Source organism: Triticum aestivum, chromosome 1D, assembly GCF_018294505.1.
Source record: "Triticum aestivum cultivar Chinese Spring chromosome 1D, IWGSC CS RefSeq v2.1, whole genome shotgun sequence".
In the NCBI taxonomy this organism is placed as follows: domain Eukaryota; kingdom Viridiplantae; phylum Streptophyta; class Magnoliopsida; order Poales; family Poaceae; genus Triticum; species Triticum aestivum.
The window spans coordinates 209,501,610-209,573,698 of NC_057796.1; the positions used below are offsets into that span (position 1 = coordinate 209,501,610).

General features: G+C 47.0%; 2 long non-coding RNA genes across 2 annotated transcripts; one reads left to right on the forward strand and one right to left on the reverse strand.

Annotated features, from left to right (window-relative positions):
- Positions 1 to 25,966: 25,966 nt before the first annotated feature.
- Positions 25,967 to 27,592, forward strand: LOC123181029 (uncharacterized). The gene is made up of 2 exons (XR_006491451.1): positions 25,967 to 26,623; positions 27,264 to 27,592. It is a non-coding gene; the product is annotated as an uncharacterized lncRNA (long non-coding RNA).
- A 1,882-nt stretch (positions 27,593 to 29,474) lies between these two features.
- LOC123181030 (uncharacterized) lies at positions 29,475 to 38,133 on the reverse strand. The gene is made up of 6 exons (XR_006491452.1): positions 37,872 to 38,133; positions 37,615 to 37,741; positions 37,441 to 37,549; positions 30,327 to 30,402; positions 29,869 to 30,097; positions 29,475 to 29,788 (listed from the first exon to the last, which is right to left on the reverse strand). It is a non-coding gene; the product is annotated as an uncharacterized lncRNA (long non-coding RNA).
- Positions 38,134 to 72,089: the final 33,956 nt, after the last annotated feature.

The window sequence follows — 72,089 nt, forward strand, 5'->3', positions numbered from 1 at the left end:
CTCGTGAAGGACGCGCGGGACTCTTCCCAGGGCGGCGCCCAGGGTCACCAGCGGGGTGGCGCTGCTCATCGCGCACAACTTCAGAAGAACGCGCCGTGGGCGCCGGTGTTGGTGTCTTGGAGGCCGCCGCGCCGCTGTCGGGCGGCACGGCGATGCCTCTGGATGGCCCCGCGCCGCCTGCGGGGGGCCCAACTCCTTCTCTGGAGTTTGCGGCGTGCGGCTCGTCGCCTGGCGCATGAACGACCCTGCTCGCCAGGCCCAGATCGCCAGGGTGATGTGGGTGTTCACGGGCCACGCCATGAGTTCTTTTCGCGACTGGCCCGCTACTGGTCCGCACTGGTACAGGCAGTCTGGCCCGGATGAACCGATCGCCGTGGTCGTCTTCCTCTTGGGAGCCATGGCGACGAAGAGCTGCTACTAGCTGCTAAACCAGATTCTCACAACTGGGACCCCTGCCTGGCGCGCCAAAGATGTCGGTGGAAACGACACCTATGGGATCCGAAGAATCCCTACTACGGTTGCGGGCGCGGGGTCTTGAGAAGAGCGGGATCAGCAGTCAGCACAGGCACACGGGTCGTTTACCCAGGTTCGGGCAGTGCGGACGCGTAATACCCTAGTCCTGCTTTGGTGTGTATATCTGTGTTCTTGGAGTTCTTGAACTAGCTACAATGAGCGTAACTTGTCCAAGGGTCCGAATCTTTCTCCTGGATGCCTCGGGCCTCCTTTTATAGGCAAGGGGATCGCCACAGTGGCACACAGGAGGTGGCATCGGGGTACTGTGGCTAAGCTTATCGCTTAGCCATTACGGGACAAGACGCATTTAATGCACCTCTTAGGTGTCCCTCTCGCTTTACCGCCGCTTCGCCCTGCCTTGACACGCGCCTGGGTTAGCGAGGTGGTCAGCGCCATGTAGGCTGGCAGGCTGCTGAGTGATGACCCACAAGTGTAGGGGATCTATCGTAGTCCTTTCGATAAGTAAGAGTGTCGAACCCAACGAGGAGCAGAAGGAAATGATAAGCGGTTTTCAGTAAGGTTTTCTCTGCAAGCACTGAAATTGTAGGTAACAGATAGTTTTGTGATAAGATAAATTGTAACGAGTAACAAGTAAATAAAGTAAATAAAGTGCAGCAAGGTGGCCCAATCCTTTTTGTAGCAAAGGATAAGCCTGGACAATTTCTTATAATGAGAAAGGAGCTCCCGAGGACACATGGGAATTATCGTCAAGCTAGTTTTCATCACGCTCATATGATTCGCGTTCGGTACTTTGATAATTTGATATGTGGGTGGACCGGTGCTTGGGTACTGCCCTTACTGAAGCCCCTAATGAAGCAACGCATAAACTAGGGTTTAAGCTTCTATCACTCTAGCAACCCATCATCTACTTATTACTTCCCAATGCCTTCCTCTAGGCCCAAATAATGGTGAAGTGTCATGTAGTCGACGTTCACATAACACCACTAGAGGAAAGACAACATACATCTCATCAAAATATCGAACGAATACCAAATTCACATGACTACTAATAGCAAGACTTCACCCATGTCCTCAGGAACAAACGTAACTACTCACAAAGCATATTCATGTTCATAATCAGAGGAGTAATAATATGCATTAAGGATCTAAACATATGATCTTCCACCAAGTAAACCAATTAGCATCAACTACAAGGAGTAATCAACACTACTAGCAACCCACAGGTACCAATTTGTGGTTTTGATACAAGATTGGATACAAGAGATGAACTAGGGTTTTGAGAGGAGATGGTGCTGGTGAAGATGTTGATGGAGATTGACCCCCTCCCGATGAGAGGATCGTTGGTGATGACGATGGTGATGATTTCCCCCTCCCGGAGGGAAGTGTCTCCGGCAGAACAGCTCCGCTGGAGCCCTAGATTGGTTCCGCCAAGGTTCCGCCTCGTGGCGGCGGAGTTTCGTCCCGTAAGCTTTCCCATGATTTTTCCCAGGGTAAAAGCCTTCATATAGCAAAAGATGGACACCGGAGGGCCACCAGGGGACCCAGGAGACAGGGGGCGCGCCCCCCACCCTCCTGTCCAGGGTGTGGGCCCCCTGAGGTGTTTCTTTTGCTCAATAATTCTTATTAATTCCAAAAATAAGTTTCGTGGATTTTCAAGATTTTTGGAGCAGTGCAGAATAGGTTTCCAATGTTTGCTCCTTTTCCAGCCAGAATTCCAGCTGCCGGCATTCCCCCTCTTCATGGTAAACCTTGTAAAATAAGAGAGAATAGCCATAAGTATTGAGATATAATGTGTAATAACAGCCCATAATGCAATAAATATTGATATAAAAGCATGATGCAAAATGGACGTATCACTGAGGTGGCGCGGTGGTAGGGCCTTCACGAAGATTTGCATGCCACCACGTAGGCATGTGCTGAGTTGGCTTGGAAACCTCACGTCGACACGCAGGCGCCTGCCTAGCTGGTGGGCTGGCAGCTGCATGGGAGCGGTGGTGGAAACTTGGCGGGCGTGGGCCTGGCTGTGGCCCCGCGGATGTCCTCGGCAAGGGCCTTGCCGGGGCCCCGGCAAGGTTCTTGCCGTGGTGTTGTGGTCGTCCCCGGCAAGGATCTTGCCGGGGGTCTTGTGGGTTTCCTTGGCAAGGATCTCGCCGAGGTTCGTCGTCTTCTAATCCTCATCTGACTTGGAGTGTTTCTGATCTTCACAAAGATCTGCATGCCATCACGGAGGTGCCTCCCGAGCCTTGGTCCCAACGTGGTTGGTGGCGTTGGAAAACCTGGGGCTCAAGGGTGGCGCGCTCTGCCGGTGTTAGGTAAGTCACCCCGGCAAGGTTCTTGCCGTGGCTGCGAAGGCTGTCCCGGCAAGGGTCTTGCCGGGGGAGTCCACCTCGCCCTCCTGCTCTTTGCGTCTTGGCGTTGCTTTGACGGTCTTGCGGTCTTGACTCCCTGTCCTTGCCCTGCTCAAGTGTGGCCGCAGGCGTGGCTCTGACTGCCCATGCACAGGTAAAGGAGTACGAAGTAGTGCCCTTACTTCTGTACACCGACAAAACGCTTCCGCTTTCGGTCTACGAGGGTACGTGGACACACTCTCCCCGCTCATTGCTATGCTTCTCCTAGATAGATCTTGCGTGATCGTAGGAATTTTTTTGAATTACTACATTCCCGAACAGTATCAATGGTTGACATGCAACTGGGCAGCCTACAAAAAATAGACACTGCCCCTAGTTCCGAGTCCATGGTTAACTTGCAACTGGACCCCCTACAAACACGCCCACTCCCCTTAGCAGCGATTCGATGGTAGACTTGCAGCTGAGACAAAAATAGGTTGGGCCCAGTTATGCGTCAAGGGCAAGTTAGAGCCTGACACTCGACATCAAACTTAAAAGAAAAAAGAAATAGGCAGCGACAAGCGACATAGCATGTCTCTTCCACTTCAACAACGCGGACCAGATAAAATGAGCCATAAGAGCACAATAGCAAAATTTGACAAAAAAACACATACGTGCGACGCAAACAGCCAACAAGTGGGCAAAATAAAAAAGACAAGGCATCACGAGAATACATCAACGCGAAATTACGAGTTTATGCAAAAATTACAACAACAAGATCCAAAATGACAACGATTTAGATAAAACATTGCAATATCTCACCCTAAATGTACAATGTGTTATTTTTGGTGTATTCAAAAACAAGTTTCAAAACTACATAGTGTATGTGGTAAACAAGCTCAAAACAATAAGGTTTGTCCGGCTCCGGTGAGGGAGGGTCAATGATGACAGCGTGACTTCGGCTCGCTCCAGTGCTTATAGTCATCACTAGGTGGTACATGAATCTGGTTGTAATTTTTATTATCTATAGTGTTTTCTATACTGCCATTATTGTCAAATAGATTGAAAATTTATCTAAGAAAAAACCCTCAAAAAAACAATGTTTTTCTTTGCGGTGAACAAACAAACAATGTCAAGAAACAAGTTTCAAAGAAAAAACAAATTTGACAGCGTACACTTGAAAAGAGATCTGAAGACAGTGTGCAGATGATAAAAAAGGCAAAAACGCACTAGCACAACCCTCAGACTAAGGAACAGTGGCCCACAAATGTACAAGCACGAGGAGGCCTTTTTTTACCGGAAGGCCATCATGGCTAGCTTTATTAAAACTCAAATGACACTTACATCACCAGCTAAAAATTTAAAGAGGAAATCCGGCGGAGCCTCCACCCAAAAAGGTAGGAGTATTGGCACCGCCCCACTGAGCTAGCTCATGCGCAACCATATTAGACTCTCTAATACAATGTTCTACCACAGCCTTCCCGAATTCTCTCAACATCACTCGACAATCTTGCAATAGGAGCCGCCACCATCGAGTGTCCTACATTATTATGTAGCGCCTGCACCACTATCAGGTTGTCCATACGTACTAAAAGATTGTTGCATCCAGTGCTCTGTGCTAGTTTTAGTCCCTCCAACAGCGCTGCTGCTTCTGCTAAAACCACATCTAGGATGTGGTCAAGTCTCGCCGTAGCTGCCCTGATGAAGCCTCCTCTGTTATCGCGAAGAAGCTCCACAAGCTCCTGTGAAATCGTCTTCTGAGTAGGATGTGTCGACATTCAGTATTTGTTGTCCCGTAATGCCAGGAGACCATCTGTTTTTACATTGAACTTGGGTCAAAATCCCTCTTGCTCTAACAAAATTCAAGGTTAAAGCGTATATTGCTAGAGCAGTACGAACTGGACACTGAACTTGTTCACCCCGGACCAATTGCATGCGTTGCCACCATATGTACCAACATGCTGTTGCAAACAACTCTGGTAGTTCTGTGACGCCCCCGATTCAATCATACACTAACCATGCACGCAAATGTGTACGATCAAGATCAGGGACTCACGGGAAGATATCACAACACAACTCTAAAAGTAAAATAAGTCATACAAGCATCATATTACAAGCCAGGGGCCTCGAGGGCTCGAATACAAGTGCTCGAACATAAACGAGTCAGCGGAAGCAACAATATCTGAGTACAGACATAAGTTAAATAAGTTTGCCTTAAGAAGGCTAGCACAAACTGGGATACAGATCGAAAGAAACGCAGGCCTCCTGCCTGGGATCCTCCTAAACTACTCATGTTCGTCGTCAGCGGCCTGCACGTAGTAGTAGGCACCTCCAGTGTAGTAGGAGTCATCGTCGACGGTGGCGTCTGGCTCCTGGGCTCCAACGTCTGGTTGCGGCATCCGGGAAGAAGAGGGAAAGGGGGGAAAAGAGGGAGCAAAGCAACCGTGAGTACTCATCCAAAGTACTCGCAAGCAAGGATCTACACTACATATGCATGGGTATATGTGTAAAGAGGCAATATCGGTGGACTGAACTGCAGAACGCCAGAATAAGAGGGGGATAGCTAGTCCGATTGAAGACTACGCTTCTGGCAGCCTCCGTCTTGCAGCATGTACAAGAGAGTAGATTGAAGTCCTCCAAGTAGCATCGCATAGCATAATCCTACCCGGCGATCCTCCCCTCGTCGCCCTGTGAGAAAGCGATCACCGGGTTGTCTCTGGAATTTGTCTGGGTGTGTTTTATTAAGTATCTGGTTCTAGTTGTCATAAGGTCAAGGTACAACTCTGGGTCGTCCTTTTACCGAGGGACACGACTATTCGAATAGATAAACTTCCCTGCAGAGGTGCACCACATAACCCAACATGCTCGACCCCCTTTGGCCGGACACACTTTCCTGGGTCATGCCCGGCCTTGGAAGATCAACACGTCGCAGCCCCACCTAGGCACAACAGAGAGGTCAGCACGCCGGTCTAAATCCTATGCGCGCAGGGGTCTGGGCCCATCGCCCATTGCACACCTGCACGTTGCATACGCGGCCGGTGAGCAGACCTAGCAACCTCCATTACAAAGGAAGTTGCGTTACGCGGTCCAACCCGGCGCGCGCCGCTCAGTCGCTGACGTCAAGAAGGCTTCGGCTGATACCACGACGTCGAGTGCCCATAACTGTCCCCGCGTAGTTGGTTAGTGCGAATAGGCCATTGGCCAGACTCAGATCAAATACCAAGATCTCGTTAAGCGTGTTATTATGAAGTAATCGTGAACGCCGACTAGGGCCAGGCCCACCCCTTGCCTAGGTGGTCTCAGCCTGCCCTGTCGCTCCGCCACAAAGTAACAGTCGGGGGTCGTCGGGAACCCAGGCCCACCTCTACCGGGATGGAGCCACCTGCCCCTTCAGCCCCCATCTCCGAACAATATCATAAGTAATGTAACAGTATAAAGTGCCCGTGCTCACCTCCCGAAGTGATCACGGCCCAGTAGTATAGCATGGCAGACGGACAAGAGTGTAGGGCCACTAATGGAATACTAGCATCCTATACTAAGCATTTAGGATTGCAGGTAAGGGTAACAACTGTAGCAACAATGACAGGCTATGCAGCAGAATAGGATTAACCAAAAGCAGTAACATGCTACGCTATTCTAATGCAAGCAGTATAGAGAAGGAATAGGCGATATCTGGTGATCAAGGGGGGCTTGCCTGGTTGCTCTAGCAAGAAGGAGGGGTCGTCAATATCGTAGTCGATCGGGGCAGCAGCAGTGGCAGTCTCGTTGTCTACCGGAGAGAAGAGGGGGAAGAAAAAATGAATATAAGGCAAACTGATGCATAACGATGCATGACATGACAAGCGGTGCTAGGTGTGCCCTAACGCGATGGTAGGTGATATCGGTGAAGGGGGGAAACATCCGGGAAAGTATTCCCGGTGTTTGACGTTTTCAGACAGATGAACTGGAGGGGGAAAGTTGCGTATTTGCTATGCTAGGGATGTGTGGCGGACGAACGGGCTGCGCATCTAGATTCGTCTCGTCGTTCTGAGCAACTTTCATGTACAAAGTTTTTCCATCCGAGCTACGGTTTATTTTATATGATTCTTTTAAAGATTTAATGATTTTCTAGACTTACTTTAATTCAAAAATAAACTGAAAATACTATTTATACATAGCAATAGCCAGCCCTTGTGTATGACAGGTGGGGTCAGGGTCAAGGTCAACAGTCAAGTCAGCAGTTGACTGGGTCAACGTTGACTGGTCAAACTGGCTGGTGGGACCCAGCTATCATAGAGACACTGTAAATTAATAGTTTAATTAATTTTAACAGATTAGGTGGGGGCCACATGTCACTGACTTATGTATTTTTAAACAGGCTTTTAAATGAAATGGGTCCACATGTCATTGCCTTAGACTAACTTAACAGGTTTAATTAGTTTAGTTAATTGATTAGGTTAACTAAACACAATTATTTAAGTTATTTAATTATTTAATTAATTATTAATATTTTTATATATATATATTTTAAATTCTTTTTTTTTGTTCTAAGAGGCGTGGGCCCCGTTGTCCAGTGGCACAAAGGCCATAGCGGGGCGGTGCGTTAGCGGGTGAAGCCCAAACGGGCACTGGCCATGGGGGCGCACCCGGTTGGGCGCTCTGAGCGCCGGTGGCCACGGCGGGGCGGTAGGCTGGAGCGAGCTGGGACGGCGACTGCGGGGCCGGCGGTGAGCGGGCGCGGCAGAAGGAGAAGGAGGGCGGGGGTGCGCGGTCTCGGACGGGGTCGGCGCGGTCCGACGCGTGGACGCGGTCCTGGGCGTCGCGGCGGAGCGCGAGCGGGCGCGACCAGTAGGGGCGCGTCACAAGCATGGGTGAGACCGGAGCGCAGAGAGGGGGAGATCAGGTCAGGCATCGTGGCCGCGGCTAACGGCGCGCGAGGGCGCGGTGTGCACATGGGGACAGGGGAAAGAGGAGAGGCCGGGGTTTGGCCTCACCATATGGTGTAGGGGATTGGCAGCGGCTCGAGGAGGTTGACGGGGACGACGTCCACGACAAAGAGGACGGTGGGGCGACGGGGTCGAGAGTGCGGCGCAGGAACGGCGGCCTTGGCACGGGGCGAGGAGGACGCCGAGGCACACGAGGCGATGGCGACGTCGGCGGAGACCTCAGGCTGCGGCGATTGGCGACGGGGACTTCGGGCGGCGGCGGGATCGGGCGGTGAGCGCTGGGGTGCTCCCGGCGGCGGCGACGAGTCCATTCCCCCCGATCCAATCGGGGGGCAGAGGAGGGGAGAGGTGGATCGAGGGAGTGGGGGGAAGTGGGGCGACCGGTTAGGTTTTCGGGGGCAGTGGGGGATATGGGCGCGACTGGTGGGCCGGCCTGGTGGCCTGCTGGGCCGGTTGGCCCAGTGGGGGGGGCTTCTCTTCTTTTTTTTTAGCTTTGTTTTTTTGTTTTTGTTTTTCTTTTTAATTTTATTTCCTTTCCTGTTTTCATTCATTTTAAATATATAGGCCTTTTTATAAAAGCACGATTCCTTCACCATAATTACCCAGGCATTTACTGGCACACTCCGAACATTTTAGTTTACCATTTTGAAAACTTTTATTGTTTGTCAATATTTTAAATTTGAATTTTAATCGTTTTGTACTAACGCGAGTTTATCAACCGTAACCGAGGTGATGTGGCATTATTAGCAGAGGTTCACTGTAGCTTAAGTATCCGGGTGTCACAATTCTCCTCCACTACAAGAAATCTCGTCCCGAGATTTAAGCGGTGGAGTAGGGGGGAAGGTGCTGGTAGCGAAAAACCTAACGAGTCTTCTCGGTCTTGGATGCCCTTTCGAAGAGGTTGATCCCTTCCGTTCATGTCTTCATTTATCTGCTTCAAGTCACCATGATCAAGTCGTCATCCTTTCTTCGGGATCTCCATCGTCCTACGAATGCGACCAAGGGGAAAAATTCCGGAAGAACGCATCTCCACAAAGCTGGGCATCTGACGGTGAACTCAATGGGAAATACACAAGGTACCCCACGAGTTGTATTTCAGTGAATTCGTTGAGTGCAATATACGATGGTACCAAAGTTTCAAACGGGTAGGCAATCATTTGATGACTAGACAGAAGCTGGAATGGGGGTTTGAACAACGATACTAACATGGTGTTTGATTCTAGGATGAATAATGGTATAGCATTTAGATCGTGAATCACTTACGAAGCCAGGTGCAAAGGATACATTAGAATCGGGGTTGTAAAGAAGAGTCAGGTTTCGATCTAGTGGACATGTGGGTTGTAGGCCCACCATGTGGGTTGAAAGTAGGAAGGGTTGTGATATCTTGCACAGCTGCGACAGGGAGGCATGCCAGAGGATAGCATGTTAGTTATGTCGGCAACAACATCGGTACCAAGGGCGAGGGACGAAGAGAACCATTCTCCTGCTCGTTCAATGAGGCGGACCAATAGGCAAAGTTCTCGTCCATCGGTGGTTAGCGAAATGTCATCAACAATAGTAACAGGGTCTTACCGACACGATTGTACACCTAGGTGTTTATATAAGCAGAAGAATATTACTGCTTAGATCATATAGATCACCAGAAAGGTTAAACAAAACAATGTAAAGGAAAAGGTGATCATCAGATTGAATAGAACAATGGAAAGGAAAATGTGTTTAAACACATTATTCAGGGGTATATCCTTCCCAAGGACAAACAGAGCATGATATCCACAATAGGATATAATGTAGAAAACCCTTTAGGAAAGGGGGGAGAAATTACCTGACATTACCCAAACAACAGTGTTTGAATAATTGATAAGGAAATTAGCATTGTGCTTCAAATGTTCTTATTGATGACAGGAGTACCACATACATGCTTCAAGATAGCATTGACATGGTCTTCAAGCAAGGATTGGACTTTGGATACACAAAGGATCCACCAGGAACAACTTATAAAATAAGTCTTATGATTTCCTCATGGAAGAATCAGTAAACTAGTTTAAAAAGGAAACTACAACAATAGGTCCTCCGGCCAGGTGTGCTAGGCATGATATCACCTTACCGATATATAAGGACCAATGTTATAACTCTTGGAAATATGTCCCAACCATCATATCTGACCGAGATTCAGATCTGATTGGTGTCAGGATACCTCCGACTCAGGATGCCTGAGAAGGAAAGGTGCAACACAAATTGTCGAGATGAACTATAGAAGCTTGTTCCGAAACAAGAGTTCATCATTAAACCAAGGAGAGGAAGAGGAGGTAGCTGATGGACTCAGCGATAATTCATCCAGATTTCCAAACAGACGGATTTCCACAATTATGTGAACATGGAGATAACATTTGTTGGATCAAATGGTATAATGTTGCATGCTCGAGCAAAACATACACAATTTAAACATTGGTTGAAAGGTGTGCCCGAAATATGACCTTAGGCAGCAAGATCAATGTTAGAGTGACGATTCAATAACCAACAGTCTAAGAACGAACTGTCGATCGTTAACTTCAAAGCAATAGGGTTGCTAGAAGTACAGAACTCAAACAACATCGTTAGCATATTGGTATCCTGGTTAAAAAAACACGGGGACCAAGGAAGAATGGTGATGGTGAGAAGTATCATCATACCGAGAATTTCTAAGAGGTGGAGCAATCCCCACAACATTCTCGACACAAAAGACAGTAATACTTCAAGGCAGAACACAACACTAGCTGGAGAGCAAGTTGTATTCATAATGTGGACAAGTTCGTGATGAAAGGAAGTCAAGGTTGTTGTCGATGATAATAAAAATCATCGAGGGCAAGGAGGTTATTTCTCATCATGAACACAGTTGACATCTCAGAAGAAGTCAAAGTGTTGAAGGTGACCCGACACATTTTCTGGGAGGTTTCGAGAGGATGCAATCAAACAACAACGGCAACAAGCAAGGGAATGACAAAGTGGCAAGTTATAGCATCAATATATAAGATGCAAGGTCGGAACCAAAGTTGCCTTTCAAGACAAGCAACATGATGTTGAAAGATCGACGTAAGTCGTGCTCACACACTGAAGAATTCATGCACCAGAGAAGGATGAGGTAGCATAGTCAAAGATAGCAAGACCAGGATGCAGCCGATAGTCTAGGAATGACCAGATTGAGCTCAGAATTTCCTAGTAAAAATACTAGGGGTATTCAATTTGTAGTGCGGAATAATTCCAATAGTCGGTGTCCACGGTTGACAACAACCCAAAACCCGTAGAGTGATTATGACAAGGAAAGACATTCCTTCAACAAAGTTGGTAAGATATGGTGCAATGGCGAGACATCTTCGAGATACCAGGGGGTAATACTCGAAGGTAGAACATGATAGAAGTAGAACCGGGTCATTGACCTATGACAGTAGATACTTCAACCTTGCCAAAAATAGACGAGGCACTGGAATGAATTCCCATCAGATATATTAGATCAGGACAACATGGTTGGAACCATAACTGTAAGGAATCAATTCAAGAATACCGAAAGAATCATACAGCTAGATAATCATTTTGCGAGAAGCTTCCGAGACGGTCTACATCATTTTCATGGGCATGAGCACAAAGTTCAAGGTCGACTCCCACTTCTTTAATGCATATCATTTCATTCACCTCTCGCTTTGATAAAACTGTAGTGTTGGAATTTTATCTGGTAGAACACCGGAAGAGTATGACTTGTGAAAACTTTTGGGTTCTCACGGATTAGGGGAAGGCATAGGTTCAACCCATCGGGCATCTTAGTAATCATATACCACAAGTTTCAAAAGTAAATACACAAGCTCGAAAGCAGAGCATGGTTGGCCAAGCAGATGATACAATTTACCAAAGGCACTATGTACCAGGGGAAGAACTCATAAGGTGATTGAATATGAAGGACACTATCGGATAACAATCCAACAATGGATCGGGCGATCCACAATGGAGCTGATGTGAGTGTCGGTACTCATTGAGAGGAAGAAAGAATGCAGAGGCATTAGATTCAAGAATCACCTGATTAGTCTGATGCTTAAATAGAAAGAAATTATGGTTTCCGAAATGAAGGATCAGAAGTAGACGCTCTGATCAAGGATGGATAAGTTGAAAACACTTAGTTGGACAATCAATAAAGGTTTGAATTGCCGAGAACCAACTCATGTCCGGAATGACGTCTGAGTCGGAAAGATAATTTAAAAAGGATAACCTGATGACTGCATGCATACGCACATATTGAATCAATAGGCTCAAAATGACTATGACAAGGGATGTTAACGAGGACTACTAGTCATATGGAATTAACCATAATGCAAGCAGGCAAGAATTTCAAGAATAACAGGCTGCAGAGGATTTTCGAAAGATCAAAAAGTATTCCAAAGAATTTTGTGAGACACATGAACAATTGAGAAGAACGGATCCTCGATAAATGTGAGCAAAAACCGTAAGGGTTTTCATGCGAAATAAAACTGCAAGACAGTAAACTCAAAGGATTCTCGGGACAACGGCGAATATTTTGAGGCATCTTGTAACAACAAGAGCGACGAGTGTCGGTGTCAAAATCGGCAGATCTCGGGTAGGGGGCCCCGATCTGTGCGTCTAAGGCTAATGGTAACAGGAGGCAGGGGACATGATGTTTTACCCAGGTTCGGGCCCTCTCGATGGAGGTAAAACCCTACTTCCTACTTGATTGATCTTGATGATATGAGTATTACAAGAGTTGATCTACCACGAGATCGTAGAGGCTAAACCCTAGAAGCTAGCCCATGATGATTATGATTCTTCTTCTACGGACTAAACCCTCCAGTTTATATAGACACCGAAGGAGGCTAGGGTTACACAGAGTCGGTTACAAAGAAGGAGATCTAACATCCGGATTGCCAAGCTTGTCTTCCACGCAAAGTAGAGTCCCATCCGGACATGGGACGAAGTCTTGAGTCTTGTATCTTCACGATCCAACAGTCCGGCCAATGTATATAGTCCGGCCGTCCGGATACCCCCTAATCCAGGACTCCCTCAGTAGCCCCTGAACCTGGCTTCAATGACGATGAGTCTGGCGCGCAGTTTGTCTTCGGCATTGCAAGGCGGGTTCCATCTCCGAATACTCCAAAATAAACCTCGAACACTTAAATTGTGTCCGGCTCTGCAAGACGATCTTCACATACCACCGTAGAGAAAATGATATTCCACAAATATAATCTGCTGACGACTTTACATAACGTGTCATCACACCATGGTCGAGTCATTATTTGAACCGTTTTCCCACGGCCAGCCACCGCACATATTGCGAGGCGGTTTCCCGGGCACGTCTTGTCGAAGCAGAGATCGTGTTCCCCTTATCACGGGGCTTTCATCAATACGGGCGCGGGTAGCCCAATCGTACCGCCAATCGCAGCGAGTGGGGAACGACCAGGCTCCACCAGGCAAGTAGGGAGGTGCACAAAGTTTTTATCGCCTCTATAAAGAGATAAGGACTCTTCTTCTTTAGCCACGCCTTTCCCTTCCGCTCGTCCATTCCCCTTCGCTCGAGCCCTAGCGCCCAAGCACTCGTCTCCTCCACCGAAAAGAGGTTCTCCGAAGATATCCGGATCTGGAGCAGGAGGCAAATGGATGGCCTCTACCGTCCGGGAGAAGGATATCAAAAAGCTTCGAGAGGCCGGGTACCTGGCCAAGAAAATCGGCCACCGTCTTTCGACGGCGGGATAGATCGTCCCCAATCCGGAGCTCCACGAGAGGGTCGTGTTCCTCCCTCATTTTGTCCGCGGGCTCAGGTTTCCCCTTCACCCATTTGTTCGCGACATCATGTATTATTACAGGATTGATTTTCATGATCTGTCCCCTAATTCTTTCCTTAACATTTCGACATTTATCGTCGTGTGTGAGGCCTTTCTCCGTATTTCGCCCCACTTCGGCTTATGGCTGAAGATCTTCAATGTGAAGCCCAAGGTGGTGAACGGCGAGCATGCTGAGTGCGGTGGCGCGATGGTGAGCAAGATGCCCAAGGTCACATGGCCGACATGCACCTTCAATGATTCCGTCAAGGAGTGGCAGCAGCAGTGGTTCTATATCACCGAGTCGCGCGGTAAAAAGTGGGCCGCTGGTCCTGAATTCAGATCCGGAGCCCCCCTGCGGCTCACGTCCTGGCCCAAGAAGGGCCTGAACTGGTCCTCGTCCAATGAGCTGTCGGTGCTCCAAACACGCGTCAAGGGCGTGGTAAACAAGGATGTCAAACTCGTCAATGTAGTCCAGGTGATGTTAGTTCGCCTGGTTCTCCCTTGCCAGCACCGAGCCTGTAATTTGTGGGAATACGACCCGGCTGAGCACCAGACCCTACGGGAGCTCTACGGCTCCTCACACAAGGACATCTGGAAGGTTCTCTTCAAGTCCGGCAAACCGTGGCCGGGCTCCACCGAGGACCGTGGGTATCAACTGTCCCGCCCCGCAAGCCCGGTAAGTTATCGCTATATTTTGTCTATCCATGTTTAGCTGGCATATCCCGAGGGAGACGCTTTATCATGCTTTCCGCAATTATCCCAGGAATGGACGAAGAAGGTGGGGCAGATACATTGTCCGGCCCTGCTGCCGGAAGAACCGGCAGGACCTCTTCTGACAAAGATGCTGGTCCCGGCGCCTTACAAGGCGCCGAAGAAAGAGGCCTCCAAGAAGGCCAAGGAGACCCGGAGCGGCCTCCGTCGCCGCGGTGCTTCGAACGCAAAATCCGAAGACTCCAGCGCCCACCCTTCCTCCGAAGACGAAGAGGAGGAAGAAGAAGACAAGTCCCCCACGGGGGGAGGGAAGAAAAGGATGGCCTCCTCATCCTTAGAGGCCGAATCGCCGAAGAGGGGGAAAAATCCCCTTCCAAAGGCATCCACCACGGCTACCAGTAGTAGCCCGGAGTGGGATCCCAGGGCCCAGCCCCTGGTAAAATCGTGAGTACACGAAATCCGAATACGCCTAAGCGCCCAGGATTACTAAGGTGCAATATTTTAACTTGCGCCCTACTTTGTGCAGCCCGGCGAGGCCTCGTGCCGAACAGTCCTCCTCGGAGGATTCGCTGAGCTCAGATGCCCTGGAGAGCGAGACGCCTCCGAAGGCCCCTTCTCTGAAGCCTGGGCGTGACACCGAGGTGTCGTCTCAGCAGGGCCCAGACCAGGGAGGGCACGCCTCTAGGGCCGGATGCACGGGAGTGGCGGTTCCCATGAACGTCGACGGCGGGGGCGATTTTAGAGTCGGCCCGCAGCCGGACACGGTCCTGGAGGCTTTTGAAACTCCAGGATTAGGCAAGCAGCCCCCCTTGATGGAAGGAGGCAAGCCCGCCCCGCCGGCAACCTCTGTCCAAGCAGAGCTGCAGGGTGGCCTATCGACAGTGCTAAAAAATGCGTCCATCGTCGATGAACATCGTGCCCTTATGGGTGTGGTGATTGAAAAGATTCAGTCCGCTGAGAGCGGGCTGAATGAGTCCTGCATTAGCCTTATAAAAGGCTTTGAGGTATGTTTCAGGAACTTTTAAAGATTGTCATAGTATGAGCAGTAGCCCCTGATGCACTGTCCGGTGAGAGAGAGAAAGCCGGACAGGGGATCAAATTTCCGCTTCGCAGGAGACTTAGTTAATGACATATATCCTTTTGTTTGAAAAACAAGCGTCTGTAGCGACGACCGCCTCTCATACTGCAGAATTGTCCGGACTAAAGCAGAGTCTGGAACGGGCTGAAGAAGAACTTGGCCGAGTGAAGAAGCAACTGGAGGACAAGCAAGGTATGTCGAAACCTTTTGATAAGTTAAGCACAAATGAGTAGTTGTGCCTGATGAAAATATTTGTATTTGTGTGCTCTAGGAGCAAATGCCAAAATTGAGGCACTGAAGAAGGCTGTGGCCGAAGCCAACAAGAAGGCCGCCGCGGAGCAGGCTCTTCGTGAGAAGCACGAGGCCAGGGTCATTGAAGCTGAACGAGAGCTCCAGGAGGCCGTGACGAAAAGCGAGATCTTGGAGCAGAGTCTAGCAGGGAAAGAATCCGAACTCGCCCAAGCTATCCAAGCCGCAAATGATGCTCGGGAGGAAGCCCGAGGTGCTCTGAAGGACATTCAGGAGGCAAGGAGGATTGCGGCTGGTAAGGCTTCTTACTCAAAGCGATTTTTATATAGTAATAGGAGAAACTCTAAGCGACAAACTGAATTCTTGTTTCTCCAGGAGCGTTTGCGGACGTGTCGCGCAGCATATCTGATGCTGCCCAATTCTACCGGGCTGAAGAGAAGAAGTCTGCGGAGAAGCATTTTTGGTCGCAGTATTTGGCGCCGAATTATCCGGTGCCCTTTGTCGATCAGCTGGAGCAGCTGATCGAACTGCACCAGGCGGCCGAACTAGCCATGAAGGATTTAGTTGTCTGGCTGTGGCCCGCTGAGCCAATTCCAAGCAGTTACTTCGGACTCGTGAAGCGGATTGTTGGTGCTTGCCCTCGGCTCGAAGTCATTAAGCGGTCGGTCTGTATAGAAGGTGCACGCATGGCATTTGCCCGTGCGAAGGTGCACTGGGGGAAGCTTGATGCTGAAAAGCTGATGACTGAGGGACCACCGGAGGGTAAGGAGCATCGCAAGCCCGAATTGTATTATGATGGTGTCCTGAAAGGAGCCCGCCTTGTGGCGGAACAGTGTACCAAAGACACTATATTTCCCTGAAGGCAGTCATGTTGTCCTTTGTAATGCGGGATACTGGCACTGTTATTATTTATTTCCTGTTATATGAAAGTTTTTTCTTCCTGTGCGGCCGTTTAGTATATATAAATTCTGAGAGTTGGCCAGTCGTCGGCTTCTGCCCCCACGTAGAAAGTACGGGGGTGTTCGGGATATACCTGAACACTCTTTATCCCATTTTTGGGTCCTTGAAGGAGGTGTTCATCACAGCGAACCAGGCAATCAGACTATAGGGCTTTGTCACTCTCACTTAGCCATAGGAATTCGATTATGGTAGGCGCAGCCCCTGGTGTTCGGAAGACCGTACGAGGGGCTCTAACAGCGCCTGATCGGAAGACCGATCCGTCGCACTCTGCATTTGTTATGGCATTATGCGGAATAAATCCTTAAAGATTTTACAACCTCTCGAACAGCTGACCAGCTCTCGCCATATCATGACAGTCAGTTTTCGGCTTTCTCTACTGAGGTGCTCGTCCGGAAGAACCGGGACACAATCGCAGTAGTTCTCCCAGCGCTACCTTAGCCGATGGAGCGGAACGTAAGGTACCAAAACATGGGAGCCGGGCAAACCCAACTAATGACCCAAGACATGATTCGGAGCTGATGCATATAGTGCTATAAGTTCGGGGTGCCGAGCGACCGAGAAGGTGGCCGGACTTTTTTGCCATATTATGAGTACAATGAAGCCCCTGGCATAATGGGGCATGACACTATTGTGCGGGTGCCGTTATGACGAAAAAAAAGCGCCAATGAGGAACGACGGCCGGTAAGTGCCATTTAGTTCTATGTGTTGTAGTGGAGTGACACGTCTATGCGTATGAGTACGGTTTATGTTATGAAAAGAGGTATGCTGGCGGAACCTGTTGTGGCCGGACGGGAGGAAGCTGTGTGCGGATCCATAGTGTATCCGGACTGTCTCCTTGGGGGATACTTGTGTTTTCCCGCCTTGTGCGCCCGAGCTGATTCCATGTCGCCAGTCCTGTTCTGCGCAGAAGTGACCTGTGAAGAAAAATGCTTAGAGGCAGTTGCGTGTCATAGGGTGGTTGAGCCGCTGGGCTCTTCCCCAGCTTATGCCAGAGTGCTTGGTCGGAGCCTGGTCGAGCCGGGCTGCCGTGCCGTAAAGTAGCTCGGACTCCTCTGTTGGCGTCCGGGGGGTTGGCCGTTGAACCGAAGTTCGATAGAAGGGCACAACTCGCTACCTTAGCGGCGGTATATTTTCCAATCTCGGGGTGGAGTTCGGCCTTGCCCATAATTGTGACCATGTCACGTGGGTTTGGCATGATATGGTACCACGTTTAGTCGAGCCAACGCGGTTCGTCCCGGTAGTATATAGCAGTTACTGTATAAGGGGACAATGCCGAAGACTTACTCTTCGGTATGGTGTTTGTTTGGTGATCCGAAGACAACCTCCAGGGTGGTGGGCCTGTAAGACTTGGCCTTTACACCCGGAACGACATCTTTGAGAAGATGTTTTTAGTGGGTTTGATCCTCGAGCGATCAATACCTATCTGATGAACTGTGTTTTGGCGCAGGAAGTTTGAGCTGCTGTTTATGCCCATAGGGGCTCTTGTGAGGTGGAACCCGCCAACTGTTGGGTCGATGGTAAGTTCAATTGAATTGCCATGGTTGAGATTGGCTGGACGGTCTATGTGATCGGAGATGATCGGCCGTATTTTGTACCGTGGGGTGACTTGTTGAGTCGGCATCCCGAGGAGTACACATTCGTTCCTTTGCCGGTTTGCGGAGGATTTTCCTTTTACCTCACAGTGTTTGGTATTCTGGGCTCCTCGCTGTTTGAGACCTCTTTTCATTGTTTCCAGCGCACGACCGGTCGTTTTGTTTTGAAGATCCGGCATTCTCTGTTGGTATGATTGGCTGCCCTTCTAGGGGTACCATGAATTTGACATGGTTGGTCAAATATGTTGCCCGGGCCGGATGGGCCTGAGTTGTTCTCTTTCCGCTGACCGGACTGGAAGCCGCGGAATCCGGCGCCAATTGCCTTGTCTTGGGCATCATCATTATTTTTGTGACGCTTATGTCTGTTGCTTCGAGGTTTATGGATGCTGCCTCGCATTTCCTGCGTGTTGCCCCGGACCATGATGTATTGGCGTCGGGGTGTGCGATTTCAGACCTCCTTCTCAGGTTGACGTAGCAAATTGTGCTTTAGGTACCCTTTGGTGGGGCGGTCGAGTCTGTGTTCCTCGGCTGCCAGGGCCTTAGTCCATCTGTCTGCGAGCAGATCTTGGTCAGCTTGGAGCTACTGCTGCTTCTTTTTCAGGCTTCTTGCAGTGGCCATAAGCCGTCGCTGGAAGCGAACTTGCTCTACGGGATCCTCAGGCACGCCGAATTCATCGTCGCCGAGGCTCACCTCGTCTTCGGAGGGAGGCATGTGGTTGTCCTCATTCGAGTATCCGTTCGTCGCCTGTTCATCTGGGCTAATCTGCCCATCTTCCTGTCCGGCCTGCTCGAAGGCAGGCTGATCGGGATTGTATTCGTCTTCGGCACCATCTGGATTGTTTTCGTCTCTTGTGCCGGTATTGCTGTGGAGGGGCTTGGAGCGGCGCCGATGACGCCCATGCTTTGATTTCTTCCCTGAGGGGTTATCCTCCATTGCCTCATCGCCATTGGTTTCTTTGGGAGTGTCCACCATACATATATATATATATATACCATACGAGTAGGTGGTTGTCCAGCGCCCCGTGGGCGGTGGTTCTTGTTCTTCTCCTGCATCGCCGTCCACACCGTCGATGTCCTCGGAGTCGAAGTCAAGCACGTCGGTCAAATCATCGACAGTGGCAATGAAGTGGGTGGTGGGTGGGCAACGAATTTCCTCGCCGTCTGCTTCCCACTCGAGCCGGACATAGTTCGGCCAAGAGTCTCCTGACAAAGAGAGAGACTTTAATGAATCTAGCATGTCGCCAAAGGGCGAGTGCTGGAAGATATCCGCAGCGGTGAACTCCATCACCGGAGCCCAACCGGATTCGGCGTGCTCGGGGGTGCGCGGTCCGGAGCCTATAGCCGGACACAAGTCCGGGGGTCCGGTGACACAGACTTCCTTGGGGGTGGAGTCTGTGTTCGGCTCTACCGCCGATGAGTGTGTGGCTTCCGGCGAGGTCCATCCACCCGTCCTCGGACGACGCGAGCTGCCCCGGATTTAGGTCCGGAGCTATTGCACATGCGATATCCCGAGTATTGTTTGACAGCAGGTCTAAGTCGTGCTCGTCATGACTCTTCGGCGCTCCTGGTGTAGGCCCAAATCCATCGAAGATCAAGTCTCCGCGGATATCGTCCGTGTAGTTCAAGTTTCCGAACCTGACCTGATGGCCAGGGGCGTAGCTGTCGATCTGCTCCAGATGGCCAAGCGAATTGGCCCGCAGTGCGAAGCCGCCGAACACGAAGATCTGTCCGAGGAGAAAAGTCTCACCCTGGACTGCGTTGTTGATTGAAGGAGCCATCGAGCCTGGCAGCGACGACACAGAGGAACTCTCAATGAAAGCACCAATGTCGGTGTCAGAACCGGTGGATCTCGGGTAGGGGGTCCCGATCTGTGCGTCTAAGGCTAATGGTAACAGGAGGCAGGGGACACGATGTTTTACCCAGGTTCGGGCCCTCTCGATGGAGGTAAAACCCTACTTCCTGCTTGATTGATCTTGATGATATGAGTATTACAAGAGTTGATCTACCACGAGATCGTAGAGGCTAAACCCTAGAAGCTAGCCTATGATGATTATGATTCTTCTTCTACGGACTAAACCCTCCGGTTTATATAGACACCGAAGGAGGCTAGGGTTACACAGTCAGTTACAAAGAAGGAGATCTAACATCCAGATCGCCAAGCTTGTCTTCCACGCAAAGTAGAGTCCCATCAGGACACGGGACGAAGTCTTGAGTCTTGTATCTTCACGATCCAACAGTCCGGCCAATGTATATAGTCCGGCCATCCGGATACCCCCTAATCCAGGACTCCCTCAACGAGGAATGATCAAGAGAATGACAAGTTCATACAGATATCCATAGGGATATATCGGTGACAGTGGATTGCAAAGGCGATGAGCACAAGGGTCTCGGGAAAATATCGAGGGATATCCTCAGAATCTTCTGACGAAGCAGGTGATCTTCCGGAATGAGGGCTCTCCGGGAGAAATAGTTACGAGAACCTAGAGTTAGAGTTAGCAAAACCATTTAACCCGAATAGAGGAGAGAACAGAGTCCCAGAGTAAAGGTCGAGGAGTAAAAGATCCTAATACCACCCAATGGCGACGTGGGCCCGTAAGCCACACAACCAAGTTAGTAAAAAGCTTTGCAATGTCTAGACTCAACTTCGGCCAAGGAGTGTGGAAGGGGGATTCCTACAGGCAGTCGGCTCTGATACCAACTTGTGACGCCCCCGATTCAATCATACACTAACCATGCACGCAAATGTGTACGATCAAGATCAGGGACTCACGGGAAGATATCACAACACAACTCTAAAAGTAAAATAAGTCATACAAGCATCATATTACAAGCCAGGGACCTCGAGGGCTCGAATACAAGTGCTCGAACATAAACGAGTCAGCGGAAGCAGCAATATCTGAGTACAGACATAAGTTAAATAAGTTTGCCTTAAGAAGGCTAGCACAACCTGGGATACAGATCGAAAGAGACGCAGGCCTCCTGCCTGGGATCCTCCTAAACTACTCCTGTTCATCGTCAGTGGCCTGCACGTAGTAGTAGGCACCTCTAGTGTAGTAGGAGTCGTCGTCGACGGTGGCGTCTGGCTCCTGGGCTCCAACGTCTAGTTGCGGCATCCGGGAAGAAGAGGGAAAAGGGGGAAAAGAGGGAGCAAAGCAATCATGAGTAGTCATCCAAAGTACTCGCAAGCAAGGATCTACACTACATATGCATGGGTATATGTGTAAAGAGGCAATATCGGTGGACTGAACTGCAGAATGCCAGAATAAGAGGGGTATAGCTAGTCCTATCGAAGACTACGCTTCTGGCAGCCTCCGTCTTGCAGCATGTAGAAGAGAGTAGATTGAAGTCCTCCAAATAGCATCGCATAGCATAATCCTACCCGGCGATCCTCCCCTCGTCGCCATGTGGGAAAGCGATCACCGGGTTGTCTCTGGAACTTGTCTGGGTGTGTTTTATTAAGTATCCGGTTCTAGTTGTCATAAGGTCAAGGTACAACTCCGGGTCGTCCTTTTACCGAGGGACACGGCTATTCGAATAGATAAACTTCCCTATAGGGGTGCACCACATAACCCAACACGCTCGATCCCCTTTGGCCGAACACACCTTCCTGGGTCATGCCCGGCCTCGGAAGATCAACACGTCGCAGCCCCACCTAGGCACAACAGAGAGGTCAGCACGCCGGTCTAAATCCTATGCGCGCAGGGGTCTGGGCCCATCGCCCATTGCACACCTGCATGTTGCGTACGCGGCCGGTGAGCAGACCTAGCAACCTCCATTACAAAGGAAGTTGTGTTACGCGGTCCAACCCGGCGCGCGCCGCTCAGTCGCTGACGTCAAGAAGGCTTTGGCTGATACCACGACGTTGAGTGCCCATAACTGTCCCCGCGTAGTTGGCTAGTGCGTATATGCCATTGGCAAGACTCAGATCAAATACCAAAATCTCGTTAAGTGTGTTATTATGAAGTAATCCCGAACGCCGACCAGGGCCAGGCCCACCTCTCGCCTAGGTGGTCTCAACCTGCCCTGTCGCTCCACCACAAAGTAACAGTCGGGGGCCGTCGGGAACCCAGGCCCACCTCTACCAGGATGGATCCACCTGCCCCTTCAGCCCCCATCTCCGAACAGTATCATAAGTAATGTAATAGTATAAAGTATATAACATATGCCCGTGATCACCTCTCGAAGAGATCACGGCCCAGTAGTATAGCATGGCAGACGGACAAGAGTGTAGGGCCACTGATGGAATACTAGCATCCTGTACTAAGAATTTAGGATTGCAGGTAAGGGTAACAACTGTAGCAACAATGACATGCTATGTAGCAGAATAGGATTAACCGAAAGCAGTAACATGCTACGCTACTCTAATGCAAGCAGTATAGAGAAGGAATAGGCGATATCTGGTGATCAAGGGGGGGCTTGCCTGGTTGCTCTGGCAAGAAGGAGGGGTCGTCAACACCGTAGTCGATCGGGGCAGCAGCGACGGCGGTCTCGTTGTCTACCGGAGAGAAGAGGGGGAAGAAACAATGAATATAAGGCAAACAGATGCATAACGATGCATGACATGACAAGCGGTGCTAGGTGTGCCCTAACGCGGTGGTAGGTGATATCGGTGAAGGGTGGGAAACATCCGGAAAAGTATTCCCGGTGTTTGACGTTTTTAGACAGATGAACCGGAGGGGGAAAGTTGCATGTTTGCTATGCTAGGGATGTGTGGCAGACGAACGGGCTGCGCATCCGGATTCGTCTCGTTGTTGTGAGCAACTTTCATGTACAAAGTTTTTCCATCCGAGCTACGGTTTATTTTATATGATTCTTTTAAAGATTTAAAGATTTTCTAGAATTACTTTAATTCAAAAATAAACTGAAAATACTATTTATACATAGCAGTAGCCAGCCCCTGTGTATGGCAGGTGGGGTCAGGGTCAAGGTCAACAGTCCAGTCAGCAGTTGACTGGGTCAACATTGACTGGTCAAACTGGCTGGTGGGACCCAGCAGTCATAGAGATAGTGTAAATTAATAGTTTAATTAATTTTAGCAGATTAGGTGGGGGGCCACATATCATTGACTTATGTATTTTTAAACAGGCTTTTAAATGAAATGGGTCCACATGTCATTGCCTTAGACTAACTTAACAGGTTTAATTAGTTTAGTTAATTGATTAGGTTAATTAAACACAATTATTTAAGTTAATTAATTCTTTAATTAATTATTAATATTTATATATATATATATATATATATTTTTAAAATTCTTTTTTTGTTCTAAGAGGCGTGGGCACCGTTGTCCAGTGGCACAAAGGCCATAGCGGGGCGGTGCGTTAGCGGGTGAAGCCCAAATGGGCGCTGGCCATGGGGGCGCACCCGGTTGGTGCTCCGGGCGCCGGTGGCCACGACGGGGCGGTAGGCCGGAGCGAGCTGGGACGACGACTGCGGGGCCGGCGGCGAAAGGAGAAGGAGGGCGGGGGTGCACGGTCTCGGACGGGGTCGGCGCGGTCCGACGCGTGGACGCGGCCGTGGGCGTCGCGGCGGAGCGCGAGTGGGCGCGGCCAGTAGGGGCGCCTTACAGGCATGGGTGCGACCGGAGCGCAGAGAGGAGGAGGTCGGGTCCGGCGTCGCGGCCGCGGCTAACGGCGCGCGAGGGCGCGGCGTGCACATGGGGACAGGGGAAAGAGGAGAGGCCGGGGTTTGGCCTCACCGTACGGTGTAGGGGATTGGCAGCGGCTCGAGGAGGTTGACGGGGACGACGTCGACAACGGAGTGGACGGCGAGGCGACGGGGTCGAGGGCGCGGCGCAGGAACGACGGCCTCGGCACGGGGCGAGGAGGAGGCCGAGGCACACGAGGCGATGGCGACGTCGGCGAAGACCTCAGGCTGGGGCGGTTGGCGACGGGGACTTCGGGCGGCGGCGGGATCGGGCGGTGAGCGCTGGAGCGCTCCCGGCGGCGGCGACGAGTCCATTCCCCCCGATCCAATCGGGGGGCAGAGGAGGGGAGAGGTGGATCGAGGGAGTGAGGGGGGAGAAGTGGGGCGACCGGTTAGGGTGTCGGGAGCAGTGGGGGATATGGGCGCGGCCTGCTGGGCCGGCCTGGTGGCCTGCTGGGCCGGTTGGCCCGGGGGGGGGGCTTCTCTTCTTTTTTTTAGCTTTGTTTTTTTTGTTTTTGTTTTTGTTTTTAATTTTATTTCCTTTCCTGTTTTCATTCATTTTAAATATATAGGCCTTTTTATAAAAGCACGATTCCTTCACCATAATTACCCAGGCATTTACTGGCACACTCCGAACATTTTAGTTTACCATTTTGAAAACTTTTATTGTTTGTTAATATTTTAAATTTGAATTTTAATCGTTTTGAACTAACGCGAGTTTATCAACCGTAACCGAGGTGACGTGTCATTATTAGCAGAGGTTCACTGTAGCTTAAGTATCCGGGTGTCACAAGTTTAACTGGGTCCATATACATGCGCTGAGAGGTTTGATCACATAGCATAAATTCAATCAATGTTGAATCAGCATGATCCACTAGCGCTGCATCCGCTACTTCCTTTGCTATTCCAAAGAGCTTCCTGAAGAACATACTGGACACTGAGAGTTGTTGCCAATATGGCGGTTTGCAAGGACACAAAGACATGGGATAGCATTGTGGAAACACCTTCATAGAAAAAATTTGATCTTCCCTGATAGCTTGAGGTTCCATAATCTTTTCCACACCGGATATGATGAAAGATCCAACTGACTGAAGTGCACCCGGGGTTGCCGCATAACACACTTCCCACTGTTTACAATATGCCGACCGTACCGTAAAAACGCCACTCTTCGTGAGGTGCCACGTGATGTAGTCTTCCGTCTCCTGATGATGGATTGGGATTTGAAGAATGCGGTCCACAGCAATAGGCCAGAAATTCTCATGAATAAGCAGTTCATCCCATTCCCCCGAGACTGGGTATATTAATTCATGAACTCTAGTAAGCACTTGATTCGCCCGAATTGTCACTATTTTCCTTGAAGAGCTATTCGGTATCCAACAATCATCCCAAATATTTATTTTTGCTCCATCTCCAACTCTTCTTCATTGTATACCGCACACGTCCCATATTTACCTTTCTTCCTCTTCTTCATTGTATGCAAACACTCATAGGCTACAATGACATTATCAGTAATAATACGTCCAGGAACAAAAGCACTCTGTGTCTCGCTAATAATATCAGTCAATAAAATTTTCAGTCTTGCTGCCAACATCTTGGATATGACCTTGTAAACGACGTTGCATAGACTGATAGGCCTAAACTGGGTCACCTTCTCTGGATTATCAACTTTAGGGATCAGAACTATTGTGGTGGAGTTCCATCCTTCAGGGACAACTCGTTTATTGATTGCTTCAAGTACCTCACTCACCAAATCATCTCCCAGGATTGGCCAATTTTTTTTATAAAACACTGCATGCAGCCCGTCTGTGCCCGGTGCCTTTAGATCGCCGATGCTAAAAAGAGCCTTCCTCACTTCTTCCTTCGTGTAAGAGCTAACAAAGACTCATTCATATAATTAGTAAAACAGTGTTTTACTTTATTCAGAACATTTATATCAGGGACTTCTACCTCTGAAGTAAAAAGATTCGAAAAATATTCAGCTATAAGATTAAGCATAGATTCATTATCTTCATGCCAGACGCCATTATCATCCAGCAGCTTGCGGATGAAGCACGAGGAGGCCTTGACACGAAAGTGGAAGAGCACTCGCGTACACCCGCAGAAAAACAGGCCAACACGTTCCACTCAGAGAAAGAGATAACAAGTCGGCACGAACGGGCAGCACATTGACGCGCGCAGGATGGACAACGATTACGTTAGTTGCACAAATCTCAGCAAATTGATCTAATGGTTGTGGACTTAGATGTAACATAGCTAAATTTCATCTAGATGTGATTTAGCCAGTCCGTTCTTATGAAGTGGGCAGAATAAAGGGAAATGCTCCCCTACAGACATCTGGTGGCTAGTATTTGTCAGACCGGTCTTTGGCCGTCGATTCGTCTCTAATCTCACGGTTGAGAAAGAAATCCAATTCCTGCGCCCCGTAATCACTCCTTGTCCCAAATAATTGCCCCGAACCAAGTTGACCCCATTCCCCGTCTATCCTGCCCCGTTCCTACTCAGAGCTATGCTCGCCGTTCCCCTCGCCGCGCCATCTCTCTCCCCCAGCCAGTATCCTGCCCTGTGTCTGCACAACCTCCGTTCCATCTGGCCGGTACGCCGTACCCCTCGGCGGTTGTGCAACGACGGCCGCACAACCTGGCAGCCGACAATCTCACAAACTCAAGGTCGTGCTCATCTTCACCATGACCATGGACTGCGGTCCACCTCATCGGACCTCTGCTCCACATGCAACCCTGGACTGCGGTCCACCTCGTCGGAATGCCATCTATGTTCGGGAATGAAGCCATCACTAGTGGACTACTACAGGACTCGCCCACCCCATCCCCATCTGGCCTAGGGCTAGAGTCATCTCTCTTGATGCACGGTTCAATTCCTGCATTGCTTGTTAATTTTGGCATAATTGTGTTATGAGATTTGTGTGATATCTCTCTATGTCAACACTTTGGTTTTTATTCCATGTTTGTGGGCGTGAAATTGCGTCGTACATTCCTATCCGATCGCTAAATTATCCACAATTTTCTGTGAGATTGGTATGTGCATCGTACAAAGATGCCTCCCCTGGTGGTGACAATACTAGTTTTGTTTTATTTTCAAATTTCCTTCCTTCTAATTATACTATATAACACTACTTATGTACCCATGCCATGTTTTCGTGCTTCTACACTGCAATACTACCGCTCCGTCTGGCTGGATAAGTGCTCCCATGAATCAACAACAAATCCTTTAAATTTGCATGTCAACGACACAAAAGATGCACCCTCACATTTGCTACTGCCGCAAGCTTATATTGTTTCATTGTCAATGTTTTATTCTATGCTTCCAACCAAGATAAGTAATGTTGAGTTGACATATTTTCATGCTTCCTACATTTTATTTCAACATCATGATTCGTACAATTTGTCATATTTTCATACAATTTTACCACACATCTTCATATATCAGTTTATTTCGTCAATTCACATATCTGCAGATTTCCTGACATACTACATTTCTTATGTTTTCAGTGGAGCCACAATAATGAAGCAGGAGATATGCTCAAGGGTACCCCACCTCTGATCCCTCCATCCTCCGCGCCACCCATGCACCCTGCTCCCAGGCCACCTGCACCGGCCCCCACTGCTCGATGCACACGCCGAAATCTGGTCGCAAAACATGCATCCCCATTTTGGTCGCAGTCTTAGTTTGTTTCCATGTCCAATGTTCTATGCTTCCACTTAAGATGAGTCATATTGAGATTTCGTATTTTTCATGCTTCCTACAGTTGTTCTTGCCATGGTCATCACCATTCAACATGCCACGCTTCCATATTATATTACATATTTTTTGTTTTTCAGTTTTTCTTGTTTATTTGCATCGTTATAACGGAAGCATTATATTCCTCATTTCTAATGTACACTAGACCATTAAGGCGCGCGTTGCTAGCTTGCTGTGCCCGTCTATTATATTGTTGGTAATCAAAGAGAGGAATTTTATAAATATATGGACTAATAGGCAACAGAAATGGAGATGGTGAGTAGTTAGTAGCGTGTCGCCCTCCAGCCCCGTGTCGCCCCCCGCGGGCGACCCGGGCGCCCAACCCTAGCCGCCGCCGAACCCAGCCCCCACCTCCTTCCTCTCCTCCCGCCGCCGGGCAAAGCCCGCGCGGTGCCGGCGGCGGGATCTCGTTTCCTCGCCTGGAACAGGGGCCGCGGGGGGCTGCTTCTTCGAGCGCGGCGGCGGAGCTCGGCGGCCGGCGCGCGCTAGTGGTGTCGGTGCGGGGCGGCGCGGCCTGCTGGCCGGTGGAGCGCGCGGGCCGGTGGCGGCGCGGCGTTCTTCGCGGCGGAGCTTGTTCTGGTCATATCCGCGCCGGCTGATCTGAGGCGGCGGCCTCGCTGGTGCGGACGGCGCTCCTCCGGCGGCGGGGAGTGCTCGTCGGTGAGGTAGGCCGGATCCCCTCGGCTGCGCGGGCAGCGAGGTCCCTGTGGGCGCTGGTCATGGCGCGGGGAGGCCCCGGGCTCCCCTCGTCAGATCGGAGGCGATCTGGTCCGCTCGTGATGCATGACCTCCGGCCGGCCTGGATCTCCGGCGTGCACGCGCCTGCTGACGTTGTGGCTGGTTCGGAGGTGGCGGCAGGGTGCTTGGCCGGGGGAAACCCTTGGCCGCCGGTGGCGGTCACGGCGTCGATGGCGTCCCGGACGCCATTCCCTCCTTGGTGGCGGCGCCGAGGCTAAACCTCCCCTGCCTCCCCCCTTCCCCTGCGACCGGGTGAAAACCCTAGCCCCGGTGGTTAAGCGACGGCGGCGCCACAGCGTCGTCACCTTCTTGAAGGCGCCGACTTGGGCATGGGGATGCTGGGCGTGCATGGCGAGCTTGTCTGGATCCTGGTGGCGGCCCGTCTGATCTACCGCGTCGCAGCTCCGGACATGTCTCGTGACTGCGGTGCTTATCTTCCGGCCGTGTCTTCGACGACGACCTCGCCCTTCCTCACCTTGTACTTGCCGTGGTGGAGCGCTACTTCATCTCACTCATTGATGGCGGCGGAGATCGGCGGCATGGCGCTGTAGAGGCTCGGCGTCCGATGCGCGGAGATGGACTCGCGCAGGAGGAGGTAGCTGTCTGGCGTCATGGTGACGTCGATGGCAGAAGTGGCCTTCACAAGGTAGAAGACTCAATATAATCTGAAGACGGACCTGTGGAAGATGGCGGCGACGACACAAGAGTGCGTCTGACCGGATTGTGCCCCAGACCCGGTATGTGGCTCGGCTGGGGCTTCCGGCTTTTGATGTTAGGTTTAGGTGAGTGGTTTGGGTAGTGGCCCAGCTAGCATCCCTTCATCATATGGATAAGAGTAGCGGCATATGTTGCCAAGATGGTGGATTCAGGTATATTGTTTGTAATACTTTGTAAGGTCCTCGAAAATAATTAATAAAGTGGCCGTATGCATCTCCCAGATGCAGAGGCCGGGGGTCATCCTCCTTTTCTAAAAAAAATAGGCAACAGAAATATTTGATATACTTATTAAGTTTCAGCTAATACTGTGAACTCATTTTGTACTATTGGTATAATTTGTCTGACATTAAGATTTATTTCCCTATGAGTACCAAATAGCATCAGCCAGATGGTTCGATGTAAGAGTATATAGACTATAATGTACTGTAGGCAATATTTCATATGCAGCAGAACAATCTAATAGCTTATGTTATACTTCAAAGTTTGTTGGAAAACACAAGTTAGCACTGTATGATGCAGTAGAATTTACATAGCTTGTATCATCCAAAATAATAGATCAAGGTATAATGATATGTGATAGGTTTGGTTACATGCATAGACATAATGTGAAGTGAGCATATCAGTACACCACATTATAGGCAGGGCAGTAAAACACGTGTCAGACTTATTTAACAGAAAAAGTAGGGGTTGATAATTTTGATATCAACCATACAAGTGCAGGCATAGCTTTGCTTCCTGATTCCCAACAGATTAACATCGTTATGATGTAGAATAAAACCTCTGTTCCAACCCAAAATATATTCTGGAAATAGGTCACTGCCTACATATAGTAATAGATATCCTTGTAACTATCATTTATGGGAGATACCAAATTTGTGGATATTGAAATGCTTAATTTACCTTAACATTTCATATAAAATCTTGCTCTCATCAAAAGATGCGAATTTAGGCTTTATTTGCATAGGAGCAACTGAAAATGTCAGCTGAGTTTTGTCAACTTTCCAAGAACAAATTAGGAGCTATTGCTTGATACATGCCCTTATGGTTGGTGCTTGATACAACACTAGATTTTGGTGGAAGGAGGCTCACAAATTAATTTGTCATTGCCAGGCTCATGCTATCCCTTATCCTGGAAACCAGAAAAAAAATGCACAGTATTATCTCTCCATTCTTGAAACTAAATTCTAAAATAAAAATGCCGTATGCTTGACAAAAATTAAGTATTTTTTGAGTTATTTTGGTCGTTCCAGTTTTACCGGATCCATATTTGAACATAAATTGTACCGTGTCAACAGAAAAGTGGATTAGATTGACATATAAACATATAAATGCAAAACAATATAGGAATAAGAACATACCTCCGACCATCAGGATTAACTTCTAGTGCATTCATCAATACAAAATACCTTTAACTCCAAGTTTCTCTTGCGAAGCCTAGAAGAAATAGCAAGGTCTTAGTTGTGCACAGGTCAGGATATAGTCTGCATACGTTATGTAACTCAAAAGAATTACAGTGGCAATGTTCACCATATAAAAACTAAGTCTCCTCACACAAATCTCTCTTATCGCATAACCATTTTCCCTTGTTATTTAATTTCTTTTAGAAGAACAGGGAGGCCCCTCCCCGGTTTCATTAACAAGAATGAAACCCCTTTTCTTTCTTTCAGGTCCCTATCTTCTTGAGGCTCTTCCGACAACCTGATTATCGGACCGATCACGGGACGGAAACACCAAGGAGGCAAGGAGCTTTGACGTACAAGGGAATCCCCAGGTGGTCTCTGATAACGATCGCTATACCTGTTTTACATACCCACACGCAGCTCGCTCTTGGTTAGGACATGTCAAATAGTCCTATTTGCTTATCGCACTACTTGTATATACGCCTCGACGTATCACTCAAATAACAATGGAAAATAATTTACAGCGTCAGCTTATTTCTTCATTTCTTTCTTTCCTTGATTATTTATTTTCGCACTCGTACATTGTGGTACGTTCAATTCGCCAGGGGCTTCAGTGTACCCCATAACACAGCAGGAAAGTCTGAACACTTTCGACAATGCGGCACCCCGAACTTATAACATTATATGCATCAGCTCCGAATCATGTCTTGGGTCAATAGTTGGGTTGTCCGGCTCCTGTGCTCGCTACCCTACGTTCCGCTATATCGGCTAGGGTAGTAAAGGGAGAAGTAGAGAAAGCCAAAAACTGACTGTCATGATGCGGCGAGAGCTGGTCGCTGTTAAGAGGTTTCAAATCCTTAAAGATTTTTTCTGCTTCATGCGAGGAATCGGTCTTTGTCCGATTTAGGCGTGTATAGCGCCCAAGTTCGGCCTTCCGAATACCAGGGGCTACGCCAAAATTTAAAATTATAAAACTCCTATAGCTAAGTGGGTGTGATAAAGCTGTATAGTCCGATTGCCTGGTTCGTGCGCTAAACACCTCCTTAAAGGACCAAAAATTTGGATAAAGAGTGTTTAGATTTATCCCGAACACCCCTGTACTAGTTACACGGGGGCAGAAGCCGACGACTGGCTAACTCTCAGATTTTGTAAATGGCCGCACAGGAGGTAAAATTTTAAATCAACAAGCATTATATTGCGCAAATGAACTTGTTTCATATTACAGGATGAAATGAGTGCATTCATTCAAAGATTACATCCTTAGTACATTGCTCCACCACAAGGCGGGAGCCTTTCAGGACACTGTCATAATAATTTTCGGGCCGGCGGTGCTCCTTGCCCTTCGGTGGCCCCTCGGTCATCAGCTTCTCGGCATCCATCTTCTCCCAGTGCACTTCTGCGCGGGCGAAGGCCATTCGCGCATCTTTAGTGCAAACCGACCGCTTTATGACTTCAAGTCGTGGGCATGCACTCACAAGCCGCTTCACGAGACCGAAGTAGCTGCTGGGCATAGGCTCGGCAGGCCATAGCCGGACTATGAGGTCCTTCATGGCCAGTTCGGCTGCCTTATGCAGCTTGACCAGTTGCTTCAGCTGGTCGCTCAAGGGCATCGGATGTTCTGTCCCAAGGTATTGGGACCAGAACAACTTCTCCGTTGAGCTTCCTTCTTCGGCTCGGTAGAATTCCGCGGCATCTGATATGCTGCGCGGCAGATCCACGAACGCTCCTGGAGAACTCCAAATTCGGGTAAGTAAAAGGAAAGTCTCCTTCACATGCTTGCTTTGCATAAAAAATGCCTTACCCGCCGCAATCTTCTTGGCCGCCTGAATCTCCTGGAGGGCCTTCTGGGCTTCGGCTTTGGCGTCTTGCGCACTCTGGAGGGCCTTAGCAAGCTCGGACTCTTGAGTCTTAGAGTCACGCTCCAAGGACTCGTATTTCTGGACGAAATCCTGGAGCTTGTGCTGGACCTCGTTGACCCGGGCCTCCTGCTTCTCATGCTCGGCGCGTTCCTTGGCCGCTTTGTCTTCGGCCTCGGCCAACGCCTTCTTAAGGGCCGCCACTTCGGTCGTGGCCCCTATCAAAGTTCATGACGCTTCTATCAGCAGAAACCATTTATCCTTTATAAATATATAGATGGGGTATTGCGTACCTTGACTTTCCTCGAGCTGCCTCTTCACGAGGCCGAGCTCTCCCTCGGTCCGCTCTAGGTCCTGCTTTAGTCCAGAGACCTCCGCAGTACGAGCGGCAGCGGCCAGCAGCGACGCCTGCTTATTCACATAAGACATCTTCTGTTAGACTCCTGCGAACATTAATTGATGCTCTGTTCGGCTTTTCTTTCCGAATACCAAACAGAGCATCAGGGGCTACTGTCTATACTGTGATATTCTCTTACAATTTTATTACTTACCTCAAAGCCTGTTAGGAGGCTAGCGCAGGCTTCGGTCAATCCGCTTTTGGCGGACCGGACCTTCTCAATCACCGTACTCTTACGGTGTTCTTCATCAATGGAAGTGCCGTGAAGCGCTTCCAGCAAGATGTCCGGTGCCTCTGGATGGACAGAGGTCATCGGTACAGGCGGCTCGCCCCCCTTAGAGAGAGGCTCCCTGCCTGAATTCGGAACCACTTGGGTTTCCGGAGCTGTATTCGGCTGGGGGCCAAACTTGCTGCGACCCCCATTATTGGAGTCCATGGGGGTCTTCCCCCCATGTGCCCAGCGACTGGGATTTCGCCTGGGGGCGTCTCTGGAACTGTCTCCCCTTGCCCTGGTATCCTTTGAGACAACACCTCGGTGTCGTCCGCGGGCCTGGGGGAGGGGGTTGTCGGGAGTGAATCGCTGTTCATCGCCGACGGGCCCAGAGACCCCTCCGAAGAGGAGGATATATCGATGCTGGATTTGGACGGACTGCAGGTGCACGTCTGGCATGATAAGAAGCAATAAAACAAACATACCGGAAATGCTATTTGTGTCCGGATACTTACGACTTAGCCAGGGGCTTGTCCCTGGGCTCCCACTCCTCGCCGCTGTAGGTGGCTGTGGTGGAATGGTCCGGAAGGAAGGTTTTTCCCTTCTTGGACACCTCGGCCTCCCCGTGCGTGGCGGCCTTCCTCTTCTTTCTCCCCCCGGTGGGGGGTGGATTTCCTCTTTCTCCTCCTCGTCTTCGGTGGAGGAGCGCGTCTCTGTGTCTTCGGATGTCATGTCCGATACAACCTTGCGCCGGAGACCTTCTCTGGTCCCCGCGGCCGCCTTCTTGGCCTTCTTCTCCGGCACCTCGTAGGGCGCCGGAAACAGCATCTTCGTTAGAAGAGGCGATTCTGGGTCTTCAGGTAGCGGAGCCGGACAGTCGATCTGCTCCACTATCGCTACCCAGGCCTGTAAGTCGGCATGGAGGCTTAGATACCTCCCGCGGATGTGCTGGTAAAAGGCATATCTTGCAAAATATGAAAACTTACCGGATTGGCTGGGCGTTCCGCGCTGAGTCCACGATCTTCGGTTATGGGTGGTGGTACCTCGTTGGCCTTGAAAAGCACCTTCCAGACGTCTTCGTGCGTCGTGCCGAAGAGCTCTCGCAGTGTCTCGTGTTCGACCGGGTCGAACTCCCACAAATTGCAAACCCGTCTCTGGCACGGAAGGATCCGGCGGAGGAGCATAACATGGACCACGTTGACAAGCTTGATTTTCTTGCTTATCATATTTTGGACGCAGGTCTGGAGTCCGGTCAGCTCTTCCGTTGAGCCCCAGGCTAAGCCCTTCTCTTTCTAGGAGGTGAGCCGCATGGGGACGCCGGATCGAAATTCGGGGGTCGCCGCCCAGTTGGCGCCTCGCGGCTCGGTGATGTAGAACTACCCCGATTGCCACCCCTTCACAGTCTCCACAAAGGAGCCTTTGGGCCAGGTGACATTGGGCATCTTGCCCACCATGGCGCCCCCGCACTCCGCTTGTTGGCCGCCCACCACCTTTGGCTTCACGTTGAAGGTCTTCAGCCATAGGCCGAAGTGGGGCGTGATGCGGAGGAAGGCCCCGCACACGACGATGAACGCCGAGATGTTGAGGATGAAGTTGGGGGCCAGATCATGGAAGTCCAGCCCATAGTAGAACATTAGTCCACGGACGAACGGGTGGAGGGGGAATCCCAGCCCGCGGACGAAGTGAGAAAGGAATACAACCCTTTCCCGGGGTTTTGGGGTAGGGATGATCTGCCCTTCGGCCGAAAGCCGATGCGTGATGTTTGCGGACAGGTATCCGACCTCCCAAAGCTTCTTGATGTCCTCCTTCGTGACGGAAGAGGCCATCCACTTGCCTCCCGCTCCGGACATGTTCGGAATGATTTTGCGGAGAAGGCAAATGCTTGGGTGCTGGAGCTCGAGCGAGAGAGAATGGATGAGCAGAGGAAGAAGAAGGCGTGGATGAAAAAGGGGGAATCCTTATCTCCTTATAAAGGCAGCAGGGATCATGCGCCTCCCCACTTGCCCTGAAAACTCGCTTATTCCCCAAGCGCCGTGTTAATGGCGCGGTTGGGTTACCCACACCCGTATTGATGAGAATCCCGTGATAAGGGGACACGATCTCTGCTTCGACAAGACGTGCCAATAAAACCGCCTCGCAAGATGTGCAGTAGCAGGTTGAGAAAACGGTTCGAATAATGATCGGGCCACGGCATGATGTCACGCTATGGGAGAGTTGTCGGCAGATTAGATTTGTGGAATATTGTGCTCTCTACGGTGGTATGTGGAATTTGTTTTGCAGAGCCGGACACGATCCTTGTGTTCAAGATCTTCTTTGGAGTATTCGGAGAAGGAACCCGCCTTGCAATGCCGAAGACAATCTGCGCGCCGGACTCATCGTCATTGAAGCCTGGTTCAGGGGCTACTGAGGGAGTCCTGGATTAAGGGGTCCTCGGACAGCCGGACTATACGCTTACGCCGGACTGTTGGACTATGAAGATACAAGATTGAAGACTTCGTCCCGTGTCCGGGTGGGACTCTCCTTTGCGTGGAAGGCAAGCTTGGCAATTCGGATATGTAGATTTTCCTTCTCTGTAACCGACTCTGTGTAACCCTAGCCCCCTCCGGTGTCTATATAAACCGGAGGATTTAGTCCGTAGGACAACAATAATCAGAATCATAGGCTAGCTTCTAGGGTTTAGCCTTTACGATCTCGTGGTAGATCAACTCTTGTAATACTCATATCATCAAGATCAATCAAGCAGGAAGTAGGGTATTACCTCCATAGAGAGGGCCCGAACCTGGGTAAACATTGTGTCCCCGCCTCCTGTTACCATTAGCCTTAGACGCACAGTTCAGGACCCCCTACCCGAGATCCGCCGGTTTTGACACCGACAGTCACCATGGCTAGCTGGAAAGTAGCTTGGTGATCTGGTAGCCTTTTCCCCAAATTTTTGCGAGCGCTTTTGGCGCTTCTCCCTCTCTGAATCACTCTGAACCCTCCAGTGAGCTCCATAACCAGCATAGCTTCAGTTTCATCAGAATCATTCACTCTGCCCCTTGGCTGGAAATCGTCAAGCTCTCCATCAGGTCCAGGCTCTCCTGCGGTTGGGCACGATAGAACGCCTCCTAGCACACTCTCCTGCTTCTGATTCTCGACGATCTTGCTGCTAGCGCCCATGCTATCACCTCCGATGGCTGGGTGGATTGGTTTGGCACAATCAGGGAGAGTTCTCCCTCTTCCGCATGAACCAAAATGCGAGTTACTAGCTTCTAAATCGACTCCGAGTCCCTCCTGGCAGCCTCAACTCCCGCTGCAGTTTCCTGGCGAGTTCCATGATCAACATCTCATCTGACTCCTAATCTGGATTTGAGGGCATTCCTCGCGCACTCATGACAGGAGTGGTAAGCAGAGTATGCAAGGGGCTCACTATCCATGCTCTCTGCCTTCCTCAACCCACAATCCTTATCCTGATAACCTGCAATCGCCATATCCAGCCAAAATTGCTTCCCCCACTCGTGACACTCGGGTCCAAGCATGTCACTGTTGCAGATTGTTCCAGGCTTCAGTCTGTGGCTGGAGCAGGGGAGAGATACGGCCAGGGGTCGACCTCCTCTGTATCCGATGGCGGCGCCGATGGCAGCTTCCCCTCGATGCATTCCCATCTCGTCCGCCTTTGTGGATCCATGCTCCTAGCCTCCGCCCACGCCCAATTGACGAAATCCTTCGAAGGGGCGGTCGGATGCGGCATCCTCCTCATCTCCTCTCTGGTGCCCTCGAAGTAGATCCGCCTCGCTAGATTGAGAAGCTCCTGATCCGCGGTGTGGCCATATGTCTCGATCCCCCACGACGCCCACACCTTCATCTCCGGATCTGGCTGCGCCTCTGCCTTCTGATACAGCGTCCTCCACTCCCGCACAGAGAGAAGATAGGAGGATGCGTTGTCGTGGATCTGCAGGGATCGCTCCGTCCACCTCCGCACCCTTGTCGCCCGCAGCGTCTCCGGCAACACCGACCCGAGCGGGCGCAGCATCTCCGGGAAAGCCTGGTACACGAAGGGGAGAGGCATGTACGGCACCGTCGAGCCCGGTCAGGGCGGCGAGCAGGTGGATCTGGTGACTTGTGGCATGGGGGTGTGGTGTGGGGCGGGGAGGCTCGCCATCGCGAGTAGATCGGCGGCGAGATGTGGTTGGTGGGGTGGAGTCGCGGTCGCGAGAGAGAGCATGGGTAGTACCCTTGTTATTTAATAAAAAAACACATAGGAAATCGTTGGTTACTCTCTTCTATTTGACAAAAATACCTTACAAAGCTAAAGGCATCAAGAATTCAAGGCTTGAAGTGGGAACTATATGGGCAGGACAAAAGAAAGTGGCACTGAAGACTAAATCATGTACATGCAAAGAGTATGCATCAGTGTTGTCATCTCCAAATATTGCACATGAGGAGGGTATAATTTTTAGCATGGAACAAATACAAATAATAGCATGGAACAAATACAAATAGCTTATAAATTAAGACGCACTTATGTGTTTCGAGATCACACTGTATGCAGAACTGCTCACAACAACTTAGGAACATGCGAATATGGGCAGTGAAAATATGACTGAAGTCTGAGATACAGGAGCATACATGACCAAGTGGAGAAGATATGCCAACGGCATTAACAGATCGCTCCGTGTTACATGCTTTGGTCAGGGTACATGCCCATGAATCCTAAAGATCTGTAGGGAAAAATCATCTGGAGCAAGCAGCCACAAAATCACCCAGCTATCCAGGTACAGAATAGGTCAAAGTAAATCTCACCAGAGAAATTTTTCACGAGAGACAGATCAATTTATTTCCTGGCTATAGCACAAAGGAATAGATCCCTCGACCTGGTCACCAATGTTGGATACGATCGCACGTCTCTTCCCAAACCACGGGTTGAAACCTGAAACATACCTCATTGAGATAAACTTATTCCTAATCGATTGAAACAACCACAAACCTACCAAAAATATCAGAAGAAACTTCATCACCAAATCCGTCACAACGCGAAATGGGGATCAGAGGCAACTTACATCTTAAATCAGAGGAGGGACCATATGATCAGTAGTTCAACAACTAATCCTCCTTCCTTCATGGCTCACGCATGAGTAGGGGCCCACATATGAGCTTCTGCTCAGGGATGTAGTAAAAGGCAAGCATTTCTGCATGTTAAATATGAAGAGATATCTCTGATGTACCATGCCAGTTCAACCTAAGAGGAAAGAAGTACAATTATACAATGAATCAGGAGCCATCGAAATTCAAAGGAGAGAGTGGATGACTGGCAGAAAGGGAAAGGTGAGTCCTCAACCTACACATCAACCATGTCTGTCGGAGAAGGAGTACAGATGTAATAAGGGGAATGGGGAACGATCAGAGGCACTGTGGATATATCTACTTTTATAAAAAACCGAGTTGGTGATGATGATGTGCCTGCCATCCTGCAATATAGACCGTCCGATCTATATCTGAGGGATAGAAAACAAACTATGGCAATTTTGTAAAAAGATACCCGCATCCCTCTCCACATTTGCAAATAAGGCCTTCCCTCGTTCATCTTTGTCTCCACAAGATAAACAACTCGTATAAATGCATCCTGATGTTTCGTGCAACGCATGGGCCTCTTACTAGTTATATATACATGAGCATCGAGTAAATGTAGAAGATGAATCGGGGTAGTAAATGACCTGCAGTTATCGACGGCCAGAGCATCTACTGCCAGTAATTGGCTGCATGAATTATGATTTGCATCTTCAATCACCGCCGAATCAACTCCAATCATGAATGATGCTTCATTTTACCCCCACCACCTCCCTGTCGCGTTGCTCGGAGACGTGACCCTATCCCTCGAGTGAGCCGTCTCTGTCCGAACCCAGCGCAGGCACCGTCGGAGTTGTCGCTCTCGCATCGGTCGCCCAGCCGCCGGGCAGGGGTGGGAGCGCGCGACCTTTGCGAACGAAACGAGGGTCACCTCTGGAAGCGCACTTTTGGCTCCGGGCGGCGCGCGCCCCTGGTATCTGGACAGCGCAGAGTGGCTTTAAGATCTGCCCTTAATGTAGTGCAGTTTATCGCTTAATAGCAGAAAACAATTTTCCAGACGGAATACGCTTTTGTATACGGGTGCTAACCCAGGCAGAATGACGTTGAGGTACGTCTTAGAACAGGAGTTCAGTCGGCCGTAATCAATACGGTTGGCAGGGGCATCAATGAACAGCTTTGAATGCACTTGGTGCTATTTGTGTACGAGGTTACCGATAGCTGCGAGAAGACGCTCTTGCTGTTCTTCCACCGTCCGACCAACCTGAACTCGTCGGCGACCAGGGTGAACTGAAGGCCGCCGCGATCAGAAACAAATAGAGCTCAAAACCTATAGGGGAATGGAGAGCGGCGTGAGTTCTTCGGGATTCACAAGGTATGTGGTTGTCCTGAAGTCCAAACAATTTTGCGCGAGATCTGTTCTTCGTGTGATCTGGGTACAGCTATGTGTTTTTGACAGAACAGATGGAGTTAGCAGCTCTGAGCCTGTGATTCGTCTGGCAAAACCTGGCCGAAATCACCAGAGCGCCACGAACTGGATTACCCCCCCCCCCCCCCCCCCCCCCAGCGAGGAGACGTGGATCGACGTTGACCGTCGGAGCGCTGAAGAAGACACAGGTGGTGCAGCAAGATGCCAAGAGGGTTGGGTCAGAAGGTAAGTGTGTGTAGGACGGTGCACTCAAGATTTGCGGTAAGAGGGTATGTAAATCTTTGAATGTTTGGACGCAGTGTTTAGTGAAGCTAAATTTTATTAGTTTTTTCCTTTGTAATTGTATCAATGGTTGTTACTGTGTCTAAAAACAACTCTTTTGTGACAGAAGAACAATTCCTATTCTATATAATCAGGGTTTTTTTTGTCTGAACGAGGATATATAAATCTTTGAAAGTTTGAACCCAGTGTTTATTGAATCTAAATTTTATTTGAATGGCGAGAAGTTTGCTAAAGGGTTAATAAGCAACATGAAGCAGTTTTATAAAGCAGCAAAATCTGCTGAGTAATAAAAACAACCTTAATTACAAAATTCGTTTTGATTTTCAAGGTATGTAAAAACTTACATGAGGGTTCTGTAAGTTTTTTATGTAACATGTGAGTCTTTTAATTTAGGACTGACAGTACAAACATTTTTAAATACATCGTATGCCTCATGTTAAAGTTGGCAAGACTAGTAAAACCCACACATCTAGATAATAAGTATGAGGAGTTTGAGTTTGAGTTATTTTTATTATCAGGGACAGGACAACATGATGCATTGTTCAAATTTTGATTGAGAAAAGTCGTAAGGTAGTTTCATCATCGGAAAATGATAATAGAGTACATAATGGCAAGAGAAACATCGAGAAAGTGTGTTACAAATTCTATTAACCAGATTTGATAGTACATGATCCTTAAACACATAAGAAAAGGAAATTCAAGACAACTGCATTTTCCAGTGCTTCAATTGCTGACTAGTGCTTCTTGGACAGGTTGTGGAAGGTTTGAAATGTTCCCCTTGATGATGAGGATTTGGTGAAGAAGTAATCCTCTCTCTGTAATTATGCCATCATGCCAAATTATAGGTAAATTTATAAGGGGGCATCGGGTGGGAATTGGTGAAAGGATTGTAACAGTGTTTGAGGAACATACATGAGTAAGAATCTCTTCAAGAGATGTTCCATTAAAATGTCTAGCAATGTGAATGGCGCAGACGCCAGAGTCATTCCTGATTGACAAAAAATGGATGAATTAAATTGAGCATCCTGTCCACGTGATTGGAAAAGATGAAAAGAAATAACTTACTTTGGGCAGATCGTTGTTGTCAGAAAAGGGAATTTATTCTTCCAATTTGCACAATCAACATTCTGCGACGCATGGAAGCTCACCTGGAAGAACTGGGCACCCCCGCGCGTCCGATTCTTCCACTGGCTCGCCCGCCTGGACCGATGTTGGACAACCGACCGCCTCGCCCGCCGCAGCCTGCAGCACCCCGCATGATGCCTCCTCTGCGACCAGCCCCCCGAGACCATGCACCACCTCACCCTTGCCTGCCCCTTCGCCAGGAAGGACTGGCATGAGGTACTGCACTGGATCAGACTCCCCTATGCCCCGCCCGACAGCGAGACCTCCCTCAACGAATGGTGGCGCACGGCACGACAGGACACCCCAAAGCCCATGCGCAAGGGCCTCGCCTCCGCGACCCTCCTCGTCCCATGGATGATATGGAAGCACCACAACGACTGCGTCTTCAACAGAGGCCGCCCCTCGACGACCGACCTGCTCACGAAGATCAAAGACGAGGCCGCCCTCTGGGCCAGAGCCGGCGCCCTAGGGCTTCGTGCTATCTTGCCGCAAACATGGGACGTGCACTCATATGCCTCCAGGCACCGTAATTCCCTCCTAGGAGGATTGTAACCAAAACTTCCTTTCTTTCCAAAGCAATGAAATGCAAGCTCTTCTTGCATTTTCTCGAGAAAAAAATAAAGTATGCACGCGAAAAGGGCAACATGTAATTTTTCAGCAACGATCTAATGCATCTTCTTCAATTGGCTGGTCAACCCAGAGGTTGCATCAATGATGTATATTGTTTTTGAAGGAAATATGCCCTAGAGGCAATAATAAAGTTGTTATTTATATTTACTTAATGAAACATAAGTCTGAAACATTTGAAAAGTTGTTATTTATATTCACAGATGATTTGAGCAGATATGGGTATATCTACTTAATGAAACATAAGTCTGAAACATTTGAAAAGTTCAAAGGATTTCAGAGTGAAGTGGAAAATCATCGTAACAAGAAAATAAAGTTTCTACGATCTGATCGTGGAGGAGAATATTTGAGTTACGAGTTTGGTCTTCATTTGAAACAATGCGGAATAGTTTCGCAACTCACGCCACCCGAACACCACAACGTAATGGTGTGTCCGAACGTCGTAACCGCACTTTATTAGATATGGTGCGATCTATGATGTCTCTTACTGATTTACCGCTGTCATTTTGGGGTTATGCTTTAGAGACGGCTGCATTCACTTTAAATAGGGCACCATCTAAATCCGTTGAGACGACGCCTTATGAACTGTGGTTTGGCAAGAAACCAAAGTTGTCGTTTCTGAAAGTTTGGGGCTGCGATGCTTATGTGAAAAAGCTTCAACCTGATAAGCTCGAACCCAAATCGGAGATATGTGTCTTCATAGAATACCCAAAGGAAACTGTTGGGTACACCTTCTATCACAGATCCGAAGGCAAGACATTCGTTGCTAAGAATGGATCCTTTCTAGAGAAGGAGTTTCTCTCGAAAGAAGTGAGTGGGAGGAAAGTAGAACTTGATGAGGTAGCTGTAACTGCTCCCTTATTGGAAGTAGTTCATCACAGAAATCAGTTCCTGTGATCCCTGCACCAATTAGTGAGGAAGCTGATGATAACGATCATGACACTTCAGATAAAGTTACTACCGAACCTCGTAGGTCAACCAGAATAATATCCGCACCAGAGTGGTACGGTAATCCTGTTCTGGAGGTCATGTTACTTGACCACGGCGAACCTACGAACTATGAGGAAGCGATGATGAGCCCAGATTCCGCGAAATGGCTTGAGGCCATGAAATCTGAGATGGGATCCATGTATGAGAACAAAGTGTGGACTTTGGTTGACTTGTCCGATGATCGGCAAGCCATCGATAATAAATGGATCTTCAAGAAGAAGACTGACGCTGACGGTAATCTTACTGCCTACAAAGCTCGACTTGTTGTGAAAGGTTTTCAACAAGTTCAAGGAGTTGACTACAATGAGACCTTCTCACCCGTAGCGATGCTTAAGTCCGTCCGAATCATGTTAGCAATTGCCGCATTTTATGAAATTTGGTAAATGGATGTAAAGACTGCATTTCTGAATGGATTTCTGGAAGAAGAGTTGTATACGATTCAACCTGAAGGTTTTATCAATCCAAAGGATGCTAACAAAGTGTGTAAGCTCCAGCGATCCATCTATGGACTCGTGCAAGCATCTCGGAGTTGGAATAAACGTTTTGATAGTGTGATCAAAGCATATGGTTTTATACAGACTTTTGGAGAAGACTGTATTTACAAGAAAGTTAGTGGGAGCTCTGTAGAATTTCTAATATTATATGTGGATGACATATTGTTGATTGGAAATGATATAGAATTTCTGGATAGCATAAAAGGATACTTGAATAAGAGTTTTTCTATGAAGGACCTCGGTGAAGCTGCTTATATATTGGGCATCAAGATCTATAGAAATAGATCAAGACGCTTAATTGGACTTTCACAAAGTACATACCATGATAAAGTTTTGAAGAAGTTCAAAATGGATCAAGCAAAGAATGGGTTCTTGCCTGTGTTACAAGGTGTGAAGTTGAGTCAGACTCAATGCCCGACCACTGTAGAAGATAGAGAGAAAATGAAAGGTGTTCCCTATGCTTCAGCCATAGGCTCTGTCATGTATGCAATGCTGTGTACCAGACCTGATGTGTGCCTTGCTATTAGTTTAGCAGGGAGGTACCGTAGCAGCCACGTTGTAAGAACGGTTCTTGCTTAGCCCGTAGCAGCCACGTAAAACTTGCAACAGCAAAGTAGAGGACGTCTAACTTGTTTTTGCAAGGCATGTTGTGATGTGATATGGTCAAGACATGATGCTATATTTTATTGTATGAGATGATCATGTTTTGTAACGGAGTTATCGGCAACTGGCATGAGCCATATGGTTGTCGCTTTATTGTATGAAATGCAATCGCCATGTAATTGCTTTACTTTATCACTAAGCGGTAGCGATAGTCATAGAAGCAATAGTTGGCGAGACGACAACGATGCTACGATGGAGATCAAGGTGTCGTGCCGGTGACGATGGTGATCATGATGGTGCTTTGGAGATGGAGATCAAAGGCACAAGATGATGATGGCCATATCATATCACTTATATTGATTACATGTGATGTTTATCTTTTATGCATCTTATTTTGCTTAGATCGACGGTAGCATTATAAGATGATCTCTCACTAAATTTCAAGGAATAAGTGTTCTCCCTGAGTATGCACCGTCGCAAAAGTTCGTCGTGCCGAGACACCACGTGATAATCGGGTGTGATAAAGCTCTACGTTCACATACAACGGGTGCAAGCCAGTTTTGCACACGCAGAATACTCGGGTTAAACTTGACGAGCCTAGCATATGCAGATATGGCCTCGGAACACTGAGACCGAAAGGTCGAGCATGAATCGTATAGTAGATATGATCAACATAGTGATGTTCACCATTGAAAACTACTCCATCTCACGTGATGATCGGACATGGTTTAGTTGATTTGGATCACGTGATCACTTAGATGATTAGAGGGATGTTTATCTAAGTGGGGGTTCTTAAGTAATTTGATTAATTGAACTTTAATTTATCATGAACTTAGTACCTGATAGTATTTTGCATGTCTATGTTGTTGTAGATAAATGGCCCGTGTTGTTGTTCCGTTGAATTTTAATGCATTCCATGAGAAAGCTAAGTTGAAAGATGATGGTAGCAATTACACGGACTGGGTCCGTAACTTGAGGATCATCCTCATTGCTGCACAGAAGAATTACGTCCTGGAAGCACCGCTAGGTGCAAGACCCGCTGCAGGAGCAACGTCGGACGTTGTGAACATCTGGCAGAGCAAAGCTGATGACTACTCGATAGTTCGGTGTCCATGCTTTACGGCTTAGAACCGGGACTTCAACGACGTTTTGAACGTCATGGAGCATATGAGATGTTCCAGGAGTTGAAGTTAATATTTCAAGCAAATGCCCGGATTGAGAGATATGAAGTCTCCAATAAGTTCTATAGCTGCAAGATGGAGGAGAATAGTTCTGTCGGTGAACATATACTCAAAATGTCTGGGTATAATAATCACTTGATTCAACTGGGAGTTAATCTTCCGGATGATAGTGTCATTGATAGAATTCTTCAATCACTTCAGCCAAGCTACAAGAGCTTCGTGATGAACTATAATATGCAAGGGATGGAAAAGACAATTCCTGAGCTCTTCGCGATGCTAAAAGTTGCGGAGGTAGAAATCAAGAAGGAGCATCAAGTGTTGATGGTCAACAAGACCACCGGTTTCAAGAAAAAGGGTAAAGGGAAGAAGGGGAACTTCAAGAAGAACGGCAAACAAGTTGCTGCTCAAGTAAGAAGACCAAGTCTGGACCTAAGCCTGAGACTGAGTGCTTCTACTGCAAAGGGACTGGTCACTGGAAGCGGAACTGCCCCAAGTATTTGGCGGATAAGAAGGATGGCAAGGTGAACAAAGGTATATGTGATATACATGTTATTGATGTGTACCTTACTAATGCTCGCAGTAGTGCCTGGGTATTTGATACTGGTTCTGTTGCTAATATTTGCAACTCGAAACAGGGACTACAGATTAAGCGAGATTAGCTAAGGACAAGGTGACGATGCGCGTGGGAAATGGTTCCAAAGTCGATGTGATCGCGGTCGGCACACTACCTCTACATCTACCTTCGGGATTAGTTTTAGACCTGAATAATTGTTATTTGGTGCCAGCGTTGAGCATGAACATTATATCTGGATCTTGTTTGATGCGAGACGGTTATTCATTTAAATCTGAGAATAATGGTTGTTCTATTTATATGAGTAATATCTTTTATGGTCATGCACCCTTGAAGAGTGGTCTATTTTTATTGAATCTCGATAGTAGTGATACACATATTCATAATATTGAAGCCAAAAGATGCAGAGTTGATAATGATAGTGCAACTTATTTGTGGCACTGCCGTTTGGGTCATATTGGTGTAAAGCGCATGAAGAAACTCCATTCTGATGGACTTTTTGAATCACTTGATTATGAATCACTTGGTACTTGCGAACCATGCCACATGGGCAAGATGACTAAAACTCTGTTCTCCGGAACAATGGAGCGAGCAATAGATTTGTTGGAAATCATACATACTGATGTATGTGGTCCGATGAATATTGAGGCTCGCGGCGGGTATCGTTATTTTCTCACCTTCACAGATGATTTGAGCAGATATGGGTATATCTACTTAATAAAACATAAGTCTGAAACATTTGAAAAGTTCAAAGAATTTTAGAGTGAAGTGGAAAATCATCGTAACAAGAAAATAAAGTTTCTACGATCTGATCGTGGAGGAGAATATTTGAGTTTTGAGTTTGGTCTTCATTGAAACAATGCGGAATAGTTTCGCAACTCACGCCACCCGGAACACCATAGCGTAATGGTGTGTCTGAACATCGTAACCGCACTTTATTAGATATGGTGCGATATATGATGTCTCTTACTGATTTACCGCAATCATTTTGGGGTTATGCTTTAGAGACGACTGCATTCACGTTAAATAGGGCACCATCTAAATCCGTTGAGACGACGCCTTATGAACTGTGGTTTGGCAAGAAACCAAAGTTGTCGTTTCTGAAAGTTTGGGGCTGCGATGCTTATGTGAAAAAGCTTCAACCTGATAAGCTTGAACCCAAATCAGAGAAATGTGTCTTCATAGGATACCCAAAGGAAACTGTTGGGTACACCTTCTATCACAAATTCGAAGGCAAGACATTCGTTGCTAAGAATGGATCCTTTCTAGAGAAGGAGTTTCTCTCGAAAGAAGTGAGTGGGAGGAAAGTAGAACTTGATGAGGTAACTGTACCTGCTCCCTTATTGGAAAGTAGTTCATCACAAAAATCAGTTCCTGTGATCCCTACACCAATTAGTGAGGAAGCTGATGATAATGATCATGACACTTCAGATCAAGTTACTACCGAACCTCATAGGTCAACCAGAATAAGATCTGCACCAGAGTGGTACGATAAAGCTGTTCTGGAGGTCATGTTACTTGACCATGGCGAACCTACAAACTATGAGGAAGCGATGACGAGCCCAGATTCTGCGAAATGGCTTGAGGCCATGAAATCTGAGATGGGATCCATGTATGAGAACAAAGTGTGGACTTTGGTTGACTTGCCCGATGATCGGCAAGCCATCGAGAATAAATGGATCATCAAGAAGAAGACTGACGCTGACGGTAATCTTACTGCCTACAAAGCTCGACTTGTTGCGAAAGGTTTTCGACAAGTTCAAGGAGTTGACTACGATGAGACCTTCTCACCCGTAGCGATGCTTAAGTCCGTCCGAATCATGTTAGCAATTGCCGCATTTTTATGATTATGAAATTTGGCAAATGGATGTAAAGACTGCATTCCTGAATGGATTTCTGGAAGAAGAGTTGTATATGATGCAACCTGAAGGTTTTATCGATCCAAAGGATGCTAACAAAGTGTGTAAGCTCCAGCGATCCATCTATGGACTGGTGCAAGCATCTCGGAGTTGGAATAAACGTTTTGATAGTGTGATCAAAGCATATGGTTTTATACAGACTTTTGGAGAAGACTGTATTTACAAGAAAGTGAGTGGGAGCTCTGTAGCATTTCTAATATTATATGTGGATGACATATTGTTAATTGGAAATGATATAGAATTTCTGGATAGCATAAAAGGATACTTGAATAAGAGTTTTTCAATGAAGGACCTCGGTGAAGCTGCTTATATATTGGGCATCAAGATCTATAGAAATAGATCAAGACGCTTAATTGGACTTTCACAAAGTACATACCTTGATAAAGTTTTGAAGAAGTTCAAAATGGATCAAGCAAAGAATGGGTTCTTGCCTGTGTTACAAGGTGTGAAGTTGAGTCAGACTCAATGCCCGACCACTGTAGAAGATAGAGAGAAAATGAAAGGTGTTCCCTATGCTTCAGCCATAGGCTTTGTCATGTATGCAATGCTATGTACCAGACCTGATGTGTGCCTTGCTATTAGTTTAGCAGGGAGGTACCAAAGTAATCCAGGAGTGGATCACTGGACAGCGGTCAAGAACATCCTGAAATACCTGAAAAGGACTAAGGATATGTTTCTCGTTTTTGGAGGTGACAAAGAGCTCGTCGTAAATGGTTTCGTCGATGCAAGCTTTGACACTGATCCGGATGACTCTATGTCACAAACCGGATACGTGTTTATATTGAACGGTGGAGCTGTAAGTTGGTGCAGTTCTAAACAAAGCGTCGTGGCGGGATCTACATGTGAAGCGGAATACATAGCTGCTTCGGAAGCAGCAAATGAAGGAGTCTGGATGAAGGAGTTCATATCCGATCTAGGTGTCATACCTAGTGCATCGGGTCCAATGAAAATCTTTTGTGACAATACTAGTGCAATTGCCTTGGCAAAGGAATCCAGATTTTACAAGAGAACTAAGCACATCAAGAGACGCTTCAATTCCATCCGCGATCAAGTCAAGGAGGGAGACATAGCGATTTGCAAGATACATACGGATCTGAATGTTGCAGACCCGTTGACTAAGCCTCTCTCACGAGCAAAACATGATCAGCACCAAGACTCCATGGGTGTTAGAATCATTACTATGTAATCTGGATTATTGACTCTAGTGCAAGTGGGAGACTGAAGGAAATATGCCCTAGAGGCAATAATAAAGTTGTTATTTATATTTCCTTATATCATGATTAATGTTTATTATTCATGCTAGAATTGTATTAACCGGAAACTTAGTACATGTGTGAATACATAGACAAACAAAGTGTCACTAGTATGCCTCTACTTAAGTAGCTCGTTGAATCAAAGATGGTTAAGTTTCCTAACCATAGACATGAGTTGTCATTTGATTAACAGGATCACATCATTAGAGAATGATGTGATTGACTTGACCCATTCCGTTAGCTTAGCACTTGATCGTTTAGTTTATTGCTATTGCTTTCTTCATGACTTATACATGTTCCTATGACTATGAGATTATGCAACTCCCCAATACCGGAGGAACACTTTGTGTGCTACCAAACGTCACAACGTAGCTGGGTGATTATAAAGGTGCTATACAGGTGTCTCCGAAGGTACTTGTTGAGTTGGCATAGATCGAGATTATGATTTGTCACTTCGATTGTCGGAGAGGTATCTCTGGGCTCTCTCGGTAATGCACATCACTATAATCCTTGCAAGCAATGTGACTAATGAGTTAGTTGCGGGATGATGCATTACGGAATGAGTAAAGAGACTTGCCGGTAATGAGATTGAACTAGGTATTGAGATACCGATGATCGAATCTCGGGCAAGTAACATACCGATGACAAAGGGAACAACGTATGTTGTTATGCGGTTTGACCGATAAAGATCTTCGTAGAATATGTAGGAGCCAATATGAGCATGTAGGTTCCACTATTTGTTATTGACCGGAGACGTATCTCGGTCATGTCTACATAGTTCTCGAACCCGTAGGGTTTGCACGCTTAACGTTCGGTGACGATCGGTATTATGAGTTTGTGTGTTTTAATGTACCGAAGGTTGTTTGGAGTCCCAGATGAGATCACGGACATGACGAGGAGTCTCGAAATGGTCGATACATAAAGATCGATATATTGGATGACTATATTCGGACACCGGATGAGTTCCGGAGGTCACCGGATTTTATCAGAGTGCCGGGAGGTTATCGGAACCCCCGGGAGATCTAATGGGCCAACATGGGCCTTATGGGAGAGAGAGGAGATGGCCTAGGGCTATCCGCCCCCCCTTGGGAGTCCGAATTGGACAAGGGGGGCGGCGCCCCCTCTTTCCTCCCTCTCTCCCTCTCCTTCCTTCCCACTTCTCCTACTCCTACTAGGAAAGGGGAGTCCTATTCCCGGTGGGAGTAGGACTCCCCCCGTGGCGCGCTCTCCTCCTTGGCCGGCCACATCCCCCCTAGCTCCTTTATATACGGGGGCAAGGGGGCACCCCAAGACACACAAGTTGATCATTGATCTTTAGCTGTGTGCGGTGCCCCCCTCCACCATAATCCACCTCGGTCATATCGTAGCGGTGCTTAGGCGATGCCGTGCGTCGGTAGCTTCATCAACACCGTCATCACGCCATCGTGCTGACGGAACTCTCCCTCGAAGATCTACTGGATCGTGAGTTCGTGGGGACGTCACCGAGCTAAACGTGTGCAGATCGCGGAGGTGCCGTACATTCGGTACTAGGATCGGTCGATCGTGAAGACGTACGACTACATCAACCGCGTTGTCATAACGCTTCCGCTTACGGTCTACGAGGGTACATGGACGACACTCTCCCTTCTCGTTGCTATGCATCACCATGATCTTGCGTGTGCGTAGGATTTTTTTTGAAATTACTACGCTCCCCAACAGTTTTTGATAGAATGTCCCACGTGAAGATGACCCAACCTGATTCTAGAAGAACAGGTACGTGCCACTGTAGGAAAAAATTGAAAGTAAAATAATTAAAACATTATGTGTGTGTATGTGCCTCTCGGGTGGTGAATTGAATTTGAAACATAAATAAATGTATGAAAAAAATTGAATGTGAAACAGGTGTGACAACAAAATTAATGTCTGTTTGCATTCATGGGAGCATCAGAGGAAACAAATTCATATTCTCAGTTAATGTGCTTGTAAAAGGTTAAAAGTTGGATGATAAGATTGACTCATTGTTGGAGTGATGGTTCATGGTAGTTTTGAACACTGTAATACAGGAAGATGTAGAACGAAGACGATGACCATCTCAAAATGGAAGCACCATCATATTATATTGGATTGGAACTTTTACATAAGCACCTCTATATGACTGAATTGAAAATTTATAGAGGAACTGTCATAGTTAGCTAATTGGATAGTGGATCTAACTATTACATGGATAGGCAACTCCTTGGCATACTGCTAATACTAATTAGAGATAAACATATTACATCATTCCAAAATTACTACATTTTGGAGACTAGGAGTGTCATTACAGTAGCAAGAGTACCAAGGGCGACGGCAAGTGCAATCTTCAGGTCCGACTGAATGTCACGCAGGATCACCGTGGGGAGTTCCTGGGGGGAGGTGGTATAAGAAACACATGCGCCCAACAAGAGCGAAGGTAGTCGATGTACTTGTTCTCCCATTTCCAAAAGGTGCAACACCCGGTCTGAAAACAAACAAATCAACTATGAGCTATGAACCACAAAATAGAGATGAACATCTGTGGACAGTGATGACCCACAAGTATAGGGGATCTATCATAGTCCTTTCGATAAGTAAGAGTGTCGAACCCAACGAGGAGCAGAAGGAAATGACAAGCGGTTTTCAGTAAGGTTTTCTCTGCAAGCACTGAAATTATCGGTAACAGATAGTTTTGTGATAAGGTAATTCATAACGGGTAACAAGTAACAAAAGTAAATAAGGTGCAGCAAGGTGGCCCAATCCTTTTTGTAGCAAAGGACAATCCTGGACAAACTCTTACATAAAGCAAAGCGCTCCCAAGGACACATGGGAATTATCGTCAAGCTAGTTTTCATCATGCTCATATGATTCGCGTTCGTTACTTTGATAATTTGATATGTGGGTGGACCGGTGCTTGGGTACTGCCCTTCCTTGGACAAGCATCCCGCTTATGATTAACCCCTCTCGCAAGCATCCGCAACTACGAAAGAAGAATTAAGGTAAACCTAACCATAGCATGAAACATATGGATCCAAATCAGCCCCTTACGAAGCAACGCATAAACTAGGGTTTAAGCTTCTGTCACTCTAGCAACCCATCATCTACTTATTACTTCCCAATGCCTTCCCCTAGGCCCAAATAATGGTAAAGTGTCATGTAGTCGACGTTCACATAACACCACTAGAGGAAAGACAACATGCATCTCATCAAAATGTAGACTTCCTCATACCCATGTGTTTATGTCTCTTTTTTCGGAGGTGGTGGTGATGGAGTTATTGATGATGTAGACTTCCTCCTTAATTTGCGCTTGAGGATAGAATTTTGCTCCCTTAGGTCATCGATCTCCTGCTCAAGGCTTAATATCTTTTTGCATAGTTCCTGTTTGTTCTCCTTCATCTGAGCTCATCTCCTCCTTTCCCTTAGGATCATAGTCTTCTTCTTCCTCCGTGGTCCAATCACAATGCTCCAAGTCCCCGTAGACCTTGGGGTTTGCAAGGTAATCAGCCACATAGCTTTCTCCCTCCGAATCCTGGGACGACATATTGCTCTACTCCGCGGCAGAAACAACTCAAAACAAAAACAGAGGATTTCGTCGTGGTACGGTGGTCAAAACCTTCGGGAGATTATACAATGAATTTTAACCGACCAAAAGAAGTATCGTGCAAGAAAATAGAGTCCGGAGGGCACACGAGGTGCCCATGAGGAAGGGGGCGCGCCCAGGGGGGTAGGGCGCGCCCTCCACCCTCGTGGATGCCTCGTGTCCCTTTCAGACTACTTCTTATTTTCCTAATTTTTTAAATATTCCAAAACGGAAAAAATGCTATTTGAGAAGTTTTGGAGTCGGTTTACTTACCGTACCACATACCTATTCCTTTTCTGAGTCTGAAATGTTCTGGAAAGTGTCCCTTATGTACTCCTCCGGGGTTACGGTGTCAATAGCATTGGTTTCAACATTTATGGGATTACCTGTGGCACCCCGGCTCAGAGAAAACCAGAATGCCCCGTATTCCAGCCCAGAGATCGAGATGAAGTCTTCTGGAATACGGCACTGCTTAGCATAGAACAAACCAGCCTTCTGTTATTACACGAGTATGAATACAAGGTCTCCGATATTACAATGAATAGCATCGGTACGGCGACACTACGCCATCCTCAGTTGCTCTATGCAAGCAGCAGAACAACTCAAAGCAGCGGAATAACTCTAGCAGCGGAACAACGACGACGGTGGTGAACTCCACTCCGCAGGGACTCTGGCTGGAACGCTTATCCTAGCTCGCACGAACGGAAACCACGACAAGCAAGCAATCAAATCCGGCATGACCTGCAAACTGGCATGACACGCCAGGTCAGTACATTGAATGTACTTGCAAGCTCACAAATAACCAGAAGCATTCAAGACAGACAACAGCATGGCAATTACAGGTTAAACAGGAATTATCATGAGATCATCAGGATAACATGGCATGAACAACATGAACATAATACTGCTAGAACAATATGATCATGGCAAGAACGTATAAATCTGATGATACTAGCATGCAACATGATGACACTACATGCATCATTTATTCTGCTCGGGTTACCTCGTAACCATCACATGCATCACTTACCATCCTCGGACATCACACGATCATCTCGGGATCAAACCAAGCTTGGTATAAACAATACCGTAGCGATCAGTAAATGACCACAAGGAGCTTGATTTTTACCCATGATTCTCGCACAACATCACGAATATCCAACAACTCGGTATCCTCGATACCATCGTGATCCTTACGGCGATCACAACTACGACCAACTCTTGGCCCGTGATCCTTACGGCGATCACAACTACGACCAACTCTTGGCCCGTGATCCTTATGACGATCACCACCAACTTATCTCATTGTTATTAAACACATTATTCTTATTACTGTTGACTCATGGTGTGACCTACTTTCGACCTGGGCCCTTATCCGCAGGCGCGGCTATCGATAGGTTTAATATACACTCTGCAGAGGTTAGTACACTATACCCACACTACGAAACCCATGGCCTCGCACTCCCATTCGGGTGGACCAACGGCGTTCCGACAAAACCGATCTACTGCCATGACACTCTCCCGGCCACTCCGACTCACTCCCCACTGGGCTAAGTCATGGGTGGCCCCGTGTCTACCAAAGACACAACGACCACCGTCGTGGCCCGTCCCACTCTGGGACCCGGATCCAAAAACTAACTCAACAACGGGCACACAAGGCTTATGTCCGCCTACCTGATCAGGGTAGCGCGCGCCCATAACCTTCCCTCGTTGGAGGCACCGGCGAGAGGCACGACAATAGACCTAGTTAGGACCGTCCCATACCGGTAAGCGTGGTTGCACTGGTCAGCATCGATTCAGCGGCACCATGACTCAGCCAACAGTTGTTCAAGTTCAATTTAATCCGGTTAAACTTGAATGCAAATATGCTGAGCCATGATAAAATGCATGAACAAGATATCAACATAATCATGAGGGTATCACATAGCTATCCACCATATCAACAATAAATCATATCCACTGAGCATGGCATACTGACTAGCATGAACATCACCAACATCAACATGTACTACTAGCAAGCATAAATATATGAAAGGAACTACTAGCAGGTAGAACATGATAACAGAGTACAAGACAACATAGCACAAAGTGAACATGCAAATCTAAACATCACCGGAACAACAATAACCATCTTTTCAACAAGCAAACATTTAATAAAGATTCAAGTTGAAAACCATGGCTACTGCATGACTATCATGCAAGTGGGTATTGTGGCTTGCCTGGGGATGAACAAGGCACCGGGGAGAAGTGCGGTGAAGCCGCGGAAAGATTTGCCGGAAACAGTTCTCTCTCGGAGGGGATGTTTACGCCCAAGGGCAAAAAGGTCATTTTCATAGTGTCAAACCATAGTGAAAATGAAACCAACAGAATGGGCTCGACGAAACGAAGAAGTAGGCTTTGGAATCACCTCATTTGGAGTTACGGTTAAAAAGTTATGGATGTTTTTCTGCCAGGGACCCATCTGTAATGAAAATATTTTCAAACAGGGCCTGAACAGAAAAACAGAACGCCTAATAGAGAAATACCCTTTCGGTCAGTGAAAACGTACTCATCAAAAATACGCTTCCACTTGCCACGTGGGCTGAGGCGCCTGGGCCACTGGCGCGTGGGACCCAGGGGCAGGGGGGAGGGGGCCAGCGAGGTCGTCCTCTTCCTCCCGCGCCTCTGTTCCTCCCGTGGAACAGAGCGGGGCAGGGGAGGGAAGCGGCGAGGGGGCCGGCCAGCTCCGGCTGTCTCTGGACGAGCCGAGGGCACCGACGGGACCGGGGCGATGAGGGGGTCCCGTTCAGAGGGAGCACGGCCGCCGGGGAGGCCTGGAACGGCGGTGCAGGGCGGCGACCCGAGGAGGACAGAAGGCGGGCGCCGGCGGTGGCTATCGGTGATGCGGGCTACTCCGGCAAGGGGAAAGTGGGTGGGGCGACTCAGCGGGACGAGGGGGAGGATGTGGAGGTGGTGGGGAGACGAGGGGAGGCCTGGGTTGGCCGGAATCACGCCGAGGCCGAGGCGTCCATGGAGGACAGAGGCGAACTCCGGCGAGATGCCGTTGCTCCGGTGGACTAGGAGGGAATAGGATGGCCTTGGGAGCTGAGGAGGAGTCTAGGGGTCCTTATATAGGCCGAGGGGAGGCTTCTGGAGCTCACGGGCGAGCTCCCGACCAAGCTTTAATGGTGGACAGAGGCTGGGCATGGCACGGGCATGGCGTTTGCGATGCATTAAAGGCTAACGAAGACGAACCATCGATGCAGGGAGACGCAGGGCATCACGAGCGAGCTCCTGGACAAGGTTTGAGGTCGAGACGAGGAGGGAGGAGATGAGCATAGTGGCCGGAACAAGCCAGAGCACGCCTGCAGCCATGACGCAAGCGTGATCACCACGCGCACTGGCGTAAGCGGCGCTCTTTGGCGTGGCCAAACATGTCCAGTGGATGGACCTTGGTGCCCTTAGTCCAACTGAATAAATAAATCGGTCCAGGGGCAAACAAGAGATTTGAACTTAGCTCCAAAAGTAAATCAGTAAGAAGGTGTTTGTAACTTGCTGTGGTTAAACCAGCTTGGTAACGTGGTAAAGAGTTTGTCTGGTGATGATTACACACTAAGTTGATGCTGATAACCAAAATCCAGACTAAGAGGAGGAGTTTAGATGAGGGTTGCTGTAGAAAGTGACCCACTGGTCAGAAATGAGAATTTGGATGATGCACTCACATAGTTGCATCAATTGAGATGAAAATGGTTATGGCCCAATGATTTGAAGATATTAAGATGCCCAAGTAGTTTCATGCCATTTGGATGAATCAAAATAGCACTTGCTTCACAAACATCTCTGCTGACCAAAACCTTGGAATAATTATGGTGGTAAAATGGATCAATGAAATGATGCCAAATTGGGTGGAGAGATGTTTTATGGGTATAAAAATGATCTGGTAATTTATCAGGATTTTTGAAGCAATATAAAATGCACTTGCTTCACAACTTGAAAATATTGCCAGAAACAAAGATTTGCTCCTGTGCTCACATAGATAATTGGATGGGGCTGCAAATGTGTCAAAGGGGTTAATATGAGCACATTATGGAGTGTGCAAAATCTCAACTTATTTGGGTACTCCTAGCTAGTACTTCCTTCACAAAGCTTTCTGTTTGACAGAAACTTTGAAAAATCTCTGAGGAAGATTGGCTAGGCAAATAAATTTTAAATTGTGCATGAGGCAATTATTTGTACATATAAACATGACCAAAAAGGTTGGGAGTCAATAGGATAAATATAAATGACACTTCCTTCACAACGTGCCATTCAGGGCAGAATAGAAAAAGGAATATTGGGGAATTATTTTTGAACATGGCAATGAATTGTTTTGCCATATTTGATCAAGATATGACCCAAACAATTTATGAGAATTATTTGGGAATTTTAGGAGTGGGGGGGAATATAGGTTGCTTCACAACCTAGGGCAATTTGAGTTATTCCTTTAATAGAAAAGGAATATTCCCAATAAAAAGAATATTGGGATTTGGGCTAGGATGGAAATGACAGGGTCTAGGGAAAGATTTGGGAATGACAAGCCACTCTGGAAGCAAAGAAGAGGGCATTTTCTTCAGTTTCCAGACCACAAAGCCACGAAAAAGGAAAACTCAGGCAAAAACCTCGGAAAAACAAAAGAAAAAGAAAGGGCCAAAAATCAGGCTGTCACATTACCTGAGATATACTGTTTGATTCTTTGACCTTTCACCACCTTCGGATTTGTGCCTTCGGCGTTGTTGATTTTTATGGCGCCAGAACGATAGACCTCCTCGACAATGTAAGGACCTTCCTGCAAAAAATCTTAAATGGGAGTTTTATAGCAAAACATAATCACCTACATTAAACTCACGCTTTTGTATCCTTTTGTCATGCCATCTTTTAACCTTTTCTTTAAACAAGTTGGCATTCTCATAGGCCTGGGTTCTCCATTCATCAAGTGAGCTAATGTCAAATAGCCTCTTCTCACCGGCAAGTTTGAAATCATAATTGAGCTCTTTAATGGCCCAATATGCCTTATGTTCTAGCTCGAGAGAGGTAAGTGACATGCTTTTCCATAAACCATTTTATACGGAGACATAACCATAGGATTTTTATATGCAGTTCTATAGGCCCATAATGCATCATCAAGTTTCTTGGACCAATTCTTTCTAGATCTATTAACAGTCTTTTGCAAAATTAATTTAATCTCTCTATTACTCAATTCTACTTGACCACTAGACTGTGGATGGTATGGAGATGCAATTCTATGATTAACATCATACTTAGCAAGCATTTTACGAAAAGCACCATGAATAAAATGTGAACCACCATCAGTCATTAAGTATCTAGGGACTCCAAACCTCAGAAAAGTAACTTCTTTAAGCATCTTAATAGAAGTGTTATGATCAGCACTACTAGTTGGAATAGCTTCTACCCACTTAGTAACGTAATCAACAACAACTAAAATATGTGTATACCCATTAGAGGAAGGAAAATGTCCCATATAATCAAAGCCCCAAACATCAAATGGTTCAATAACAAGTGAATAGTTCATAGGCATTTCTTGACGTCTACTAATATTACCAATTCTTTGACATTCATCGCAAGACAAGACAAACTTACGGGCATATTTGAAGAGAGTAGGCCAGTAAAACCCAGATTGCAATACCTTATGTGCAGTTCTATCTCCCGCGTGATGTCCTCCATATGCCTCGGAGTGACACTTGTGTAGGATCTGTTCCTGTTCATGCTCAGGTACACAACGTCTAATAACACCATCTACTCCTACTTTATAAAGGTGTGGGTCATCCCAGAAGTAATGTCTTAAATCATAGAAAAACTTTTTCTTTTGCTGGTAAGTGAAACTAGGTGGTATAAATTTAGCAACAATGTAATTAGCATAATCAGCATACCATGGAGCAGTACGGGAAGCATTTATGACAACTAATTGGTCATCAGGAAAGCTATCATCAATAGGTAGTGGGTCATCAAGAATATTTTCTAACCTAGATAAGTTGTCTGCAACGGGGTTCTCAGCTCCCTTTCTATCAATAATATGCAAATAAAAATCTTGTAGCAAGAGAACCCATCTAATAAGTCTAGGTTTAGCGTCTTTCTTTTCCATAAGGTACTTAATAGCAGCATGATCAGTGTGAGTAGTTACTTTGGAATCAACAATATAAGCTCTGAACTTATCACAAGCAAACACAATTGTTAAAAATTCTTTTTCAGTAGTAGCATAATTTCTCTGGGCACTGTCTAGAGTTTTATTAGCATATTGGATAACATTTAATTTCTTATCAACTCTTTGTCCTAGAATAGCACCTACAGCATAATCACTAGCATCACACATGATTTGAAAGGGTAAATTGCAATCAGGTGGCTGAACAATAGGTGCAGAAATCAAGGCTTTCTTAAGTATTTCAAATGCTTCTACAGAATCATCATCAAAGACAAAAGGAACATCTTTTTGTAAGAGATTAGCCAGAGGCCTAGAAATTTTAGAGAAGTCTTTAATGAACCTCCTGTAAAAACCGGCATGACCAAGGAAACTTCTTATACCTTTGATGTCCTTAGGACACGACATCTTTTCAATAGCATAAACTTTAGCTTTATCAACTTCAATACCTCTTTCAGAAATTTTATGCCCCAAGACAATACCTTCATTAACCGTAAAGTGGCACTTCTCCCAATTCAAGACAAGATTAGTTTCTTCACATCTCTGCAAGACTCGATCAAGGTTGCTTTCATCGAAATAAGTTCCATACACGGAGAAATCATCCATGAAAACCTCAACAATCTTTTCAAAAAAGTCAGAGAGTATAGCAGTCATACATCTTTGAAAGGTAGCAGGTGCATTACATAAACCAAATGGCATACGTCTATAAGCAAAAGTACCGAAAGGGCAAGTAAAAGTGGTCTTATCTTGATCCTCTTTTGACACGGATATTTGAGAGAAACCAGAAAAACCATCTAGAAAGCAAAAATGTGTATGTTTGGATAATATTTCTAGCATTTGATCAATAAAAGGTAGAGGGTAATGATCTTTTCTAGTAGCTTTATTTAATTTGCGGAAATCAATTACCATTCTATAACCTGTAACTATTCTTTGTGGGATCAATTCATCCTTATCATTAGGAACAACAGTAATACCTCCCTTCTTAGGGACACAGTGGACATGGCTTACCCACTGACTATCAGGAACAGGATAAATTATACCTACCTCCAGAAGCTTTAGTATTTCATTTCTTACCACTTCTTTCATCTTAGGATTTAACCATCGTTGGTGATCAACAACTGGCTTAGCATATTTCTCTAGTTTTATTTTGTGCTGGCATAGAGTGGGACTAATGTCCTTAGGATCATCAAGAGCATATCCAATAGCAGCACAATGCTTCTTCAGAGTTTTCAATAATTTCTCTTCTTCATGCTCTGAAAGGTTAGCACTAATAATAACAGGATATATCTTCTTTTCATCAAGATAAGCATATTTAAGAGTATCAGATAGTTGTTTAAGCTCAAACACGGGGGATCACCCTTGGGTGGAGGAGGATCCCCTAGGATTTCAACAGGCAAGTTGTGTTTCAATATAGGTCCCTGTTTAAAGAATACTTCATCTATTTCCCTTCTTTCATTCATAAACATATCATTTTCATGGTCTAGCAAATATTGTTCTAAAGGATCATTAGGAGGCACGACAATAGAAGCAAGACCAATAATTTCATCTTTACTAGGCAATTCTTTGTCATGGGGTTGTCTACGAAATTTAGAGAAATTATAATCATGAGACATATCCCCTAAACCAACATTAACAATGCCCTTTTCGCAGTCTATCCTAACATTAATAGTATTCAAGAAGGGTCTACCAAATATAACGGGACAAAAGTCATCTTGTGGGAAACCAAGAACAAGAAAATCAGTAGGATATTTTATTTTCCCACACTAGACTTCAACATCTCTAACAATCCCAATTGGTGAAATAGTATCTCTATTGGCAAGCTTAATAGTAACATCAATACCTTCTATTTGAGCAGGTGCAATATGATGCATAATTTCTTCGTATAAGGAATGAGGTATTGCACTCGCACTAGCACCCATATCACATAAGCGATGATAACAATGATCTCCTATTTTAACAGAAACAACAGGCATGCCAACAACAGGTCTATGTTTATTTTTAGTATCGGGTCTAGCAATCCTAGCAGCTTCATCACAGAAGTAAATAACATGCCCATCGATATTATCGACCAAGATATCTTTAACCATAGCAATACTAGGTTCAACTTTAATTTGCTCAGGGGGTGTAGGTGTTCTAGCATTACTCTTACGAACCACAGCTGAAGTTTTAGCATGATCCTTTATTCTAACAGGGAAAGGTGGTTTCTCAATATAAGTAGTAGGAACAATAGGATCAACATTATAAATAATAGTCGTTTCTTCAACTTTAATAGGTTCTACTACTTTTACTTCAATGGGAGGATGATATTTAAACCACTTCTCCTTAGGGAGATCAACATGAGTAGCAAATAATTCACAAAAAGAAGCTATTGTCTCAGAGTCAAGTCCATATTAAGTGCTAAATTCATGAAAAGTATCGGTATCCATAAAAGATTTAACACAATCAAACTTAGGTGTTATACCTTACTCCTTACCTTAGTCGAGCTCCCAATCTTCGGAGTTGCGTTTAATTCTTTCCAATAAATCCCATCTGAATTCAATAGTCTTCATCATAAAAGAACTAGTACAAGAAGTATCGAGCATGGAGCGATTATTGAGAGAAAGCCGAGCATAAAAATTCTGAATAATAATTTCTCTTGAGAGCTCATGATTGGGGCATGAATATAACAATGACTTAAGCCTCCCCCAAGCTTGAGCGATACTTTCTCCTTCGTGATGCCAAAAATTATATATATATATATATATATATATATATATAATTATGATCACGATGAACCAGATGCATGTTGGGTAACGTAGTAATTTCAAAAAAATCCTACGCACACGCAAGATCATGGTGATGCATAGCAACGAGAGGGGAGAGTGTTGTCCACGTACCCTCGTAGACCGAAAGCGGAAGCGTTAGCACAACGCGGTTGATGTAGTCGTACGTCTTCACGGCCCAACCAATCAAGCACTGAAAGCACGGCACCTCCGAGTTCTTGCACACGTTCAGCTTGATGACGTCCCTCGAACTCCGATCCAGCCGAGTGTCGAGGGAGAGTTCTGTCAGCACGACGGCGTGGTGACGATGATGATGTTCTACCGACACAGGGCTTCGCCTAAGCACCGCTACAATATTATCGAGGTGGAATATGGTGGAGGGGGCACCGCACGTGGCTAATAGATCTCAAGGATCAATTGTTGTTGTGTCTAGAGGTGCCCCCTGCCCCCGTATATAAAGGAGCAAGGGAGGGGGCGGCCGGCCAGGAGGGGGCGCGCCAGGAGGAGTCCTACTCCCACCGGGAGTAGGACTCCCTCCTTTCCTTGTCCAAGTAGGAGAGGGGGAAGGAAGGGAGAGAGGGGAGGAAGGAAAGGGGGGCGCCGCCCCCCCCTCCTTGTCCTATTCGGACTAGAGGGGGAGGGGGCGCGCGGCCTGCCCTGGCCGCCCCTCCTCTTCTCCACTTTGGGCCCATGAGGCCCATTAACCCCCCGGGGGGTTCCGGTAACCCCCCGGTACTTCTCGTGGAAGAGGCTTAGTCAACGGGTCTGCAACATTCAGATCCGTATGTATCTTGCAAATCTCTATGTCTCCCACCTGGACTTGGTCCCGGATGGAATTGAAGCGTCTCTTAATGTGCTTGGTCCTCTTGTGAAATCTGGATTCCTTTGCCAAGGCAATTGCACCAGTATTGTCACAGAAGATTTTCATTGGTCCCGATGCACTAGGTATGACACCTAGATCGGATATGAACTCCTTCATCCATACTCCTTCATTTGCTGCTTCCGAAGCAGCTATATACTCCGCTTCGCATGTAGATCCCGCCACGACGCTTTGTTTATAACTGCACCAACTTACAGCTCCACCGTTCAATATAAACACGTATCCGGTTTGCGATTTAGAATCATCCGGATCAGTGTCAAAGCTTGCATGGACGTAACCATTTACGACTAGCTCTTTGTCACCTCCATAATTGAGAAACATATCCTTAGTCCTTTTCAGGTATTTCAGGATATTCTTGACCGTTGTCCAGTGATCCACTCCTGGATTACTTTGGTACCTCCCTGCTAAACTTATTGCTAAGCATACATCAGGTCTGGTACACAGCATTGCATACATGATAGAGCCTATGGCTGAAGCATAGGGAACATCTTTCATTTTCTCTCTATCTTCTGTTGTGGTCGGGCATTGAGTCTGACTCAACTTCACACCTTGTAATACAGGCAAGAACCCTTTCTTTGCTTGATCCATTTTGAACTTTTTCAAAACTTTATCAAGGTATGTGCTTTGTGAAAGTCCAATTAAGCGTCTTGATCTATCTCTATAGATCTTGATGCCTAATATATAAGCAGCTTCACCGAGGTCTTTCATTGAAAAACTTTTATTCAAGTATCCTTTTATCCTATCCAGAAATTCTATATCATTTCCAATTAACAATATGTCGTCTACATATAATATCAGAAATGCTACAGAGCTCCCACTCACTTTCTTGTAAATACAGGCTTCTCCAAAAGTCTGTATAAAACCATATGCTTTGATCACACTATCAAAGCGTTTATTCCAACTCCGAGAGGCTTGCACCAGTCCATAAATGGATCGCTGGAGCTTGCACACTTTGTTAGCACCTTTTGGATCGACAAAACCTTCAGGTTGTATCATATACAAATCTTCTTCTAGAAATCCATTTAGGAATGCAGTTTTGACATCCATTTGCCATATTTCATAATCATAAAATGCGGCAATTGCTAACATGATTTGGACAGACTTAAGCATCGCTACGGGTGAGAAAGTCTCATCGTAGTCAACCCCTTGAACTTGTCGAAAACCTTTCACAACAAGTCGAGGTTTGTAGATGGTAAATTACCATCAGCGTTAGTCTTCTTCTTGAAGATCCATTTATTCTCGATGGCTTGCGGATCATCAGGCAAGTCAACCAAAGTCCGTACTTTGTTCTCATACATGTATCCCATCTCAGATTTCATGGCCTCAAGCCATTTTGCGGAATCTGGGCTCATCATCGCTTCCTCATAGTTCGTAGGTTCGCCATGGTCAAGTAACATGACCTCCAGACTAGGATTACCATACCACTCTGGTGCGGATCTTACTCTTGTTGATCTACGAGGTTCGGTAGTAACTTGATCTGAAGTTTCATGATCAATATCATTAGCTTCCTCATTAATTGGTGTAGTTGTCACGGGAACCGGTTTCTGTGATGAACTACTTTCCAATAAGGAGCAGGTATAGTTACCTCATCAAGTTCTACTTTCCTCCCACTCACTTCTTTCGAGAGAAATTCCTTCTCTAGAAAGGATCCGAATTTAGCAACAAAAGTCTTGCCTTCAGATCTGTGATAGAAGGTGTACCCAATAGTATCCTTTGGGTATCCTATGAAGACACATTTCTCCGATTTGGGTTCGAGCTTATCTGGTTGAAGTTTCTTCACATAAGCATCGCAACCCCAAACTTTAAGAAATGACAACTTTGGTTTCTTGCCAAACCACAGTTCCTAAGGCGTCGTCTCAACGGATTTTGATGGTGCCCTATTTAACGTGAATGCGGCCGTCTCTAAAGCATAACCCCAAAACGATAGCGGTAAATCAGTAAGAGACATCATAGATCGCACCATATCTAGTAAAGTACGATTACGACGTTCGGACACACCATTACGTTGTGGTGTTCCGGGTGGCGTGAGTTGCGAAACTATTCTGCATTGTTTCAAATGTAAACCAAACTCGTAACTCAAATATTCTCCTCCACAATCAGATCGTAGAAACTTTATTTTCTTGTTACGATGATTTTCCACTTCACTCTGAAATTCTTTGAACTTTTCAAATGTTTCAGACTTATGTTTCATTAAGTAGATATACCCATATCTGCTTAAATCATCTGTGAAGGTGAGAAAATAACGATACCCGCCGCGAGCCTCAATGTTCATTGGACCACATACATTAGTATGTATGATTTCCAACAAATCTGTTGCTCGCTCCATAGTTCCGGAGAACGGCGTTTTAGTCATCTTGCCCATGAGCCACGGTTCGCAAGTACCAAGTGATTCATAATCAAGTGATTCCAGAAGTCCATCAGTATGGAGTTTCTTCATGCTCTTTACACCAATATGACCCAAACGGCAGTGCCACAAATAAGTTGCACTATCATTATCAACTCTGCATCTTTTGGCTTCAATATTATGAATATGTGTATCACTACTATCGAGATTTAATAAGAACAGACCACTCTTCAAGGGTGCATGGCCATAAAAGATATTACTCATATAAATAGAACAACCATTATTCTCTGATTTAAATGAATAACCGTCTCGCATCAAACAAGATCCAGATATAATGTTCATGCTTAAGGCTGGCACCAAATAACAATTATTTAGGTCTAAAACTAATCCCGAAGGTAGATGTAGAGGTAGCGTGCCGACCGCGATAACATCGACTTTGGAACCATTTCCCACGCGCATCGTCACCTTGTCCTTAGCCAATCTTCGCTTAATCCATAGTCCCTGTTTCGAGTTGCAAATATTAGCAACAGAACCAGTATCAAACACCCAGGTGCTACTGCGAGCATTAGTAAGGTACACATCAATAACATGTATATCACATATACCTTTGTTCACCTTGCCATCCTTCTTATCCGCCAAATACTTGGGGCAGTTCTGCTTCCAGTGACCAGTCTGCTTGCAGTAGAAGCACTCACTCTCAGGCTTAGGTTCAGATTTGGGTTTCTTCTCTTGGGCAGCAACTTGTTTGCCGTTCTTCTTGAAGTTCCCCTTCTTCTTCCCTTTACCCTTTTTCTTGAAACTGGTGGTCTTATTGACCATCAACACTTGATGCTCCTTTTTGATTTCTACCTCCGCAGCTTTTAGCATTGCGAAGAGCTCGGGAATAGTCTTGTCCATCCCTTGCATATTATAGTTCATCACTAAGCTCTTGTAGCTTGGTGGCAGTGATTGAAGAATTCTGTCAATGACAGTATCATCAGGAAGATTAACTCCCAATTGAATCAAGTGATTATTATACCCAGACATTTTGCAGCTGTAGAACTTATTGGAGACTTCATATCTCTCAATCCGGGCATTTGCTTGAAATATTAACTTCAACTCCTGGAACATCTCATATGCTCCATGATGTTCAAAACGTCGTTGAAGTCCCGGTTCTAAGCCGTAAAGCATGGCACACTGAACTATCGAGTAGTCATCAGCTTTGATCTGCCAGACGTTCTTAACGTCGTCAGTTGCATCTGTAGCAGGCCTGGCACCCAGCGGTGCTTCCAGGACATAATTCTTCTGTGCAGCAATGAGGATAATCCTCAAGTTATGGACCCAGTCTGTGTAATTGCTACCATCATCTTTAAACTTTGCTTTCTCAAGGAACGCATTAAAATTCAACGGAACAACAACACGAGCCATCTATCTACAACAAACATAGACAAGCAAAATACTATCAGGTACTAAGTTCATGATAAATTTAAGTTCAATTAATCATATTACTTAAGAACTCCCACTTAGATAGACATCCCTCTAATCATCTAAGTGATCACGTGATCCAAATCAACTAAACCATGTCCGATGATCACGTGAAATGGAGTAGTTTTCAATGGTGAACATCACTATGTTGATCATATCTACTATATGATTCACGCTCGACCTTTCGGTCTCAGTGTTCCGAGGCCATATCTGCATATGCTAGGCTCGTCAAGTTTAACCTGAGTATTCCACGTGTGCAACTGTTTTGCACCCGTTGTAGATGGACGTAGAGCTTATCACACCCGATCATCACGTGGTGTCTGGGCACGATGAACTTTGGCAATGGTGCATACTCAGGGAGAACACTTATACCTTGAAATTTAGTGAGAGATCATCTTACACTACAAAAAAAGACACGTCCGTGACATTTTGGGCCGAACGAATTTTTTTTCTGTCATACTTATGACACTTCTATGACGATAATTGTGACAAAACCCGGTATCATCATAGATGTGGTGGGCTCCTACTTCTATGACAAAAAATCATGATAGAAAATGGGCTTTTCGTCCTGGGCGGGCCGGAGATGCAGCTGCATGACATTCTTTGGGCCGTCCATGACGGAAAAAACCATGGTAGAAGCGAGGGGGAGGAAAATTTTGGGGAGTTCCCGGTTACGGTGGGAGGTCGGGGGCCGAGCGATGCGCGTTTCTCTCGTACACGTACGCGCGTGTGTGCGAGGCGTTGGCTCGAACTGAACCCGAGCGAGGCGTTGGGCTCTAACTGAACCCGAGCGATTGCACTGCAGGCTACGCATTACTGAACCCGAGTGATCGGTCGATGGCTATTAACTGAACCCGATCGAGCGATTCCTTCGCTACTGCTGCTAACTGAAGCCGATCGATTGGATGAACAGTGAGCGTTGCGGGGGGTTTGGATGAACAGTGAGCGGTGGCGTTGCCTCTGGATGAACAGGACCCCGTGGTGTGGAGGGCTGGATGAACAGTAGACGGTGGAGGGGTGGTTGAACAGGACCCCGTGGTGTGGAGGGCTGGATGAACAGTAGACGGTGGAGGGGTGCCCGTGGAGGGGTGGTTGAACAGTAGACGGTGGAGTAGCGCGCGGTGGAGGCTGGATGAACAGGAGCCCGTGGACGCTGGAGGAGGTCGACGGTGGAGATGAACAGTATCTCGTGGAGTCCCGTTTTGCGGTACGCCACACCCCTCCCGATGAACAGGACCCCCGTTTCGACCGTAGCGCTCCAACACAAGTCCGTTTTGCGGTACGCCACACCCCTCCCGATCAACAGGACCCCCGTTTCGACCGTAGGAGGTCCGTTTCCTCCGTTTTGCGGTACGCCACACCCCTCTCGATCAACAGGACCCCCGTTTCGACCGTAGGAGGTCCGTTTCCTCCGTTTTGCGGTACGCCACACCCCTCCCGATCAACAGGATCCCGTTTCGAACGTGGCCGGTCGAACACAAGGCCGTTTCCTCCGTTGTGCGGTACGCCGGGCCTCGTTTCCATCGCCTGTTCCGTCCAAGCCCTCCCGATGAACACGACCACACATTCCGTTTCGACCCAGCCGGTTGGCTCCCCATGAATACGACGACGATGCTATTTCTCCGTTCCGACCCAGCCATGTACACGAGCCCTGGCCGTACGTATGCGCGAGTAGGCGTTCGAGACCCCGCCCGTATGTACGTACGTGGCCGTATTTTCTTTCTTGCACCCTGGCCGTTGTACGTACGTGTACATGCTACATGCGCGCCTCTACTACGACACGTGCGCGCCTCTACATCCACCAGTATGTACGTACACGTTCGCGACCAGAATGACAACGCTACGTACGCTTCGACCAGGTGGGTCCCGACTGTCAGGCACTTCCTTGCGTGCAAAGATGTAGCTGGTGGGTCCCAGCAGTCAGGGGGGCGAATCGTTTTTTGTTTTTTGCCCGAAAGCACTTCCTTGCGTGCGAAGATGTAGCTGGTGGGTCCCAGCAGTCAGGGGGGCGAATCGTTTTTTTTGCCCGGACGCACTTCCTTGCGTGCGAAGATGTAGCTGGTGGGTCCCAGCAGTCAGGGGAAACTTTTTTTCGCGAAATACGGTGGCCCGTCCGGTGGGTCCCCGCTGTCAGGTGGAGGCACCAGGGCGGTGGACGACGGCAAGGCCTAGGAAGGGAACGACACGGAGGCAGGGAAGACGCGGCAGTTGTTTCCCATGCGGAGGGGAGTACGACTGTACGAGGGTTTACTGGTTCGTCTGCCGTTGCCGGAGAATAACAACAGGTGTGGGTGAGTAGAGGGATGGCTAGGCCAGCGATGGGAGTACGGTGGGGCGGTGAGGCCTGCGCGGCAGCACAACCGGCCGCGGGGAGGAGGGAGCAGGCAGTCCCGCCGGTGATCGTTTGAGCGGCTGGAGCAGGAAGAGCAGAGATTGAAGAAGCACGACGGCCGTTGGATGGACATCCAACAGTCACTGCTTGTGCGTCAACCTTTTTTTAGGAAAGCCTCAAATCTGTGGAAAACAGCATACAACCCATCTACCATTATTTCTAATAATTTACAGCCCATTTGCTAATTCTTAAGGTTTTTTTAGCCCATATTCTTTTTGTTAGCATTACAGCCCATATTGTGGCCACGGTTAAAAAATTATACGAAATTTTGCATATTTCGGTGCGGTCCGAACTGTTTTTAATCCCGAAATTTCGACTCAGATTCAAACTGATTTTAAAACTAAATGTATATCAACATAAAATCCAACAAATTCTCCACGCATAAAAATTAATGTAATTTAAAATCTCGAAATGAAAAAAAGATATTTGAAACCAATTGCCGGTTTGATGTGTTTTAAAAATGTACAACCCATTTCTCATTACTGGTGGGCCATTTTCTCGGCCAGCCGAATGAAAGCTCTCCTCGTCTTGAAAGATTTGCAGCCCAACAGGCCTGACAAAGCGACTTACTTGGCAAATCACAAAAAAACTGGGTTGTGGCCGTGGACCCAGCTGTCAGCCTCTCCACGTACAGTACTCTTCCGATGGAAGTCGTTCCTTGACCACGTTGACCACGCCGCGTGGAGAGCACCACGGCGGTGGACGACGACGAGGCCTAGGAAGGGGACGACGCGGAGTCGGGGAAGACGCGGCAGTGGAAGCCCGCGCGGAGAGGAGTACGAGGGTTCACTGGTTCGGCTGCAGTGTGAGGCTATCGTCGCCGCAGGGCCTGGCCAGCGGTGGGAATAGTAGGGGGCGGTGAGGCCTCCACGGCAGCACAGCCGGCCACGGGAGGCAGGAGCATGCGGCACGACCGGCGCTGCTTTGGGCGGCTGGAGCAAGAAGACCAGAGGTTGAAGAAGCACTACGGACGTTGGATGGACATCATACGGTCACTGGAGCTAGAATCGTTCATATTGAATAAGTTGACAAAGCCCTTCGTCCCCGTCAACTTAGTAGGCCCACAAGTCAGCCTCCCACCGAGGTGGGTCCCAGCTAGCCGGGGGAGTATTCATTTTTTTGTGCGTAATAAGGAGGCACTTCTGGTGGGTCCGAGCTGACAGCGGGGGGAACATTTTTTCGCGAAATACGGTGGCCCGTTCGGTGGGTCCCAGCAGTCAGGGGGAAACGTTTTTTGCAAAATACTGGTGGCCCGTCCGGTGGGTCCCCACTGTCAGGTGGAGGAATAATCATTTTCCGCGTAATAAGGAGGCACTTCCTTACGGCTGCCGTGGACCCAGCTGTCAGCCTCTCCACGTACAGTACTCTTCCGATGGAATTCGGCCGTTGACCACATTGACCACGCCGCAAAATATAGTCATTACAAGACTGCTCACTACAGAAACCCATGTACCTCACATAACATACTACAGAACTCATGTTCTTGACATAAACATACATTAATTCTGCATAATGGCAGTGACCTCTTTCTACTTGATGCAAATCTTTAGTATAAGAATACAATTCTGCATAACTTAGCATGACTCTTGGAATAACATTTCTGCCTCTAGTGCTCCTGAGTAATCAACATGTCCATCCTTCCTCTCAAAATAGCCGAGATAATGAAATCTCACAAACATGTAATCAAGTTGATTAGGAGGATCCAAAGAAGCTACAAACTGAGAGAAATTTCTGGTCAGTTGTATAGTAGTGCAAATGACTGACAAAGTCCAAATATTCAGTCAAAATATTCAGTTGTACAGTACTGAATATTCAATCAAAATTATAGTGCAAATAAATGACAGAGTCCAAATATTCAATCCATCTTTCCTCTCTAATGCATAGTTAAATGATTGTTCAGTCAAAATTGGAGTGCAAATAACAAAGTGCAGATTTAACATTGAGAGGGATTTCGGGGTGAAAACTATACTTCTTTCGCTAGAATGTACAGTCCATTTGCTGGGCTGGGTGAACAAATAATTTCGCGTCAATCAGGCCCATTTATACTTTCTAAGAAATCCCAGCCCATTTGCACTTCCTTGAAATACACGTATTAGGTGGGCTCGTTATATATATAATGTTATGTTAGAAGGAGCAATTAATATCAAAGAATAAACCGGAGAGGCACATTTTATATATATAATTAAGAAATTAGCGAGTTATTGCTCAAAATAAAAATGAGCGCGTTATTATTAAATTGGTCCTTAAAATCTTCGCAAGCTTTTGTTCGCAATCACCAGGATTTTCCTTGCCTGTGAGTCAAAAACAACAAGGATTTTCCTTGCCAACTTCCGTTAAACATTTACTTTTATAAGTTAATAACACGTGGGATGTTTTTATAATGTATATATAAGTCTCTATAAAATATATGATAATAGTAATAATATACATATATATAATGTGGTTAGAAGGGAAAACATAAATTGGACATAGCATTACTTTTATAAGAGACCTGCGTTTTATACCCCCAGTAGGCATACTAACAAGTTCACACACAAATACAACAGAAAAGGTAAACATTCGTATCAAACTCAGGTTCACATGACACGTTCATATTCATAGCCAACATTCACTATCAACAACTCAAAAGATTCATATATACACAAGCTCAGCATATCTATGCATCCAAATGATTGATAGATCACACGACAATATTCATACATAATTCACAAAAAGATTCAGATATACACATGTTCAGTATGTTTATGCATCCAAATGATTGAGATCACAGCCAATATGATCCATGGACGAACTTTAATTACCTAGGGTACAGACTGGTAAATGGTGTTCAATCGGAGGTACTTCTTGCTAAAATTAGTTCTTGTACGAGTAAACTTTCAAGTACATAAGAGGCAGCACAGACAATCTGAACTTTGCTTGTAGGTTTATCCTTAAATAGTGGCCTCGTGCCGAGGGAGGTTTGAGCAACTTGGCCACTACTTTCATCTAACTAGTTTACTGGCTCATCTTGGTCCTGTATCTCGCCAAAATTCTACATTGCAGACGAGAAAGGAGGCGGTTGAGAAAATGAACCACCCAAATTTTTTGTGCAGTTCAACTGAAATGGAGCATCCTTGGCGTGCAGACTGATTAAGTGCCAGATGAATATATGCGTCAACCAACTTGTCTGGAATCTTTAGACTCCATGCCATATAGTTCGCTACCATATGTGCCGATAACCAAAAGGCACAAGTTGGGACCAAAGACTGGACTGCGTTTTTCTAGGCTATGCACCAAGCAATATTTTTGGCGTTCACTCTCCTAATACTTGGAGTTTGACAATTGGTTGACGCTGGTTGATACTTGAATGAATATAGGCACTTCTTCTTGTCAACATTGATGCTTGTCTGAGTGAACTTTGGAGTACATAGCAGCAGCATAAGTACCTGTCCATCTGATCATTTTGTGTAGTCCTACTGAAATCACCCAATGTAATGATTTGCCTGTGAGTTCAGGCTCCAAATTACTCCTTCATGAAATCGGCAAACAGTAGCACAATACCAAATTACCAATACATATGACAGGCACAATAATCAGGATAAAGACCAGTACCAACCTGTGTGAGGTAGCATATCAATTACTATTCCTTTGATTGGAAGCCGAGATAAGCCAAGCGACTGACAGCAAAGGAAGAAAGCAAGCGGAGATTAGCGACTGACAGGAAAGGACGGAAGATGTCGAGGCAATGAAGCACCCAAAGTTTTTGTGCAGTTCCACCAAAATCGAGCATCCCTGTTGGCACATATATTGAGAGAGTGAGATTACTGTAATAGTGGGACTAGTTGATGAAACATACACTAACAAATAGAAGCACCCTCATTATCTTAATGGGTAAAGTTAGCAACATAGTAGTCTTGTTTAAAGAGAGGTATTAGTTTATTTAATCAGTGCCAATTAGCTCAACACTCAAAGCATTGCCATTTATCATAGGTTGCAAAACTTTAACGTGCAAAGATAAAGGAGTTTCTCATGATAGTAGCACGATACAAATAGAGATGACAGCAAACTAATATGGATGAAGGCCTTAGGCCCGTACCAACCTGAGAAAAAAAGCTTATTCATGTAGTCCCATAAGAGATGATAAAGCACTCACTGGAGTCACACAATAGTATATAT